At 38.5% G+C, this 72089-nt stretch overlaps 2 protein-coding genes and 1 pseudogene across 2 annotated transcripts; 1 reads left to right on the top strand and 2 right to left on the bottom strand.

The window, feature by feature from the left end:
* Positions 1 to 13197: 13197 nt before the first annotated feature.
* Positions 13198 to 13932, bottom strand: LOC140831408 (uncharacterized). The gene has a single exon (XM_073195162.1). It carries the CDS (start codon positions 13930 to 13932, stop codon positions 13198 to 13200), a length of 735 nt encoding a protein of 244 aa, XP_073051263.1.
* A 4450-nt stretch (positions 13933 to 18382) lies between these two features.
* On the top strand, positions 18383 to 19000 carry LOC140831409 (uncharacterized). The gene is made up of 2 exons (XM_073195164.1): positions 18383 to 18414; positions 18571 to 19000. The coding sequence occupies exons 1-2, from the start codon at positions 18383 to 18385 to the stop codon at positions 18998 to 19000; spliced, it is 462 nt and encodes a 153-aa protein (XP_073051265.1).
* A 2773-nt stretch (positions 19001 to 21773) lies between these two features.
* On the bottom strand, positions 21774 to 52183 carry LOC140833072 (ras-related protein RABA5e-like; annotated as a pseudogene).
* Positions 52184 to 72089: the final 19906 nt, after the last annotated feature.

Here is a 72089-nt window from a genome sequence, read left to right on the forward strand (position 1 = left end):
GCTTATTGTGTCACTGTTTTTATTTGCATGTGTTCGAATCATGAATGCCGCATTGCTTCGCGAGGTTGCGAAAAAGAAGGCTGGGAGTTCATCATCTGCACCCCAGAAGTCAGTCGTTCCAGCAGTCACGACGGGCACAAAGGGAGACTGTCATGCTGCTGAAAAGAAGAAAACGGGTTCTTGCTCTGCTACTGCGAAGATATCTGCTAGCTCCCCTACTGCTGTGAAGAAGAAGGCATGCTCATCCTCCTCCGCCCCAAAGCGAGCCTCTTCTCCACCTCCTCGAGCCCAGCCTCCTCCTTTGTCTGATAAGAAGAAGGTGTCCACTGATCCTAGCCCGTCAGTCCCACAGCATGGTAAGCGCAAGATTTCTGAGATCTCAGTCATATCGGTCTCTTCTCCAAAAGGGTCCGGGTCAGATGAGGGTCCTCCCTTGAATCGGGGGTACATCCTCTATATACCCCGGATTCGCCATCGTGGGGCGGGGTCCTACTCATCTAGCTCAAAAGATAATGTATCAGCTTCCTTTCGACGCACATACAGCGTTCATGAGTTCACTGGGGTGGTTTGAACTCGCTCGCCGGACATGCAGTAGTATCACCGAGGTATATTTCTCCCTCCGGTTTCTAGATTAATGTCCAATATATGTATGATTTTCTTGTCGCCTTTTCACTCGTGTTGTAACATCTACTGTTTCAAAAGTAATATTTTTTTTAAAGCTCGAATTTTCGAAATAACGTTTAAAATAATTGTAATTATCTTACCGTAAAAATAGTGCAGTTTAAATTAACCAAACTCATCTAAAATCATACGTAAACATAAACGAATAAAATTCTTAAATTCATCAACGTATGAAAATATTCATCTCCTCTAAATCTCATAAATCGTAATGCGGAAAACATGTGGTCCTCGGGCCATGTAACCCCACCAAATCTGCCTACTCAGAGTTCGGCATTTCCAGTCTCCTCGGCATTTAGCTCACCTGCATCACACACGCCTAGTGAGTCTAAAGACTCAACACACCTGTACCAGGAATAACAAGTACATATACATAGCACACAACAGTGAAAAATATCATACTCAACATATCTTTCATGAACTTAAACGCATAACTTAAACGTGTTGTGTAAAATCATATCGTATTAAAGGATGCCATCTCATGCCATCATATACGTAAACGCGTCTTGTAAAATCATACCGTATTAAAGCATGTCATCTCATGTCATCATATATGTAAACGTGTCATGTAAAATCATATCGTATTAAAGCATGTCATATCATGTCATCATATACGTAAACGTGTCATGTAAAATCATATTGTATTAAAGCATGCCATCTCATATCTCGTGTCATCATATACGTAAACGTGTCGTGCATGTCATCATATATGTAAACATGTCGTGTAAAATCATATCGTATTAAAGCATATCATCTCATGTCATCATATACGTATACATTTTCTTTTTAATTGAATTCAGTTCATTAGTTGTGACTTTCGTATCAGCTCTATCGATGGATCCATCTACGTATAACCACGGTATCAGGTGGCGGGGAAATTAGTGACACTCTCACCCGTCAACTGAGCCTTCGCCTATCATATCATCATATCATGCCAATGGAAATACGATCGTCGGGCTCCCTCTAGGGCCTTCTCCCGTAAATGGTCTCCTTCTGGGGCCTTTTCTCTCACGATATCTCCAATCATATCATCGTATACATATACATCGTCAATCACAACTAACTCTTATCCTTCAAAAACATCATCATATTCACCACTTAATAAAAACATGTATATACGTAATTTTTTCTTTAAACCAAGCATGCAACGTATATTTTCATAAAATCTTAAAAATCGTGATCATGATGCATAAACCTTTAAAATATAGTAAATGTGTGCTCAGGGCGCTGTCTTGACCAAAATCTCACCCCGGATGCAAAATGACCATTTTTCCCCTGAAAATCCAAAAATTACCATTTTTCCCTTAGACGTAAAATTCCATGTTTTTGACATTTTCTTAATTCCATTGACACTAACATGTCCCAAATAATTATTTAAGCCTACTTGAATTTTCCCATATTTTTATTTGGCTTAAATCGATGACTTTTAAATTAATCTTTAGATATAACACATTAATACGTTTTAATCACGAAGTAAACTAAAAATTAGCATAAAATTTCCAAATTAAAAACTTAGACTTATAATAATTATTTGAGCTTAAATATAATTTCCCATAATTTTATTGAGCTTAAATCTAGACGTTTCCATTAATCCTTTAATTAACGTTTCGTGCGACGATTAAATCCCGGATAAATCCAAAATTCATTATTTTGATCCAAAGCTTACTAAACTCCTAAAAATGTCCCAAAACATATTTAAAAGCATCTCTAGATTTAAACTCGAGCTCATTTCATAACTTAACTGAATTGTTTTAAAACTTGGACCAGAGTCCCGGTTTTAACCCAAATCGACCCGAAACTCAACCAAACTTCTCCCAACTTAATCCATGCCTAAAACACATCCTATCATCTCTTAAATCACCTTTTCCAGCCCACTAAGACACATGAAAACGAGACCACCATCAGCTGATATTTTCAGCACAAGCCAAGTTCGAATCCTAATGCGACTAAGCTTCACTATTTTGCATCCTAGCTCACCCCCGAGCGAACCAGCCCCTAACCAACCTCACTTAGACCACTATAGGTCCCTACTGGACCAAAAAAACCCAAGGACTCAGCCCCATGCATGCTGGAAATCGCATCTTCTCACTAGACATCCAAAACGCTCAAACCCGACAAGCTTAGAAGTTGACCCATTAATTCCAAACACACTCCCGAAAAATATTTCGTGTTGAATTTTTTTTTAAAATATTAGTCGAACCCTCAAAAAGTCCCCCAATTTGATAAATTTTGTGTACCGTTAAAAATTAAAATCATGCGGGTAAAAATACCCAATAAATATCAATTTTTGAAAAATACCTTTAAAACATCTTATATTAATTAATAAAAATTAATCATGTAATTAAAATAATTTTCTTGAAAATTACCCGGTCTCCGCTCCTCGTTCGTACGCGAAATGAAACTTAAAAATCATAGTGCATGAACTTTTAAAATTTCATGAATTAAATACTATCATGCAATAACAATGCATAAAATGCATTAAAATAATTAAACACAATTTAATAAAATAAACATACATTTTATGCTATAAAAGAATTTAATAAAATACCCAATAAATTTAATAATTTGCATGCATGTTGTTCATGCGGACTTTCTGATTTTCGGGACGTTACAATCTCTCCCCTTTAAATTGAATTTCGTCCCTGAAATTCGCTTATTCTTGATAATCACAAAATTTAGACTTAGTTCTAATATCTCAATGGTCCACGCTTCCACGGCGCTACTCAGATAAAATAATAAATATTAAGATGTCATTATGTCTCCTCGATCCTAATTATTTTGACTGTCAAAATACTCGTTTGTGAATCACAACTTAAGACGATTTATAGTGACTTAGTTTTATTCTAATATGTCCTCGAATTTTGACCTTTTTTTCGCAATTCCCAATATTAGAAATGGCAGTCCAACTTATCGCATCTTACTTTCCTTATAATATACTCAAGATGTTCATTGACCTATTATATTCCAATATTGAAATCTTAACATCATCCTTTCTTAAATTTATTGAATTCAAGATATGTTAAAGCTTCAAATCCAAGTATTGGCATTCATGCAGTTCGACTTAGGAGATCTTAGCACCAAAATTTTCTAATCGACTTCTATCCTGGGTAAAACACTTAAAAGTTAAACTTTATCTCAACCCCATAATAATATTAGACTAAGATCCTTGAATCGAATCTTTATCTTACTGAACCAAACTTACATAACCTAACTATTTAGAAGTACATCCCAATATAACGTTGTTGCAAATCTTAAGTTCGAGTAGTGTTAATCCATAAAACCGTATACCGATCTTCTACATAAATAATAAAATCATTCTAGCATCAATTACATGCTTAAACTATTTTCTTTCCAATTACAATAAAGTTGAGACCTAAGACCCTTAGACTTTCCTCATTTAAGCGGATGTCTCATACTTACGTATCCTCAATACTTAATTACTTCTAGCATATAAAACTTACTAAGTTATCCCATGTTAATGTTGGACTAACTCTAATTAGTCAACTTTACTTATAACCCATAGAGTTCTATAATTTTCATATCAAGGTTTTAGATTTCTTACTCGGTAAAAATCTTAATATTCGTTCATTGGCAACCTATGTTGTACACATCTAATTCCCTTTTGTTTTTATTTCACTCAAAAATTTTGTATAAACACTTATCTCATAAACTTGAAATTCAAGCTTACTCAACCCAAACAGTTCTGGATAACATAATTCCAACACACATATTCACTTATTCTCAAGTTTCTTAATGGTTTGCAAAAAAATTCCTCAAAACAAGGTGTCTACCTTAATTCTTATATGCGTATAACAAGTACCCTAGCTATCAGTTATACCCAACTTTTCAAAAATAAATTCCAACAAATGTATAGTCCTAACTATTAAGATCATGACTAAAACTTATGAAACATCAGACTTAAAATCCCAAAATTCGCTAACTCAATGTCTACTCTTATAACTTAGTTAATCGATCAACTTTACCTTAAATTTTCATCATTCCGGATTCTTAATTTGCCACATCACACAAGCGCTTAAATTTTCAAGTCCAATGTTGATTTATCCTACAATGCCCCTGATTATCATTCCTTATAACCTCATAGCCCAATTGTTTCAAAGTTATAAATATTTCTCAAGCCTAAATCATCGAAAATCCCTATCATTTAAACCATTCGATTCTCACTTACTTCTGAACTAGTTCCCCAAAATTTCTTAAAAATTGTAAACTTAATTTTTTTTACTTTCCTCAAATATTATCCCATCTGTCCTAAATTTCGAAAATTCCAAAATCACCCATAAGTTCTTGTTGTTCCTAATACCATGTTATAGGTTTCTTGTAACATAAAGTTCAATAATCTTAAGATTATTAGACCCAAGATCAATTCTCATAAACTCAAAAATTACTGATTTTACCCAGGTGTTCCTCAAAAGTTCGAATTTTATCCTCAAAATTTCAAATTTTGCAATTTGGACCTTAAAATTCTCGAAAATTACATTTTTTGCCTTATAACTCCTCCAATTTTGCATTTTTTCTCATAAAATTTTCGACTTGGCCTCGTTAAACCTGAAAATTCTCAAAACTAAAAATTTAATTCCAAAGTTTGGTAAATTCTAAATAGTCCCTTAGAATTTATTGTTGCACTTAGGTCCTCAAATTATTGGTTAGTATAGTTAGGTCATTAAAATTCTCAATCCATGCAATTCAATCCTTTGGTCCCACTAGGTAGAGCATGCATCCTAAATAAATTCTACGTTTTTATACTTCCAAATATCGTCGTAGTTTTCAAATCATTAATCCTTACATGGAATCCTCAAAAAATAATTCAACTAGCAACCACGAACCATCGGTAATTTCTTTTCTCCTCCACTCTGCTCCTCTACTAGGTGATGCCTTAGTAGGAAAATTTAATTTTTCTCCTGCACTCTGCTCCTCTATTAGGCGATGCCTTAGTAGGAAATTTAACTTTTCTCCCGCACTCTGCTTCTCTACTAGGCGATGCCTTAGTAGGAAAATTTTAATTTTTCTCCTGCACGCTACTCCTCTACTAGGCAATGCCTTAGTAGTAAATTTAACTTTTCTCCCGCACTCTGCTCCACTACTAGGCGAAGCCTTAGTAGGAAAATTTTAATTTTTTTGTGCACGCTACTCATATACTAGGCGATGCCTTAGAAGGAAATTTAACTTTTCTCCCGCACTCTGCTCCTTTACTAGGAGATGCCTTAGTAGAAAATTTAATTTTTATCACCCTCACAATACAACAACATTCATGAACTGAAAAGAATAACTTGATTTTATTGAATTCCAACGGATTACATAAGAAAATTCAGAAAATAAAATACATCAACGATAGAATCAAGAATAACATTTCCTAAGGTGGTAAGCGTTCCAAGGCCTCTTCAAAGCTTTGCCTTGCACATTCTCCAAGTAATAGGCTCTAGAGCTCAGCCTCTCGATCACTTTGAAGGGACCCTCCACTTTCGGTACAACATTCCTCTCTGCTCTTCTTGCACCTTCCTCAAGACCAAGTCACCTACCTAGAAGTTTCTCTAAATGACCCTTCGATTATAAGACTGTGCAATGCGCTTCTTATAAGCTTCCATATGAATGCTGGTAGCCTCTCTCTTTTCTTCCAGAAGATCAAGGTCAGTGGCGCGTCTCGAACCATTGTCCTCGTCATAAAACATTACTCTTGCTGATTCCAACCCAATCTCAGCTGGGAGCACTGTCTCATTGCAATAGACCAAACTGAAAGGAGTTTCTTTGGTTCCTTCTCTTGGAGTGGTTCGGTATGCCCATAAGACACTTGTTAGCTCATCCACCCAATTTCTCTTAGCATCACCTAGTCGAACTTTCAGACCTTGTACCAGCGTCCGATTAGTCACCTCCACCTGCCCATTACTCTGCGGGTAAGCTACAAATATAAGGACTTGTTGGATCTTCATCTCTTTACACCAAGTTTGGATCTTAGCCCCTTGGAATTGTCTCCCATCATCAGATATCAGCCTTCTTGGTACCCCATATCTGCACACTATATTTTTCCACAGGAATTTCAAGACGTCATTCTCAGTGATTCTGGCCAGCGGCTCTGCTTCCACCCATTTCGAAAAGTAATCAACTGCTACCAATAGGAACTTCTTCTGAGCAAGAGCTATAGAAAAAAGCCCCACTGTAACGCCCCAGATTCGACGACTGTCCTCACTGTATCAAGACGAGTCTTTCCAGCGTGGTTATGTCCTCACTCACACGCACCCTGGGAAACTTCCCAGGAGGTCACCCATTCCAAAATTGCCCCAAGTCAAGCACGCTTAACTTTAGAGTTCTTATGTGATGAGCTACCGAAAAGAAGATGTACCTTCGTGATATGAGTAGTACCAATCAAATCTTTTAAGCCCTCTTCAACTGTACAGTCCATTACATTGAACAGTCTCGGAATCCCTCTCCTTCCGGTGTAAGAATGGTTCATTCATGTTCTCTCCACCTAGAAGCATGCAGGAGCCGCTCATTGTCCGTGCCACTTCATGGCACCGGCGATCACCCCCGCCCTCTTCGGCCCCGGGCCTCACACCCATAATATCCATTCCCCACTGATCAAAAGGACAGGCGGCCGTGATGGTCTTCATCATTGTGGTCGGCTAGTGATGCAACCGGGCATGACGTTGACAACTATCACAAGACATCACTAACTCGTGAGCATCATGCAGCACTGAGGGCCAACAATAACCGGCTAGCAGCATCTTCCTTGCCAACGCATAAGCCGCCAAGTGATTTCCACACCACCCCTCATGAACTTCTCGGAGTACATAATCAGCCTCTTGATAACTCAAGCATCGAAGAAGCGACCCTGCAAAAGATGTTCTATACAACACTTCTCCGACCATCACATAACGCGAACACTTTGTCTTCAACTTATGAGCTTCGCGAGGGTTATCAGGAAGCTTTCCCTCTTTCAGATAGTTAATTATGCCAATCCTCCAATCCTCCTCCTCCTGCTCAACTGTGGGTGAACTCGTGTGAGTTCAATTTGAAATACAACATCTCTATTCTTCCAACTTCCCACTGTTCCAGCCATTTTTGCTAGAGTGTTCGCCTTTTCATTTTCTTTCACGGGAATCTATTCAAATGTAATCTCTGTGAATTTCTCTCTGACTCTATCCACTTCTTGAGCATATTCAATAAGTTTTTCATCTTTCACATCATACATTCCCTTCATCTGTTGTGCTACCAGTTGTAAATCAGAAAAAATAAGCACCCGGGTAGCTCCCACGTTCCTGGCTACTTGAAGTCCTGCCAACACAGCCTCGTATTCTGCCTCATTATTGGATGCTCGAAAGTCCAACCTCACCGCTAACTTCACCTCCTTCCCAGCTGGTGAAATCAGTACACTCCCACCCCAATTTCCTCCTTCGAAGTGGAACCATCCACATATACTTTCCAAGGGTCCTCATTTTCTTGATGCACAGTCTCAGCCAGAAAATCGGCTAAGGCTTGTGCTTTAATAGCAGTTCTTGGCTCATGCTGGATGTCATACTCTCCCAGCTCAGTAGTCCACTTAACCAAACGGCCAAACATATCCGCATGAGTGAGGATTCGGCCCAATGGACTGTTGGTGAGTACCACAATTGCATGAGATAGGAAGTAGGGCCTCAAGCGCCTCGCTGTCATCATCAAAGCCAAAGCCAATTTTTCCAACACTAAGTATCTGATCTCTGCCCCTTTGAGTGCATGCGAAACATAGTAAACCGGCTGCTGAACTAAACCTTCCAACTTGACAAGGACCGAACTCATAGCCCCTTCAGTGACAGATAAATATACCCACAAAGGCTCACCTGCTGCCGGTTTGGCCAGGACATGAAGCTCAGCAAGGTACTCCTTCAACTCTGTGAAAGCCTTCTTGCAATCTGGACCCCACTCAAATTTTTTCGCCTTACGCAAGGTCCGAAAGAATGGTAAGCTTCTGTGAGCGGACCTCGAGATAAAACGTGCCAGAGCAGCAATCCTCCCTGTCAACTGTTGAGCATCTTTGGGTTCCCGGGGAGAGATCATATCTTGGATAGCTTGAACTTTCTCGGGGTTGGTCTCAATCCCCCTCTCTGTCAACATATAACCCAAAAACTTTCCACTCCTAACCCGAAGATACACTTCTGAGGATTCAACTTCAGCCCGTAGGATCTGAGGGTCGCAAAGTTTTCCACCAAATCAGGTATGAGCTGGGCCGAGTCTTTTGATTTTACCATGATGTCGTCCACATAAACTTCGACATTTCTTCCCATCTGCTTAGAAAATACCCTATCCATCAGTCTCTAATACGTGGCTCCGGCATTTTTGAGTCCGAAGGGCATGACCAAGTAGCAGAAAGTTCCTTCAGAGGTAATGAAACTCACTTTATTTTGGTCTTCCATAGCCAAGGGGATTTGGTGGTACCCTTGATAAGTGTCCAGCATGCACAAATATTGATGTCCAGCTGTGGAGTCCACCAATTGATCTATTCGGGGCAAATGATAACAATCTTTAGGACATGCATTGTTGAGATCTTTGAAGTCCACACACATCCTCCACTTCCCTGAACTCTTCGGAACAAGGACGATATTCGAGAGCCAAGTAGGAAATTGTACCTCTCGAATGTGCCCAGCATTGAGCATGAAACGTATACTCATTTTACAAGTGCAGAAATATATATATATTTTTAAAAGCTCGTAGTTTTGAAGTAACATTTAAAAATGATCTCAAGTATTTGAGAATAAAGATAATGTAGTTTAAAGTAACCAAACTCATCCATAATCATATGAAAACATAAACTAATAAAAATTTTAAAATCATCAACGCATGAAAATATTCATCTCCTCTCAATCTCATAAATCGTAATGCGGAAAACATGTGGTCCTCTGATCGTGTCACCGCACCAGGTCTGCCTGCTCAGAATTCAGTACCTCCATTCTCCTCATCATGAAGCTCACCTGTATCACACACGCCTAATGAGTCTAAAGACTCAACACGTCTGTACCAGGAATAACGAGTACATATACAGGCACACAGCAGTGAAAAATATCATATTCAACATAACTTTCATGAACTTAAAAACATGAACATAACGTGTCATATAAAATCGTGTCGTGTAAAATCATGTCATCTCATATCATCATATACGTGTCAAAACAGCTCATCTGTCATCAAAAACTTAAACATTTTCTTTTAATTGAATTCAGTTCATTAGTTGTGATCTTCGTATCAACTCTATCGTATCAGCTCTATTCGATGGATCCAACTATAAAACCGTGGTACCCGGTGGCGGAGGACATCAGCGATAGCATTACCCGCCCACTGAGCTGGGGCCTCAGCTCATCATATCTCATGTCATCGTATAAATATACATCGTCAGTCACAACCAATTCTCGTCCTTCAAAAATATCATCATTTTCATCACTTAATAAAAACATGCATATGCGTAACTTTTCCTTTAAACCAAGCATGCACCGTATTTATCATAATTGCGTAAAAATCGTAAACGTGATGCATAACATTTAAAATATCATAAATTTGTGCTCAGGGCGCTGCCAGGACCAAAATCTCACCCCAGGTGCAACTGTAACCCAAAAATTATCGTTTCATCCATGGACCTCTAAAATTGACCCGAAGCTTACAAAACTCCTTAAAAATATCCCAAAACCTTTTTGAAAAGCATTCCAAATATAAACTCGAGCCCAAGTTCATAACTTAACCGATTCGTTTTAAAATTTAGACCGGGGTCCCGGTTTTAACCCGATTCGATTCAACATTTATCCAAATCTTCCCCAACTTTTACCATATCTTAAAAACACTTAATAGGCCCTAAACTACTGTCATTAAGCTGCTAACCCACGGCTGCAATTTCCAGAACCTGAAATCAACTCTAAGTCCTGTCCCATTACACCACCTCATGTGCACATATCTCTCAAAATCTCACGCCTCTAGCTACCCCGTCGTTCCAGCCATAAACCCGCCTACTAAGGACCTAGACCAAACTCTAAGGAACCTCTTAGAACCGAGCCACCAGCCCCATGCAATCTACATCACAGCTAGGAACCGAGAATCACCCACAAGCCTACTACCGAGACCAACTCGACCTTACATGGCCCGATCGTTTGTCCCTTCACACCAGCTTGGTTTGAGCCGTTACAGACCTCAACACAGACCCATCAGGGTCTGGTCTAGGGATGGAGAAGGCCCTTGCACAGCTGATGTAGCAAGACACTAGGATCGAACCCTCACACACCTCACAGCACCCGATCGGCTCTCACCCTTTTGCATCAAAACCCGACCGCGATACACCCATCTGTACCTAACCTCAATGATTCACGATCTGTACAATCCATCATCATCCTAATACAGCAGCCCCTTGCACCAAAACCAGGAAATATGAGAGTTGGCCAAGGAAACACCATAATCACATGGAAACCGAGAGAATTTTATTGTACAAAGCTAGATCGTGTTTGTCATACACGGATATGATCACCAACATAATAAATGTGTATGATGCAGAAAGAACAAGTACAAAGCATGCCTGGATGGTTTGAAAAACAAGGAGAAGAAGGCTTACTTTGTAAGAACAAGAGACCACCGAACTTTTCAGATACTGTACTCTGAAACCGAGAGTGTGCTGAAATAAAAAGGATGAATATCGGCTGTGGGGGGTTACGGGAGATTAAGGGTTGAATAGGTTTAATTATTTTACTAATTAAAAAGATTAATGGGCTCTAACCTTGTTAATTAAAGGTTTAAAAGAATATTTAAGCCAAATGAGTTTAAATGTAGGCCCATTAAGTCCAAACGCACTCCCGAAAGATATTTCGTGTTGGAAAGTTTTTTAAAATATTAGCCGAACCCTTAAAAAGTCTCCTGATTTGATAAAATTAGCGTACCGTTAAAAATAAAATCTTGCGGGTTAAAATGCCCAATAAAATCTCTTTTTTGAAAAATATCCTTAAAAACACCTTCAATTAATTAATAAAAATTATTAATGTAATAAAATAAATTTTAGTGAAAATTCTTCGGTCTCCGTTCCTCGATCGAGCGCGAAATGCATCTAGAAACCCTAATGCGTGAACTTTTAAAATTTCATGAATTAAATCCTATCATGCAATAATAATGCATAAAATGCATAAAAATAATTAAACACAATTTAATAAAATAAACATATATTTTATGCTTTAAAAGAATTTAATAAAATACCAAAGGAATTTGATAATTTGCATGCATGTGGTTCATATGAACTTTTCGATTTTTGGGATGTTACAAAGCAACTCTCCCACCTCCTTCTTTATAATTCTATCCTTCTCGGGCCCGAAATGTCTCTTTTTCTGCTTTACAGGGCGAGCATTCGGCAAGATGTTCAACCAATGCTCCGTCACACCCGGGATCGTCCCGGTGAGCTCTTGAGCTGACCAAGCGAACACGCTGAGATTGGTCTGTAAGCAGGTAATGAGTTCCTCCCTAACCCTTGGGTCAAGGTCAGGGGCTATTCTGAGCATCTTCTTCTCGGGTCCCGTGCTATGACCTCCGGTTCTTCATCCGTCACTTCTTGAACCTCCTTCCTTACCACGAGCAACCCTCTTCGCCCCTTTCTAATCATATTGACCTCCACACACGCCCTCTTCCCCTCTTCTTTCATTATTCCTTCATAACATCGCCGCGCAACTTTCTGGTCTCCACACAAGACTCACACCTCCTTCCCCACAGGAAACTTCAACTTCTGATGATACGTGGAAGCTACAGCTCTGAAATCCTTTAAGGCTGGCCATCCCAGGATTCCATTATATGATGAGGGGGTATCCACCACGGTAAATGTTATCATCTTTGTTACCCGCCTAGAGTCACGTCCCAAAGATAGGGGAAAAGTAATCTGACCCAGTGGCGGAATGGCATGTCCCGCGAACCCATTTAGAGGAGTGGAGACTGGATCAAACTCGAATCTTTCCACTTTCATCTGATCCAATGTGTTCTTAAACAATATATTTACAGAGCTCCTATTATCAATGAAGATCCTTGCTACATCGTAGTTGGCTATGGTGGTCGTCACCACCAAGGCATCATTATGAGGAGCCACGATACCTCGAAGGTCTTCCGGCCCGAAGCTGATGACAGGATCTTGGGGTAAGTCCGCACCCCTGGGTATCTCAAAATTCTCCAACCTCCTCCCGTGCGCTTTCCGGGCTCGCCCAGAGTCTCCATCAGTAGCACCCCCCAAGATCATGTGAATCATTCCTCTCGTGGGATCGTTATCTTCATCTGTTCTCCTCCTCGGCTCGACAGGTTCCCGAGGAACATCCTGACCCCACCTGTCTCTTATCGGCTCTCCGACTCTCTGGTTTATCCAAGGAGGACCTCGACCTCTCCTAGGAGACGGGCGAGATTTCGGTCGGTCCCCAGATGAGGATCCCTCTCGTCTGCCCCGCGACAGAGGCCGAGTACTGCTCTCAACCCTCTGCGACTTCTCCCCCCTCTCCACTGACTCCCTCACCTTCATCACTTTATCCCAATTCCTATTCAGAGGAACATGTGATGAGAATTGCCTCTACTTCTAATTCTGTCCTCCTCTCTTTCCCCCGTACCCCTCTTCCTTCCTTCTTTCTTCGCTCCCTCAACTCTACTTCCTCCGGGACAGTTCTTCATCCTTCTGTACCGTTGGACATCTTCCAAGTTTACATACTTCTCAGCTCGAGCCAACAAGTCATCATAGCTCGACGAAGGTTTCTTGACCAGTGATTTAAAAATCTCCCCTCCTCTCAGGCCTTGGGTGAAGGAACTTATCATGATGTCCGTGGTAGCGGCTGGTATCTCCAGCGCTGCATTGTTAAAACGCTGGACAAATTCTCGTAAAGTCTCGGACTCCTGTTGTTTCATCATGAATAGGCTCAAATAATTTTTCTGGTGCCTCTTGCTGCTAGCGAATCGGTGCAAGAAGGCAGCTGAGAAGTTCTCAAAAGAACGAATGGAGTTGGGCTGCAAGGTGTTAAACCACTGCTGTGCTGACCTCGCCAACGTGCCCAGAAACACCATGCACCTGACTCCATCTGAATATTGGTGCAACAGAGCCGCATTCTCAAATCTCCCCAAGTGTTCTTCGGGGTCCGTATGTCCGTCATATTCTCCTAGATTTGACTGTCGGAAATTCGGAGGAATTCCTTCTTCCAAGATGACCAATGAAAAAGGACTTCCTCTCTTGGGTACCGGCGCTCGGCTTCCTACCTGCTGCCTCAACATCCGTATCTCCTTCCACATCTCCCCTATCTCACTAACTTCCCCACTTCGAAGGGTCCGCATTTCTTCAACCCGGCTCTGGTGCCCTCCACATTCTCCTCTCGCTCCTGGTGAGCGGCCTGCTCTTCTGCAAACATAGACTCTTGATTCCTCTTCATGGCCTCATCCACTGTTTGGGTGATAAATTGACCCAACTGTTCTAGGGTCAAGTTCCCCACATTCTCATTGGGACGGGTTTTCTCGACCCTTGTCTCGTGAAGGGGCTGCTCTGCTCTTGTTTCTTGACGAGGTTGTTCCTGTCTCGTCTCAAGATGCAGTTGTTCCTGTCTTGTCTCAACATGAAATTGCTCGGGTCCCCTCTGAGTACGTGATGATGCTGAGATAGCTCTTCTACTCCCTTTCTTTCCTACCATATCTACGTCTGAACTCAAATTTTCCTACAGACAACGCCAAGTGATACTCACGAAATATTTAGGGTCTGCTTCCAATAAGTGTCACTAATCCAAACGCAGGTTTTGAAATTACCCTGAGCCTGAAATCACAAATAAGATCGTTAGAAGGGGTCCAAGAGGGTCTTCTGGCGTAGCCCTTCCGATGCTCAAGTCAAAGACTGAGGATATATGGGGGGAGCAGCTAAGTGTGCTGCTGAAAACAATATAGTGAATGAATCAACTAAACACTCAAACCTGGTATTTATAGGATAATACATGGGCCTGTCTTCTATTTGGGCTTGGGATGGGCCAGGAGTAGTGGGACCATCCATGGGGTATCATATCCCATAGTGTATTCTTTTCCTTCAACGACATAGTTAGCGGTGAGAGCTACCCCATTGGCCAAACTAAAAAAGAGATGAGATTTTGACAACACGTTAATGTCATTCTTTGAACCTGACAAACCAAAGTATGCACGCCATATCCACAACTCGTAATCTGCTACGACCTCCAAAATGATCGTTGGTTTTCCGCTAAAACCAGCATATTGTCCAGCCCAACCTGTTGGACATTTTTTCCACTTCCAATGCATACAATCTAAGCTTCCCAGCATCCCTGGGAATCCACGTTGTTTTCTAATAAGGAGAATCCTTTCAATGTCATCAGCATTGGGAGACCGAAGATACTTGTCACCAAACACCTCCACTACAGCCCGACAAAATCTTTTTAAACTTTCAATCGCATTAGACTCCTCGATTTTAATATACTCATCCGTTGAATCTGCCGCCACACCGTATGCTAAGATACGCATTGCGGCTGTTATCTTCTGGTATGGGGACAACCCGGGCATCCCCAACATATCTACTTTCTATACGAATTAATTATCATGTCGTTGAATGGATTTCATAATTCGTGAGAATAGCTGACGAGACATTCGAAAACGTCGCTTGAACATTGATTCATTGTACATTGGAGACGCAGAAAAAAAAAGTCATTGTACAAGCGTTGTTCAGCGGCTAATCTATCTTGATTAATCACAACATGGCTAGGGATCGAGTCTCGATGATGCAATTGGAAGTAATTGGAGACAACGGTAGCACTGTTTATGAGTTGGCTTAAAACCGTTTGTTGTTCATCAATGCAATTTAACTCATTCCTTATGTTGGCACTAGGTCGATCTTCGCCGTCAGATGACGACGAAGACGCGTAGAATGAAAAACTTGAAGGACCTCCCTCATGAAAATTCATTTTTGAGCAAGATGAGTAAACTATGAAGAAGCCATTGGTCTTTAAATAAGTGATGACATTTTTTATTTTAGTTATTTTAGATATTTTAATTTCTTTTAAATATTATATGGAATAAAAGCCAACTCAATTTTTTTTGTAACAGGTTGTGCATTTCAATAAAGCCACGGGCTATGCATTTCCAATAAAAGCATTTCAATAAAAGAATTTCAATAAAGCCACGTGCTATGAATTTCCACTAAAAGCATTTCAATAAAGCCACGGGCTATGCATTTCCACATTTTTTGTCACGGGCTATGCATTTCCCCTAAAAGCCAACTAAGGGTTGTCTAGTTACAGTCAGCTATCACGTGTATTCTAGTCGCAATCAGAGACAACTCATCTGTCAGCTCTTTTCTATACACCAGATGTCACGGGCTATGCATTTCCATAAAAGCCAACTGAAGGATTGTCACGTTGCAGTCAGCTGGCACGGGTGTCTAGTCGTAATCAGAGACGACTCATCTATCAACTTTTGTCTATATACCAGCTGTCACGGGCTATGTATTTCCAATAAAAGCCAACTGAAGGGTGGTTTGTCACGTTGCAATCAAATTTCATATCCCAAAACAAATCAATCTAATTATTTTAAATTTCTACCGTCAGATCAAATATCATTTAATTTAGACCGTTGATCCAGATTTCTTATCCAAAATGTTTTGGCTATAAATTGAAGTATCATTCAAAGCAATGACACCACTCCTACAAATTGAATAATTATTTACGATCAAATGACTTCATCTAAACGTGGTGTTGCATTCTCAATTGAGGAGGACAAACTACTCGTGATGGCTTATCTTGATGTCTCCCAAAATCCAATAATTGGTATAAAACAATCACGCGATAGGTTATGGTCACGAGTGGCAGTTACATACAACAAACAACTAACCGGTAAATCAACAAAGCCTCGAACTATTAAGGCCCTCCAATGTCGCTGGTTCAACATAAACAAAATTGTCCGATACTTTAGTTCATGTGTTAGCCATGTGGAATTAGCCATCCAAGTAGTGCTTCTGAGAAAGACATTGTGAGTAATTAATTTTCTTTATCATATTTCTGTGAAATTATATTTTTTACATTATGTAACTAAGATACAATTCATACCTTGTTATAGTTGGATCAAGCAAAAGCTTTATTTAAGTAATCAGCTGAGTCGACTTGGCGATTGGATCATGTATGGTCTTTACTTAATGACCAAGAGAAGTTTAGGTCATCAAACGCTATTTGTCAGGGCCCGTGCACTAATTAATATTTAATTACCAAACAACAATGATTAAATGGTGTAAACAGCGAAAACGAGTTTAAAACGTTCATTAGGGCCTACAGAAATTTCGGCATGACCTCCCCGTAAGTAGGACATCCCAAAAATTTCTCAACACAACAACAACAATATACGCTCGAAAATAACGTCAAGTTCACAACCAACCAAACAAATATCCTACAGCCACACTGGCCAGGACTAGACACAACAAACCACATAAAGACATCACCATATAGCTACACAGGGCATCTCCCTGGCAAATGTATCAAACCAGTATAATATATAAATATCTGGGAACTCTGACACAAACCGACTGACTACTGGGTTCCACTCGCTGACGCTCCACCAGACGCGTCAAAACCCCTGGAGTGACCTGCTATGGCATCAAAAACAACCACGACATCAACAGAAAACAGGGGTCGGACCCCAGTACGACAAACCAGTAAAATCATGACGTAAATAAAAGACATGTAATAATATCAAGTAAATGCAATGATATGCGATGCATGAATGGTAACAACGGAATAATGGATACCAAATGGAGTCCAAACGAATAGCATCATCAACAGTAACAGTGGCCACCCGTGCCAGGAATGCAGCATCAATCGCCGCTCGTCCATGCACGTAGCATCGGGAATGCGAGTAGCTAAGTCGCTCGTCCCTAGCTGTCATCTGGGAATGTGGCTAATCCTAATCCACTCGTCCCTCTGATGACTCAATATATCTCAACAGAATCAACATAAATAGCCGTCAAAGGAGTCAAGGCTCAATATGTAATGCCAATACAATTTATGCATGAATGCAACAATATAAACATTCAATGCACATCATAGCAAACAACATTCACCGAATATTCGTACACGCCAATATAACCGTCATAATGATATAGGTTTGAGCGTACCTCAATTACAACTTACAATACCCCGGTAAATCTTAAAGGCTATCGAATGAAACTCGTCCAACGATAAAACCTACAATATAAATTCGCTATCTATATTAATATAATGCATTCTAACCGACTAAATCAAATTAAATCGGCTTGGTTAAAAATCGAAACCCGGGCAGCCTATATAACCCATACAAATTCTGAAATTCCAAGTTTAATACCTCAAGAAACGAAGCTTAAACACACAATGGTGAACTCGCGAAGATGGCTCGCCGGAAAAGTCGCCGGAGTTACTGTTCACGCCGGAAACCTAGCTGGAAATTAGGGGAAAAGCTTAATACTACACTTTTACCAACTAACACACCAAGAACAACCAAGAATCGAAGCCAAAAGCTTACCCAAAACCAAATCGAAACTCACGCACCTAGCTGCTGGAAATCATGTCAAATGAGCTCAATACCTTCCAATCTTTAGCAAGAAAGAAGCTAATATAATGGAGGAAGAAAGTTTGCTAAGCTGCTGCGCTAAATTTCTGGCCGCTGGAATGATTCACGCTTGCTGCAGAAACAGTAGAGAGACGACGAGCAAGGCTGGAGAAGAGTTTCTGGAATGAGCGATCTCATTAACTCAAATGGGTTGGGGTTTAAATAAATAAAATAGGAAATGGGCTGGGCTTACTTATTTAGATATTGGGCCTCACACTATTTTACCTAATTTCATACGAAACCACGGGAGTATCGACTCATCCCAGTCTGACTATTCTCCCAACACTGAATCACCGACACCCGATTCTCCAGGGCATCTGGGTTTGCTATCAACTTGGATGAAGATAATCTGTCAGGAGGAAGTTCTCAACGTCCAAATGGCATAAAAAAGGCCAAAGCCAAAAGAAAAGCTACTGAAGAACAATTGAAGGACATCTTCACCATGGCCAAATGTATTGAGAAAATAGTGGCTGTGATGGAGAATGCTGAGGTACATCGACAACAACTCGTTGATATTGAGAAACAAAGGAATGCGATAATGGCTTTTAAGGAAGAAAATAAAATACTAAGGATGAACCCTATGTGCGTTGATGAATCAGTCTGTGCATACTTGATAAAAGAACAAAAAAAAATTTGGCAGAAAAGAATGGAGACAGGGGATTGCTCTGACCGGACTTCTACACCGTTTTTGGAGTTCCTCGGAGGAACTTCACCATCCGAGTCCGACCTTCCACCATACTAATTTACTCTCATGATTGCAATGACTAAAAGTATGTTTCTTTATTGTTGTGTGTGTGTGTGTCTTTTTTTTATCGTTGGTGATATGTCACTTTTAGTATTGTCTACGTTTTTATGTCTAAAAATATCACATGTTTATCAATTTAAATTAAGTCGATAATAAGTGTTTGTAATAAATTGTGTTATGTATTTCTTTGTCATTAAATTATTCATTAGTTCCATTTGGTAACTATTATAAATAGTAAATTATAATTAATTCATTAAAAAAGTAAAACAACGTTTGATCAACAAGGTCGACCCAAAAGCAAAAAATGTCGATCCTTTCTTCTTCAAGCCACCAGTCGATCGATGAACAATGATACTTTCCTAAAAAAATCAAAAGGACTATATTGCAATTTTTAAAATATCTATTTTGTAATTATTTCCCACTCATTTTCAATCCTCTATATGAACAGTGATACTCAATAAATAGAGGATCAATGTTGCATACTCTAAAATGGAGGAAACAAATAGAGCACGGTTGGAGAAGATTTCATCCTCCATAATGGAGGAATTTGAACCTATTTTCCTAGATTACATGTTTCTCTTGCCAATTTGTTACAACACAAATATGATAAATGTTTTTTTCTCCCAGATCTAGTTGCACCCTAAACCCATCGAATTATTTCGAAGGTGTGGTTTTGGATTAGGCAAAAACTCGTGTGAGATGGTCTCACGGGTCGTATTTTGTGAGACAGGTCTCTTAGTTGGGTCATCCATGAAATATATTACTTTTTGTGCTAAGAGTATTACTTTTTATTGTGAATATCTGTAGGATTGACCAGTCTCACAGATAAAGATTCGTGAGATCGTGTCACAAGAGACCCACTCTTCGAAGAATTGACAATGCTTTGAATTTTGTGTGTGATGTTGATGTGTATAATTTTAATTTTTATGTTATTTTCCAGATTGTAGTTCAATATTTACGTTTGTAGAAGGGTTGGTTTATCTGTTTGCATTCGTTCATTTTGCCGGTTCTTTAATGAATGCGAATGGCATGTGTTTGAGAAGAGCATATGTGATAGCCACGTGACCACGTGAATTCTAAAATCCTGACTTACCTAGGAACACTTTTCCGCGCAAACGTTGAATTTCACTTCAATTTCATGAAGAAAGAAGTATTGTAGGAAGATTTTTGGAAGAATTGGAGGAAGAGGCGGAAACTCGTCTTTTGCTGTCAAATCTCGTGTTTGGTGGAGACAAAAATGAAGAATAAAAGCCAAAAACCCGATTAAAGACCGTTAAAACATGTTTTCCAAATTGAGGGGCGCTGGGACGGTCGTTCCCATCTATTTCGAATCTTACTGTCTCAAATGTGGCGAACAATGTTCCATGCCCAAAAACATATTTTCTTTACCCAATTTGCAAAAACGGTCACATAAAAGTTGTAGATTTATCATTTATGTCTTGTCTTTTAATTTGCAATTGCACTTACTCATTTTGAAGATCTTACCAAAAAGTTGTGCTCATTTTACTAATATGTCTCGGTGCAGTAACAACGATACACATAACACACTTCACGGCGGTTTTGGCCCTTCTTCTGATTAGATTTGGATTTCTAAATAAATTGAACTCATATCATTTGGACTAATATTCAGATTTTTTATGCTAAACAAATTAACCAGTGACATACTTTTTATATCATTTTTTGCACTTCAATCACTCTCACGCTCTACATTCTATTCCTCAATTTCATTTTCATATCCATAATCAATCTCTAAACATCACAATTAATTCATCCTTCATTCTTTGCATGTTATTTTTCAATTAACGTAATCATATTCCAATTTACACATATCATATACATGAAAACATGGCGTATTCTTAGTTCCTCGTATCACATATCAAAGTAATCAATATGCACTGTTCAAAAAAAAAAGTAATCACTATGCATACGAGACTAATGTACGTTATATCGATGCAATACTTCAAAACATTAATAAATAAGATAATACGAGTTAATAATTTGTAGAGAAAACCGAACATTACATGACTAATAGTCAAGAGATCGATTTTCCTTACCAACATTTTCTCGGAAAAACTGTCATATAAGACTTGCATGATACAGTTTACCTGACTAACATGGCTTGCAAGCTATTGCCGTTAGCTCGTGATTTCACCCAGTACGCACAAAAAAATAACGGTTACGAGTTCACATGTCATAAAAAACTAGATCGAAATTGATCGGATAAATACAATCCGATTTCGATCTAAAACACAGTGCAAACCATTATTTTTCTATTTCTTTAATGTGAGATTTACCTTATTAAGTAGTTAATTTGGTTTAAGATTGCTTTATTTTTTAACACAATAAACATTAAGAGAGTATAAATAAGGTAAAAAATATCAATTACAAAGCATATAAATAGTCATATTTTATCTTCTGCTATTAAAAGGTCTAATCAAATATAGTATGCCTAAATAAAATTCATATTTACATGCGCGAGAAGGGATAACAAAATAAGTTCACCTGGAAGGTTTCTGTTTCGATTTCGGTTTTGGTATTGGTTGCAAAGGCGAATCAGCACACACCCACCCCTAACATCTAAGATGAAAACTTATGCTTATTTTAAAATAAGCATTAATGAGAAAAAGAAAATCAAATAAACGACTCAATAGTCACCAAAATTCAATAAACAAAGAGTGTCATCTGTGATTTACATTTCCGGAACATGAAATATAATTCAAAAAAAAAAAAGGGTGGGGTCCCCACACAGAGCCGCCTCAAGCCCCGACGTGAATGGAGAGGTAAATCAGTGTTATGCACTGACAGCAGGTACCCAGAGGAGAGGTTGGCTGGAGCAATTCACCATAAAAGGAGAGCTGACACTCGAACCCTTGCCAATATGGATTAACAGTCCTTCACTCCAGGCCCTTACCACACGGCCTATGCCCCTAGGGGCTAACATGAAATATAATTCAAGTCTTTACCTATAATGGCAGCAAATTTTCCCAGTTCATAAAAGTGAAAAATTGCTCTCAATATATATTTCAAGTTTGTAGAATCTTAATGTAAATAATACATAAAACAACAAACTCATGAACTGAATAAAATAAAGAAACCCACCTTAAGAATGCCAATGGCTTGTACAAATTTGAGAATTAAACAAATATTCATTCACGGTGAACAGCAATAGGATCCTCCGGTTTGCTTTGATCCATCATTGCCATTATCGACCAAGGAAACCCTGTTAATGGATAACTCTGCTTTGTAAGAGTCGGAATTCAAGACTTTCCTGCTGACATTATTATAAATCTTGCGAATAACAGTCTCAAAAGCCTTGCTGTCATTTGTTGAGTCCAATGCTGATGTTTCCATGAAGAACAATCCTTCTGATTCTGCAAAACTTTTGCCTTCCTCTACACACTGATATCTCTGATATTCTCTAAATCACATTTGTTACCCACGAGCATCTTCGCGACTGTTGTATCTGAATGAGCTGCGTGAAGAGGATTGCTGAGATTCAGCTGTCGTAGCAATTTGAAATGCACATAAAAATGAAGTTGTAAACGAAGCATATGAAACAAGGAAAACTAAGTGCAGAATATATAACATCAAGATTAGTGAAAGCTATTGACAGAGAAAGTTCGAACGTATGACTTAAATCTTAATCACAAGATCTTCTTTGGTGGAAGTTCAGCACAAGTTTTTCCAGAAGCATGATTGAACCTATAAACTTCAAATAAAGCTATGGTGGATCGATGAACATATACAAACACAAATCACAATACTTAACTCCACAGATCAGATAAACAGAGACACCTTCTGTCCTAATATTTACCCGTTTAGGAAATCCCCATTAATCTGTCATGTTCTCAAATGGAAAATCTCTTCAGACAGCTATCCTCTTATGTAAAACAACAGCATAATACCACTAACCCACAACCACTACTTTATGGAAAATATTTGAACAGACCAAAATTCTTTTCTACCTAAAACTTCGCCAACTCAAAATGGCACATCAACAAACGGATGGCGGATTATGAACCATATCCTTCCCTCTTTAAGTAGAACGAGTGACGGGCAGTTCTTACATTCCCTCTTTATATCCGAAGCTCAAGACTTGTTGCTTAATGCCTAAAAACTCAATCTGGAATGAGACCCAAATGTTAGGTTAAACTTGTAATTATGATGACAGAGTGATTAGATTATACCAATATGCCAATTTATCTACTCGGTATCCCTGTCTTGATCATTTTAGGGTAAATTGAAATTCAGTATATGTTAAGAAAGGATTTTGGTTTTGATACCTGGAGATAGAATATTTCTTTAAAAATGCTAAAAATACCCGTATTCCCTATTTGATTTTAGTTGATCCCCGCGCGTACGAAAATGATATCAGAGCCTTAGATTGATTTATTTCAAACACGTGATTTATTATTATAGAGAAACGAAATGTTTGAGGAGGAGAATTTCGAAAAAATTATGAATGCGAACTTAAATTCGAGAAAAATAATTTACAAGGATTATTCCAATATTTTGTAATATAAACAAGAGCATCTAATTATTGTTAGATATCAGAAGCAGAAAGGGACGTTACAGAACCCTCAGGTAAACTTATGATTCAAACAAATAAGTTTCTGGAGATAGTACCAGATTCCTCCAAGCTCTCCTCAGATCTTAGGAAAATCCAGAAAACAGTACAAAATTATGGCAATATGCTATAATTTGTACCTCAACGAGTTGAAAAGATCCTTGAAAACAAAGAAGAAATTCTTTGGATATTAAAAGATATTCAAACGAGAATTCAAAAACTAGAACAACAACCAAGTTTTAGTAAAAGAACTTCAGGAGGATGGTTACCACCAGCGGGAACAAGGACAAGGAGAAGTCAAATTCCCTTGCACCAAACACCCTATGAGAAAACTGTTTGAGATCCTATACATCCTTATAGGATTATGCTTAACCTTGATGTATTAGACTTCAAAAACAGAGAAGATCTCATAGATGACTGGACATCTGCTATGACAATCGCAGCAGGAACACTTGATCTCAACAGAGAAGGATTCATTAAACTTTTAGAAATGAGTCTTGTGGGATCAGTCAAGAATCAAGATTGCTTGGGACATGACTTCATTAGAAACTAAAGAGTCTGGTGAATCTCTCAGTGAGATCGCTGGGAAAATGGCTACAATATTTAAAGCACAATTTATAGGGGTAGACTATTTTAACAGTCAAGATACAGAGAAGAGGAAGAAATATACTCAAACTCCATATAGTCTTGAATTACATGACATATGTTTGGTGGATGAATACATTATTTTATTCACTAAATATAGATGGAATTCAGGAGTCGAAGAAGATATAGCTATGCAGCTTTTCTTCGCAAAAATGCCAAGTCCCTAGAGAGAAATGCTCATAAGGGAATACGTACCTGGAAATCCAGATACGTTGGCACGAAGAGCCTCTTTTCTCAAAGGAAAATTGGCAGAATGGTGCCATATGGAAGCATTACAAATTAAGGGGTATCAACAAATGAACTCCTTTGTGTTGTAAGGAAAATGATCTTCCAACAATTATTGGAAGTAAACCACAGAAATATGAGAAGAAAAGTTTCAGGACTCATCCTTATACTCGAAGTGGAAGAAGAACAGTATGTTATAGACAGAAGGCCAGATCTTACAAATATGGACAAAGAAGTTGTAGTGGCCTAGAAATCCTTCCTTGGAAATTTGCGGAAAATTTAAAATTATCTTTTTAAATAGTTAAAATTGCCTCATTCATAACTGAACTGATAAAGTTTGATGTTCAAAGTGGCAGCGGAAGAAATTAACATTTTTGAAATAACAGTAAAAGTTTATCCAACGATAATTAAAATGTTTGAACAATCAAATAATAATAAATGCTGAACTGAGGTCCTCGGTCCTACTACTGCCGACTCGAGCTGGCTCGCTGGTCCTCGCCCTCGGTCTCGACATCATCAGTACCTACAACAATCAAATCTAGTGAGTCTAAAGACTCAACATGCATATATTGTAAATAACAAGTAAATAATTAGTAAACTTTCATGCATGTGAAAATATCTGTGTCACGAGGCATATCGTAAAAATGTCGTGTCATGATTAATTATAATACGTGCATAACTGAACTGAAAATCATAGTGAAAATGTTTGCTCGTTGGAGCCCTGTACTGAAATAGCATGTAATGATTTTTCTGGTGAGATTATGGTCTACGCATGTGGTCCCTGCACTGTACTGAACTGACCGGTAACTGGCAACCGGACCGGTAACTGACGACCGGATTTAATAATGTACGTCTGATCAGACTACTGCCACAGTATACTGGGTGAAACAACTGAACTGACCGGTAACTGGCGACCGGACCGGTAACTGGCGACCGGATTTAGTAATGCTCTCATAACCGGTAACTGATGACCGGACCGGTAACTGGCGACTGGATTTAATCATGATAGTAAAGTGACCACAAGCAATATCGCATAAATCCCAAAATGAATATTTTTGCACGTAATATAATTAATTCACACAATTAAATATCCTGTAATAATTTTACTGATTGGATTGGATCGCTCCCAGGCTCGCTGCAACCTAAATATGCCATGAAAAAGATGCAATAACTTTTACTTGACCAAACTATGCAATTAAATCCAAAAACTGAGACAAGTGTGCCTAATGACTTCGTATTTAATCATGACTTCGAACCAACCCGAACCAACACCGAAACATCATATAGTCATGATTAAAATACGCTTAAAATGATAAAGTAATACCCCTAAAATGGTAAGGGTCGAAATCTAGGTGAATGGAGGCCAATACATGAAACGCTCTTTCGAGAGTCAATTTGGCACATCGCACCGTAAATTCTCGTACGACCTCAAGAATGATCAGAATCACGAACGGCCAAAAACATGACCTTCCTAACTCGATGAGGCACTGTCCAGTCCAAGGCCATGGGCTAAAAGCCAACCAAGAACTCAAACGAGCCACTGAACCGTCACCGCAAGTTGCTGTCCAGAAATACAGCAGCTGTACATGTGCTTTTCTTGTGTCGTTTTCGAGACTACCGGCCATTGGGGCTTGAACCACCGACCAGATACTCTTACCAACATCCCAAAGAATGATTTAAACCATGGCTAAGGGCCCTAGGCCAACCACAATTCGCAACATTCCAGCAAACATCAGAAAAGTTCACCCGAGAACACCTTGCATGCGTTTGTGGTGTTGTGCTTCGTTTGCTGTCTCGTGTCGTTCCAGTGGCCATTTGATTGACCATGGCACGATCTAGACATCTAGGGGTATGGTATGAACCGTGGCTAAGGGCCATAGGCCAACCAAGATCCACACCATTCCACCAAATTCGAAATACACATGCTGTCAAAAATGAGGGGCCGAAGGGGGTGCTGGGGCTGTTCTTGCGTTTTTTGTAAAGACCGATTCACCATGGACCAAGCCACCAAAAGGGCGACTTATTCACGTCTTAGACATGCTAGGGAAGTGATCTAACCATGGCTATAGGCCCCTAGGGCAGCCATGATCAGATCCATTCCCTTTGACATCACAACAGCATTTTTCGAAACTCAAATGGCCAAGATTGAAGATTTGCTGTCAAGTTCGAATTTTATCATGCATGGGGCTTGTTTGAATGGACCAACATGGTCTTAATGCAATCTAGTACATGTCTAGATGTAGCCTAGTGAGCCTGGAGTCGAACCATCCACCTGAAACAACAAAACAAGAGAACCCGTGAAACTGCATCATGAAGTCCGAAATCTGTAGGTTTTGTTTTCTGAAAATTCTTGGTAGATTTCGGTTTTTGCCATAGAAACGATGATCATGTAATGAAAATAAATGATAATAGGACTTGATTGAAGAGTCAATGTAATGCCCGAGAATTTGATCGTAATCATAGTTGTCAAAGGCGAGCGCCTCTCGCCTTGAGGCGAGAGGCGCCACCAGGCGTGGGTGTTGCGCCTGGGGCCATCCCAGGCGCAACGATTCACAAAGGCTCGCCCAGGCGCGCGCCTGGGCTCGCCTTGGAAAGGCTTTTTTTAAAAAACAAATTCAGTAACAGAGAAGTTGCATTTTGAAAATGCAACTTCTCTGTTTTTTTAAATAGTAACTTAAAATGTAAAAGCCCAAACGTAACTTCTCAGGATGATTGAAGAATTTTAATTGTGTTGCTTATTGTTATGAACTTATTAATTATTTTGTTGTTTTGTGTGACATTGTGACTTAATTATTTCATATTTTAATATATTATTCTAAGATAAATATATTTAAAAAAAAATTAAAAATGCGCGCCTTGCTTCGGTAAGGCGCGCGCCTCGCCTTGCGCCTCAGGCTCCAGAGCCCTTGTGCGCCTCGGTGCGCCTTGCGCCCTTGACAACTATGATCGTAATAATCTGTAATTATTGATTTATAATTTGACATGATTATAAGAGGATTAATCGAGACACGATTTGAGATAACGTGTAAAAAAGATGTATGTGCGAGGAGGAGCTCTCGCGCATATGCGCGACCAGCCGGGCGCATATGCGCGAAATGTCCAGAGAGCCTCGCGCATATGCGCGACATGTACCCGAGCATATGCGCGAGACAACCCGAGAGTTGGCAATTTTGAGCATTGGTCTTGCGCATATGCGCCGGGTATGGGCGCGCATATGCGCGAGATGCCGTGAAGACACGCGCTGGGGTTTATCGCCTCGCGCATATGCGCGGAGGAGGGTCGCGCATATGCGCGAGACGTGTTGCATGTAGGATCGGCCATTTGCTTTACATGCGTTCATGCAATATATATATATGTAACAAAGCTTCGTTCCTCCTTCATTATTTCCGAGAAAAGAGTTGAGAAAAGTCTCTGTGAAGTTATAGAAAATCCTTACGCCTTTTGTGCAAAATGCGTCCGTCCGATTTTGAATCCGACTTCAGTACTGTAATCCTATCGACGTAGGCTACAACTGGACGTAAGTTTTACTACATTTTGACATGTTTTGAAATTATGATGTTGTTGGAATTGAATACACGTCATATATGTTGTTCTTGACATGTTAGACAGCGTAGAATCGAAGTCAGATTAAGAAACGGACTGATTATGAAATTGTTAGGATTTTCTGAAATTAATTGACTGAGATATGATACCAGATTTTATCAGTATTGAATCTGAGTGAGGAAATTATTATCTGGTGATGTTATATTGACCGAGATATCAGGATTGTGCGGCTGTACCGTCGACTTTGAATTGTTAATCAGATTGGAATTAGTTTGAGCGGTATATTAATATGATATTATTGATATTGCCATTGCCAGTTTGAGGGATTGACAGAATTGGGATTCCAGACCGAAACTGCAAACGAAAGGTATAAGTCAATGTGGTATTGGGAGATCGACTTGAGTCAGTTTGGACTTGAGTTTCCCTAAATCACATACCTTATTTTATTGCATTGATATTTGCATGTATTTGATCGATATACTTGTTCTCTTGATATATAGATAGCAGGTATCAGATTACTTGTTCTCTTGATATATAGACAGCAGGTATTAGTCGAGTAATCTTGTAACAGAAGTGCCTGATAGTGGCGGGATCGCCACGGGCACATTGCACGATGTTACAAGATAGTCTATTGGCGATAGAGCCAAAGTCAGTCACCGGAGGATTGGCTATCGATGTGGATAGAATTTGGGTTTCTTCTATTACTGTTGATCGATATCGTATCGGTGTGGATAGAATTGAAACTTCTTCTATTATTGGTGATCGATATTATATCGGTGTGGATAGAAGTAGAGTTCCTTCTATTACTGGTGATCGATACCATATCGGTGTGGATGAAATCAGACCTTTTTCTATTTCTGGTGATCTATACCCTATCGATGTGGATAGAATCGGTATTTCTTCTATTACTGTTGATCGATATGGAATGCCAACTTCTGGAAACCGGGATCCCTAGACTAGGATTGAGTCTAGTCTAAATTGTGTAGTTACGAGTATTGTCGACAGTTTGTTATTAGTTATGTTTCAGATTTTGATACATATTGCTGTTACCTATTACATGCTTTATATTTGTTTATATGATTACATGTTTCGTAGATTTATACTGGGATTTATTCTCACCGGAGTTATCCGGCTGTTGTTTTGTCTGTATGTATACATGACAACAGGTGGAGCAGGTTCAGGGTTGAAGAGATGAAGAGAGATCGTGATTAGAGTGGAGATTCCGGATTTGGATTAGAAATAGGGTTGGACACTTGATATTAGCTGTTAAACCTTAGCTGAATAAATGTATGTGATACAGGATTTGTACTTTTATACACTGAGATGTATATATGTTTTTATGTCACTACGTTCCGCATTATTTTAAAAAAAAAAAATTTAGACCCTGTTTATTATAATTGGTTAATTAGTCCCAATGATGATTAAGAACATGATTAGCGTCCGGGTCCCCACAACAGGTGGTATCAGAGCGATAGATCCTTGAGACTGAGATAGGAGCTAGTGAGCGGGGTAGATTGAGGTTTTCTTTCCTGCTTTTGATTGCTAGCATGAATTCCTGTTTTAATACATGTTTGCCTGAATATCTGATTTTGATATGGTATTGTGTATTAATTGGAATGGATCAGCTGTAAGATGATCCGAGGAAGATTGAAACTGATATGTGGTAGTTGGAATTACTAACCTCTTCGATTATCAGATATGCCTCCGAGAAGAGTACCTGAACAGGGTAGTACTTCAAATCCTCCCATGGATGTGACAGCTACTCCCATGGAGAAATTGTTGAAAAGGTTCCAGTCTTTCCATCCACCGACCTTGAAGGGTACGGAGAATTCCGTGGAATGTGAGAGTTGGATGGACGATATTGAAATGATGTTCGAATCTTTGGAATACACTGATGAGAAGAGGGTGAAACTGATCGGACATCAGTTGCATGACGTTGCCAAAAACTGGTGGATAACGACGAAACGGGCATTGGAACAACGAGGTACGGCCATTACCTGGAATGTGTTTAAGGCTGAATTTTATCAAAGGTTCTTTCCAGTATCGTATAGGAAGGACAAGGGAGCCGAGTTTGCAAACTTGAGACAGGGCCAGTTAAACATTGAGGAATATGTGGCAAAGTTCTCTACACTGCTTCGATTTGCTCCCCACGTAGCTGAACATGATGAGGTCGTTGCGTACCAGTTTATAAATGGCCTAAATCCTGAAATCTTTACCTTGGTGAATACCGGGAGGCCAAACAACATTACTGATGCCTTGAACCGAGCCAAGGGAGCTGAAGCCGGTCTGATGAGACAGAAAGAGGCTTCGTTTGTACCTTCAGCACCGAGATCACAGATGCCTCCACCAGCTCCTCGATTTGAGAGCGGCAGTGGTAGTGGGAAGAAAGACTTCCTAAAAGCTAAGCGGAAGAAATTCAAGAAAGCCGGAAGTAGCTCATCCAGTTCGAGTGGCTGTAGACAGACTGATCAGGCCAGAGTTATACAGGACCATACTGTAGTACTTGTGGAGGGAAGCATTCCACTGAGCAGTGCCGAGGAGTGTTCGGCAACTGCAGCATTTGTAAACAGCATGGACACTTTGCCCAAGTGTGTCCACAGCGAGGTGCCCAGGGATCCCAGGCCGCTGAGTCATCTGGATCAGTGGCTCAGATAGGAAGACGATCTTCTGCCGTTCATTCCTTTCAGCCATCACCGTCTACTCAGTCACAGCAGAGGCCAGGAGGGAGCCAGACAGCGAGCCAGCCTCCTAGACAGCATGCCCGACTGCTCGCTTTGACCGAGGAGCAGGCACAGGATGCACCTGATGATGTCGTGGCAGGTAACTGTTTTATTTCTGGTTATCCTGCATATGTATTGATTGATACTGGTGCATCCCATACATTTATATCTGAGCGATTTGCCTTGATGTATTCTTTGCCTGTTGAGTCATTGTCTGCTGTAGTGTCTGTCTCTTCTCCGTTAGGGACAGGTTTGATGTGAGTAAAATCTGTTAAATCTAGTATACTGCAGTATGATGGGCATGAGATTGAGTTGGACTGTATTGTGCTTGGGATATCTGATTTTGATTGTATTATCGGTATCGATACGTTGACCAAGTACAGGGCTACAGTCGATTGTTTCCACAAGATTGTTCGATTCAGTCCTGAGATGGCTGAGGAGTGGAAATTTTATAGTAAGGGTTCTCGTGCCAGAATTCCTTGGATATCTGCTATGAATATAACTCGATTGTTGCAGGATGGATTTCTGGTTTATTCAGTTGATTTACTGAAATCGAGTCCATCATTGGCGGATTTGCCAGTGGTGTGTGAATTTGCTGATGTCTTTCCAGATGAGATTCCTGGATTGCCTCCGATACGAGAGATCGATTTCAGTATTGAATTGATGCCAGATACAGTTCCGATTTCGAGGGCTCCATATCGAATGGCACCAATCGAGTTAAAAGAGTTGAAAGAACAGTTGGAGGATTTACTGGCCAAGGGGTATATCAGACCGAGTGTATCTCTTTGGGGTGCCCCAGTACTGTTCGTGAGGAAGAAAGACGGGTCGATGAGACTTTGTATCGACTACCGGCAACTGAACAAGGCAACGGTAAAGAATAAATATCCATTGCCTCGTATCGATGATTTGTTTGATTAGTTGCAAAGTTCCTCTGTATATTCCAAGATCGATCTGAGATCTGGATAACATCAATTGAGAGTCAGGGAATCTGATATCTCGAAACTGCATTTAGAACCAGGTATGGACACTATGAATTTATTGTCATGCCATTTGGTTTGACGAATGCACCAGCGGTATTTATGGGATTGATGAATCGAGTCTTTCAGAAATATCTCGATAATTTCGTGATTATCTTCATCGATGATATTTTGATTTATTCAAAGAATGTGATGGAGCATGCTGAACATTTAAGAACTGTGTTGCGAATTTTGAGGGCGGAGAAACTGTATGCTAAACTGTCGAAATGCGAGTTCTGGTTGAAACAGGTAGTATTTCTCGGTCATATTATATCCGGAGACGGGATATCAGTTGATCCCAGTAAGGTTGAGGCAGTGATTTCGTGGCCGAGACCGACATCTGTACTAGAGATACGCAGTTTTATGGGTTTGGCAGGATATTATAGCCGATTCATTAAAGATTTCTCGAGTATTGCCAAACCAATTATACAATTGACTCAGAAAAATGCTCCGTTTGTTTGGTCTGAAGAATGTGAGACCAGTTTCCTCGAATTGAAAAAGAGATTGACCAGTGCGCCTGTGTTGACGATTCCTTCAGGTACTGGTGACTTTGTGGTTTACTCTGATGCATCTCACCGAGGGTTGGGGTGTATACTGATGCAGCGAGGGCATGTTATTGCATATGCCTCGAGACAGCTGAAACTACATGAATCTCGTTACCCAATTCATGATCTTGAATTGGCAGCCATTGTCTTTGCTTTAAAGATATGGCGACATCTCTACGGTGAAAAATTTGAGATATATTCTGATCATAAGAGCTTGAAGTATTTGTTTTCACAATCCGAGTTGAATATGAGACAGAGGAGATGGCTTGATTTGCTAAAGGATTTCGATTGTGAAATCAAATACTACCCAGGAAAGTCCAATGCAGCAGCCGATGCACTGAGTCGAAAGGTATGTTCTTTATCCTTATCGACGATAGGTGTCTCGAATTTGATAGAAGACTGTTGTTTGTCTGGATTAGCTTTTGAGACAGATTGTCAGCCTCTGAGATTATATGCAATTCGAGCTGAACCAGAATTGATATTTTTTTTTTTTTGATAAGAAACTAATATATATTGATAAAATTTAGTTAAATATTACAACATTAAGTGGACAAGCCATCCACAAATCGTGGTAAATGAAAAAGATTACAGCCTCAACTTTCAAGAATCAACAGAGGATAAAACACCAATCCCTAACAAGATCTGATAACATTAAATGGCTAAAAGCCGGAAACGCAACTGTCCATCTTGCCACTCTGATCTTAATTGTTTCCCACAGATTATCTGAAGTCTCTTCTATGTCGCTGAATATCCTGTTGTTTCGTTCGAGCCATATCGACCAGAATAAGCAATGAATTATGATCAGCCAGAACTGGTTTAGGCTTTTCCCTTTGAGATAGCAATGATCCATAAGGTACATATCGCCTGATTTGAAGGGAACGGTCCATTGAATTCCCAAGTGTTGCATGACTTTGTTCCAAATACTTGTCGTGTAAGAGCAATGAACCAAAATGTGATCCTGTTCTTCGATATCTTGTTTACACAATACACACCACTGAGGACATAATTCATGATGAGGATTCCTAATCTGCAGCTTGTCGTTCGTCTGCAATTTCCCCAACGCGACTATCCACGAGAATACTTTCACCTTATGAGGGATTGGCACTTTCCAGATTTTATCGATGAAAGGAAAAGATGAGGTAGAACTACTGTTGAAAAAAGAAGAGTAAAAAGAATTAACTGAGAAAAGACCCGAAGCATCTCCCAACCAAACCCTGAAGTCCCTAACCCCGACACTCACAGTAACCGAATGCAACACTCCAGATAAATTTGTGAACTCTTCTAATTCTGCATCGTGCAACCCTCTTCTAAAGCTCACCTCCCACTGAACTGGAGATAGACCTAAACTGTCTGGGACGGAGTAAAAATGATTTACTGTTTTGTTCTTAGACTCTGAAAGAAGATAAAGAAGAGGAAAACACTCTCTCAAAGGAGACAAACCCACCCACCTATCCTCCCAAAACCTCAATAAATTTCCACCCTTAATAACCGAGCCAATCAAATTCCAGCAAAGTGAATGAGTCCGAGAGATATACTTCCATGGGCTTCTAAACGTCAAATTCCTTGCCTCGCACAAATCCCATCCGTTACTCTGTACTCCATAAATACTGCCAACAACTTGTTTCCACAACGGGCTTTCCTCAATTGCACCTCTCCACCACCATTTTCCGAGTAGTGCTTTGTTCCTTAGAAGTAAATTACCTAGTCCTAGCCCACCTTGTTCTTTCGGTTTGCTAACTTGATTCCAATTAATGACATGGCAGTGCGAATCTCCATCATTTCCGTCCCATAAGAAGTTCCTCATTAGTCTTTCCATAATCTTTGCCACACTGTTGGGGACCCTGAACAAAGACATAAAATAAGTGGGCAAAGCACTTAAAACCGATTGAATCAGTGTCAGACGACCACCTCTTGAAAGGAAACCCCTCTTCCATCCAGCCAACTTATTGGACATCTTGGAAATGACCGGCATCCAAAATTCCAATTTGGTTGGGTTACCTCCTAACGGTACCCCAAGGTATCTGATGGGCCAACTTTCCATCTTGCATCCAATTGTTCTTGCCATGTTCTGTACTGTGACATCCGATTGGTTCAATCCAAGCAATGAGCTCTTCTCAAAATTAATATTCAACCCTGATCTTGTGCAAAAAAGCTTTAAGATTTCGACTACTGCCATCAAATGTTGATCTGTTTGAACGAGGAATAAAGTGTCGTCCGCAAACTGAATATGTGACACTTGTACTTTGTTTCTTCCCACCTCGAGGCCTCTAACAGTGTTGCTGGATTTTGCTCGATCGACCAAACCCCCTAAACTGTCGATCACCAAATTAAATAGGAATGGTGATAGCGGATCTCCTTGTCTGAGTCCTCGCTCTCCTTTGAACTTACCTCTCGGTCGCCCGTTAATGAAAATCGAATATGATACATTGGACACGCAACCCTTAATCCACTTCCTCCACTTAGTTCCGAAACCTTTCTTATCCAATACGAAATCTAGGAAACTCCAATCTACATTGTCGTATGCTTTTTCGAAGTCAACTTTCAAGATCCAACCTAGTTTCCTCTTCCTTCTATATTCCTCAACCACCTCATTTGCGATAAGGCAACAATCTGTTATATGTCTGCCCCGGATGAAAGCACACTGGTTCTCCGCCACTGTTTTGCTCATCACCTCTTTCAGTCTGTTTGCTAGGACTTTGGATAAAATTTTGTACAAGCTGGTTACTAAACTGATCGGTCGAAAGTCTTTGATTTTCATGGCCTCTTGTTTTTTTGGAATGAGACACAGGTATGTCTCATTTGTTACCCCATTTACGATTCCATCCGTGAAAAATTCCTCGAAAACTTGCAACAGATCATTCTTAACCGTGGCCCAACATTTTTGAAAGAAAGCTAGACTGAAACCATCTGGTCCCGGTGCCTTATTTCCGTCACAATGAAACACCGCACGTTTAATCTCTTCCTCAGAAAAAAGCACTTCCAGATTCGTTGCATCCTCTGGACTTAAGGATCTCCAATCCAATCCCTCTAAGCCCAATTCAACTTGCTCTGATTTCCTGAACAGTTTTTTGTAGTATTCTATAATGGCTTCCTCTATCTCCGCTTCGTCTGTAAGCAACGACCCGTCATCCAACTCGATCTTTTCTATCAGCGCTTTATTTCTTCTGTTTTTCAGCAAGGAATGGAAGAACTTGGTATTTTGATCCCCATCAGTGAGCCATTTGACATTAGATTTTTGACTTTCCATTTGCATTTTTCGTATAGTTAGTAATTCCAGCTCACTTCGCACATCCCTGCGTTTTTGTTTTAGTTGGGTTGACCAAACACCTGTTGACTCCTGCTCATCTAGTTGTGAAACCACGAATTGCAGCTCTTTAAACCTGATGTTAACGTCACCGAAGAATTCCTTATTCCATACTGAGACCCTTTTTTTTGTTTCTCTAAGCTTCCTCATAAATCTGTACCCTGCCCATCCTTGAAAATCCTCGGCGTTCCACCATGATGCTAGTGACTGCTGAAAAGCTTTATGAGTTAACCATACATTCTTAAATCGAAACGGTGAAGGTCCCCATTTGAGTCTCTTTGTGTCCAAAACTATCGGGTGATGGTCAGAAGTAATTCTTGGAAGCACCAACTGTCGGTGTGTTTGGAAAATAGCTAACCATCCCTCAGATAACAGAAACCTGTCTAATCTGCTACAAATTGGATTGACTCTGAAGTTGGACCAAGTGTATTTAGCATTCAACAAAGGCGGATCGTAAAGGCACATCTCCTCAATGAGAGCATCGAAACATTGCATACTTGTGGTGAGCGAGTTGCTATTAATCTTTTCATTCAAATTGCGAACCACGTTGAAATCGCCTCCTACACACCATCTGACTCCGCAGATTGAATTCAAACCTGCCAATTCCTCCCAAAACACTTCTCGATGCCTTGGATTACACGGCCCATAAACAGCGGAGAACCACCACAAAATATCATCCCTGCGCTTGATTTGAATTGATACCGAGTAATTCCCGATCAAATTGTCACAAACCTCAATCACTCTAGGATCCCACAAAACTATGATTCCACCAGCTCTTCCATCAGCTGGTAAACACACACAATCTACAAATCTAGACTTCCAGAGACTGGAAACAAACTGCCTGTCAACTGTATTGCTCTTGGTTTCTAAGAAGACTGCAATGTCTGGGTTTTCCTTGCGCATTAATGTTCTTACTATGGCCCTTCTGCGAGATGATCCTCCCCCTCTAATGTTCCATGAGCAAATCTTCATAACAGACGAGTGGGACCCTTCGAAGCCGATCCTTTCTCATAGTTAACCCCGCTGTGCAATCTAACAAGTTCTCTGCTAAGCTTACCCATGGATTTGATCGCAACCCTTTCACTTGTGAGAGAAGTACAATCTTTCTGAGGTGTTACTTGTGCCATGATACCTTCTGCTTCAAGCAAACTTTGCTTATGTACTCTCTCGGACCCCAACTTATCAGGAATACATGATTGGCCCCCACCTAAAAACCCACTAGACTGACCCAGAACCATAAAAGAAGCGGGAAAGAAAGAATGAAGGAAAAAATGAAGCTTAGAATTGGAATACGGAAAACAAGAAAGTGCCTTACCCCCATTTGGATCAATGTTACCTTGAGTCGACGATTGGTTGTCTATCTGCTTCTCCTCTTCTAATTGAAACAGCTTCTGTAGTTCCATATCTACAGATTCGTGGTTAATCTGCATCTCTGCTTGAGAGTTGAAGATACTATCGGATTCCGAACATTCCGAAGATACAAATCCCTCATCCCATTGGTCATCCTTAGGTGGCTCTTGATCGAAGTCGTCTGAATCATCAACCTCGCACTCTCTTTTCTTGGTCAAGTCCTCCATTGCTTTAACACCGACTGTCTCCTCTACCCAAAATTCCTCCGCAGTCTTTGAGCTTGAGTGGTTGTAGTTGGAAGCGTCAATCTGCCGTACTGAAATATTAGGTGAAAGATGTTCTTCAACTCACTTGTTAAGATCATTATCCTCCCCGATTCCATTGGACAAAGAATGAATAGGAGAGGTAGTAAAATCCTCTGGTTTTTTTGGTGAGATCCGCTGCAGAATTTTCTCCACCTTTCTATCTTTAGGATTGGCTGTCTTCATTGAAGATCCATTAGGCTTGTCCGCTGCTTAGCTTGTACACCCTAATACCTCCACCTCTGGTTCTCGATTCAAGTTGGTTATAGTTTGTTTTCCAGCTTCCGACCATTTTCTGCTAATGTTAATTTTCTCCCCACTACCCAAAATCCTTTTCCCATTCATCAGAGCTTGAGCGTAAGTCTGTTTATCGTATAGGTCGTAAGCGTTGCGATCGAAATTGACAACGGTAATATTGAAATCCTTAGGAACCCCGTTGATATTCAGAATGATACGGTTTGTAATAAATCCATCTCTTTTTCCTTTGACCTTAATCTTCGCAGCAGTAAGATCACGAAGGAGACTAGTATCTTTACTGATCTCCAAAAGGCCCCCGCATTGCTCTCCTATTTCTTTGAAAACGTCGTAAGTCCATAAGTACCAAGGTAACCCTGCAATCTTGATCCAACTATTACAGCAGCATAGAACCGAAGAATTTCCAACGATTTCAGAACTCCACCTCTCGAAATCCAAAGCCACCCCTCCATCGAAGAAACCTCTTTTTAAATCGGTAAAATGTTCCCATTCTTGTCGATGAGAAGGCCACCAAACCGCTTTGTTTGCTTGGAAAGGATGAATTTCGATTCTCCTCTTAACATCATTACCTATAACCTTCGCGACCTGCTCCCAAGACACGTTCACCCTTCCTCTAGTGATTATAATGGCGTCATCCCAGTTTGTTTCCGAAGCTTTGCAATATGTGGCCACCGTATCCGCAGACTGATCTTGAAGAGTTGCCCGATCTCCTGTCTTAGCTTTCTTCATGTTCCTTAATAAAGTATTAGGGACGTGGCTGTGCTCGACCTGCTTATGACCCAAAGTCGATTGACTCCCTGACAATAATTTAATAAGGATATCTGAAATCCTGCTCCATCCTTGGAACTTAAAACCACTGGGTATTATAATGGTTTGTTTCCTCCCGTGATTGCTAAGTCTAGAAATTTCCAGGAACAATCCTCTTTTGTTGACAAATCTGTGTACTACGATCGTTGCATTGCATCCCCTGAAGCGGTAGAAGTCCGTGCATGAATGAGGAAGAGTAATGAAATTTCTAATTTTAAAACTGAACCACCGAGCCTCGCTTCGATCCAAGTCTAGGTAATAAGTCGCATTCCTAGTTCTTTCAGTCCAACGAACCGAGCCTCCTCTGTTTGCCCACTTGGCCGAGAACCATTTGAACTCGATCTTAACCTCTTCTTCTGTACTGTTATTCCGAAGCACTGAAGACGTAAGCCCACTGGCCCTAGCTGGCATTGCGATATTACCGTAGTGTAGCCGGTTGTTTTAAAAAAAAAAAAAAAAAATTTTAATCGAAGAACGCCGACTGCCGGACGCCGTCGCCGTTGAACAGAGAACGAACGACCGACAAATTTAGTTGAGATCGGCGGACGAACGATGAAGAAGTACGATTGAAAAAAGTTTGGAGGAGGGAGAGAGCATTTTCAAAAAATTCTCTCACTAGAACCTTAAATTTTGTTTCTCTTCAACCAGAATTGATATTGAGAATCAAAGAGGCACAAAAATTTGATCAGAACGTACAGAATTCGATTGCAATGGTCAGAGCTGGTCATCAATCGGAATATCAGGTTCGGGATAGTGTTTTGTATGTGAATAATCGTATTGTTGTGCCAAATGTTTCAGAATTGAGACAACGAATACTGGCAGAAGCGCACAACAGTCGTTTTAGCATTCATCCTGGTGGCAGGAAAATGTAAAATGATTTAAAGACACAGTATTGGTGGAAGCAAATGAAATCTGATGTTACTGAATTTGTAGCCAAGTGTCTGAATTGCCAACAGGTGAAAGCTGAGAGGAAGAAACCAGGGGGATTGTTACAGAGTTTGTCCATTCCTGAATGGAAATGGGATCACATTTCTATGGATTTTGTGACGCAGTTACCGAGATCCTCCAAAGGTTGTGATGCGATTTGGGTCGTGATTGATCCATACAAATGACCTACAGATATGACCAGATGGCCGATATTTATGTCCGAGAAGTGGTTAGATTGCACGGAGTGCCGAAGTCGATTGTTTCAGATCGTGATCCTCGATTCACTTCGCACTTCTGGCAGAGTTTACAGCAAACTCTAGGTACGAAGTTACATCTGAGTACCGCATATCATCCACAGATTGACGGATAGTCAGAACGGACGATTCAGACATTGGAAGATATGCTGAGAGCTGTAGTGCTTGATTTTAGCACTAATTGGCAAGATGCATTGCCTCTTTGCGAGTTTTCGTACAACAATAGCTATCAGACGAGTATTGAGATGGCTCCATTCGAGGCGTTGTACGGAAAGAAGTGTCGATCCCATTATATTGGGATGATATCTCTGAAGTTCCTGAGACTGGACCTGACATGATCAGAGATATGACCAATAAAGTTAAGTTGATTCAGAAGAAAATGAAGGCAGCCCAGGACAGACAAGCCAAATATGCCAACCTTCGACGAGGACCGTTGGTATTTGAGACAGGAGACCGAGTGTTCCTGAAAATTTCTCCTTTCAGGGGTGTTGTCCGATTTGGGAAGAAAGAGAAATTGTCTCCACGATACGTCGATCCTTATGAAATTCTCGAGAAGATAGGAGATCGTGCCTATCGACTCGCTTTGCCGCCTTCATTATCTGGAATGCATGATGTCTTTCATGTATCGATGCTGCGGAAGTATCTCCCTGATGATTCACATGTTGTTCAACCAGACGAGGCCGAACTTGATGAATCTCTGAGTTATGTCGAAAAACCGATCCGGATTATTGATCGTAAGGAAAAACAACTCAGAACGAAGATGATTCTGTTGGTGAAAGTACAATGGACTCGTCATGGCGTTGAAGAAGCTACTTGGGAGACTGAATCAGATATGAGACAAGAATTCCCAGCATTATTTCACTGATGTAAAATTTTGTTCAGTGTTATTACATACCTTCTTATTGATATGATGGATTACCTGTGATTTCGGGGACGAAATCGTAGGGGGGGAGAAATATAATGCCCGAGAATTTGATCCTAATAATCTGTAATTATTGATTTATAATTTGACATGATTATAAGAGGATTAATCGGGACACGATTTGAGATAACGTGTAAAAAAGATGTATGTGCGAGGAGGAGCTCTCGCGCATATGCACGACCAGCCGGGCGCATATGCGCGAAATGTCCAGAGAGCCTCGCGCATATGCGTGACGTGTACCCGCGCATATGCGCGAGACAACCTGAGTGTTGGCAATTTTGAGCATTGGTCTCGCACATATACGCCGGGTATGGGCGCGCATATGCGCGAGATGCCGTGAAGACACGCGCTGGGGTTTATCGCCTCGCGCATATGCGCGAGACGTGTTGCATGTAGGATCGGCCATTTGCTTTACATGCGTTCATGCAATATATATATATATGTAACAAAGCTTCGTTCCTCCTTCATTATTTCCGAGAAAAGAGTGGAGAAAAGTCTCTGTGAAGTTATAGAAAATCCTTATGCCTTTTGTGCAAAATGCGTCCGTCCGATTTTGAATCCGACTTCAGTACTGTAATCCTATCGACGTAGGCTACAACTGGACGTAAGTTTTACTACGTTTTGACATGTTTTGAAATTATGATGTTGTTGGAATTGAATACACGTCATATATGTTGTTCTTGACATGTTAGACAGCGTAGAATCGAAGTCAGATTAAGAAACGGACTGATTATGAAATTGTTAGGATTTTTTGAAATTAATTGACTGAGATATGATACCAGATTTTATCGGTATTGAATCTGAGTGAGGAAATTATTATCTGGTGATGTTATATTGACCGAGATATCAGGATTGTGCGGTTGTACCGTCGACTTTGAATTGTTAATCAGATTGGAATTAATTTGAGCGGTATATTAATATGATATTATTTATATTGCCATTGCCAGATTGAGGGATTGACAGAATTGGGATTCCAGACCGAAACTGCAAACGAAAGGTATAAGTTAATGTGGTATTGGGAGATCGACTTGAGTCAGTTTGGACTTGAGTTTCCCTAAATCACATACCTTATTTTATTGCATTGATATTTGCATGTATTTGATTGATATACTTGTTCTCTTGATATATAGATAGCAGGTATGTGATTTAGTCCCAATGATGATTAAAAACATGATTAGTTAGTCCCAATGACTAGTTAAATGAATATGTCGTGGCATGCATATGTTCTCCCTTAATTATTGGAACTTAAATGAACTTATTTCCTACTCACCTCAAGTAGTTAAAATAAATCCTCAAACCTCCTTTTTTAACTTAAAGTAACTTACTTGCTAACTGCTATAAATTCTGGAAATGTTTTCTGAATCTTAAATTTCATCTCAAAACTCCAACTCCAGTCCGGCCTCACTGAATTAACTGAAACGATAAAAATCAAAATACTGCATAAAATAATTAACTTAAGGAAAAGCATTTAAATACTCATGCAATAAAATCATTTTTTTAAAATTTAAATACTAGAATTATGCATGGCTTATACGTAGTCTAAGTCACGGGTTCTACAGAAGTGGACCATCAAGGAGTAGGATATCATCCCAAGCATCTCGAGTACATCTCGAAGCTCAGGAAGAACACCAACCAAAAAAACTTTCAGAAGAGCTCATACTCGAGCCAATGAAAGTTTTAAAGATTGTAATTACTGGACAGGTGGAGCAAGAGGTCACATATCGACAAACTGTCCGGAAAATGAAAAAAGAGGTATTAAACGCTTCGATCCTACCCCCGATATTGAAGAAACAGTTTATTACCAAGATCTTATTCAAGTATACCAATTTGAGGACATTGCCTGAGATGAGAATATATATGAAGAAGAAAAGTTCTGAGTCAAGGAGAATCAGATGAAACTGAATCGGAATCTGACTGAGAACGAAGTGTTTCGACAAGAAACACATGAAGATTTGTCTGGGTTTTTATCCAGACAACAATATCTCATGATATGGTCCAAATGATCATGAAAGAAAATCTTAGTCTACAGAGATATCAAGGATTCTCTGCATGACCGGTAGAAAAGTTCTTAGGAAGTCTTGGCCTAAAAAACAGAAAGCATCATCTAATCAATAAAGTTTCTAGAAGGGAAATGGCAATCCCGATGGAACTTAAAGGAAATAGAATGGAGATGCAGTTAATTCTTTCCGAAGAAATTAAAAAGGAATTACAAAAGCTCAATATAAAAGTAGCACGAACTATGTCATGGATTCATATCGGAGCAATCCAGATTATGATAAAGGCTACTTTCAAAGAAGGGATAGATTCACCTATTGATATTGCTATATGCGATAAAAGAATATGGAATCTACAAGACTCAGTACTGGGAACAATCTCAGGAAATCTCTGTGCAGGAAAGATTGTAGGGGTAATCTATCCAAGGATAGCCTACAACCTGACAGATCGAGATTTCAGCCGAGCCTTGACATTACATCAAAATTTCAAGGAAAAAAGGCTGATTAAAGAAGGTAATAAGCCATATTCTATTACCTATCAGATTTCATACGCTCTATCTAATACACATCATTCAGAATTGTTTATTAAAAACGAGTTTATTGAAATCCATGAGATATTCGGAAAAGTTGTCCAGGCAATTTATCCAAAAAGAGTTGAGTTTTCTTTAATACAGGAAACAGATATCCAAATACAAGACAAACCGATTCTACAAAGGAATCAAAGTCTTAGATTGGAATCAAGAAGACTATCTTTTCAAGGAGATAGAATTACTAGTCACAGGTGGGGAAAAACGTCTGTCCAAGAAACCCAACATGAGCTAAAAAGTTTTTCTACAATAGGAAAGCTTAGATGCCCAGAAGGGTGGAAGGAAATAGAAATAGTATTTGATATTACTAAAAAAATGAATCAATTTCTTTGTAATACAATATACTATTTGGAACAACCAATGATAGGAACTTACCAAGGAATGGATCAAATCGGAGAATTGGAAGTTCATATTCAAGGAATTCCAGTAATGATTCTTACGGTTTGGAGAAACAATGCTCCAGTTAAGAGCAGATAAAGAACTCCAACCAGAAGATATAGAATGCCTTAAGATAACTCTACATAAAAATGAAGTAGAGTTTGAATCTAAGGTATCATTGGAAGATGTCAAGAAAAGGTTCAAAGAAAACTAAAATAAAGATCCTTTGGCATGGTGGGACAGAAATCAACTCAAAGCTTGCCTTAAAATTAAGGAAGGCAAAGAGTATGAATTTGTCCGTTGTAAACCTATCCCAATGAATATCATTGATCAAAGGGAGATGCAGATAATAATCAAGGAACATTTGGACATTGGTTTAATCAAAGCAGGAATGTGACCATATAGTATTCTAGGATTTCTGGTAAGAAATCATGGTGAAATAAAATGAGGAAAACCCAGATTGGTTATTAATTATCAAGAAATTAATAAAATTCTGGAGTTTTATGGGTATTTTATACCTAGTAGAAAACACTTGATTAGTTGCATTCGCAATGCCAATATATTCTCTAAGTTTGACTGTATCGAAGAAAGCAATAATTTCACAGCTTTCTCCACACCTCAAGGACATTATATTTGGGAGGTATTACCCATGTGATTGGCTAATTCACCTCAGATATTTCAAAGAAAAATGGATAATCTTTTTAAAGATTATTTTAAATTTATGTTTGTCTATATCGATGATGTTTTAATAGCATCTAAAAATATGGAAGAACATGTCAAACATTTAGAAATTTTCTCTAATGTTTGCAAAAAAAGACTGGTTTTATCTGAAAAGAAAGCAGTCATTGCTACAACAAAGATCGAATTTCTATGAATAGAAATCGATGAGTCTGGAATAATTTTGCAAGACCATATTGTAGAAAAAGTGCAAAATTTTCCAAACGAGTTAAAAGAAAAGAAACAAATTCAAAGTTTTTTAGAAGTTGTTAATTTTACTGGGATGTTTATTAAAAACCTAGCAAAACACAGGAAAGTGATTAGTCCATTATTGAAAAAAGATGCAAGATTTATATGGACAAAAGAACACACAGAAAGACTTGTCTATTTAAAGGAGATTTGTAAAAATCTTCCTAAAATGGCTATTCCTCAAGATGAAGATGATACGGTATTATATACCAATGCCAGTGATCATTGGTGGACTGCAGTTTTAACAAAGCTCTCACCAGATGGAGAACAACCATGCAGGTATTGTAGTGGTTTATTCTCAGATGCAGAAGCCATAAGATGGCATATCAACGAAAAAGAATTTTATGCAGTAAAGAGAGTTGTTGAAAAATGGCCATTATTCTTACTTGCAAAGAAATTTACTTTGAAAGTTGATAACACATAGGTGAAAGCTTTCTTAAGGAATAGAATGAATCTAAACCTGAGAAAGCCAGATTATTAAGATGACAAGCTCTATGTCAGAATTATATTTTTGATATTGTGCGGTGTTCTAAATGGCGGTCGAGGCGGCCGCCTTGACGGTAGGCGGCCCTCGACCGCACCGCCTATGCATGAGGCGGCTGTCGAGGCGGGTCGAGGGGTGTCGAGGCGGCGAGCAGGCGGCCGAGGCGGCGAGCATACGGGCAAGACAGTAGTCAACAATTTTAAAAACCTAGTCAACAATTTTTAAAACTTAGTCAACAATTTTAAAAACCAAGTCAAAGTCAACTAATTTTAAATATTAAAACCCTAACACACCTTTTTCTTTATTTTATTTAATGTTTTCACTACAACTCTCAACTCTCAACCACCACAGTCCACACACAATCTGCCACTGCCCGCCGCCGCCCGCCAGCCGCCGCCGCCAGAAGTCAGAATATTTATATTTTAGGTTAGGCATTGCATATTTATTATTTATCATACTTTTTTATAAGATTTCAGATTTTGTTATTTCAAAAATCAATTTTTTTACTATTATTAATTTATTATTTTATTATTGATTTATTGTTGAAGATTAATGGTGTAAAAAGTTAAACAACCGGAGTTGGAATTTAAGCCAAAGTCTAATGATATTGCTTGGGAATATGGGGTGTTGTATAATAAAGAGAAAAGGGATTGGATCACATGCAAGTTGTGTAAAAGACTTATTAAAGGAGGAGTTTATAGGATGAAGCATCATATTGCGGGTATTGTAGGACAAGTTGAAGCATGTCCTAAAGCATTCGATGAGGACAAAAAAAGAGTGAGAGACTATCTTGAGGGTGGAAGAATTAAAAGAAGAAAGGGCGGAGATAAACATATGTGTTGATGAAGAGGATGGTGAATGTCAAGTGATGGGAGATAATTCAAAAAAAAAGCCAAAGAATCTCGGTCTTATTGATAAGTGGACATCCGCAATCGATTGAACAAAGGCAAGACAACAAAACATAAATGATGCCTTGAAGTTAAAGTTTACAAATGATGTGCATGAGTATGTTGACGGGGATTCCTTTTCATTCAATTGACAATCAAAGTTTTAGACAACTTGTAGAGGCGATTGGCCAATTCGGTCCGGGCTACAAACCTCCAAGTCAATATCTTTTAAGAGAGCCATTTTTGAAACAAGAAGTGGAGAGGACCAAATTTTCTCTAAAAAAACATGAAGAAGAGTAGATGAAAAATGGATGTTCCATAATGACCGACGCACGGACCGATCGCAAGAGGAGAAGCATTATGAATATATGTGTTAATTGCAACTAGGCACTTCATTCCTGGGTTCTATCGAAGAATCCATGGAGGCACACACCGGGGTTTATATATTTGAGTTTGTTGAAAAATATATCATTGAGATTGGCCCGCAACATGTTGTTCAAGTAGTGACGGACAACGCCACAAACAATATGGCGGCGGCGGATTTATTGAAGGTTACACAACCTCAAATTTTTTGGAACTCTTGTGCGACTCATACAATCAACCTCATGCTTGAAGCAATTGGAAAACTTCTCAAGTTTAGTGGAATACTTGAGAAAGCAAAGGCCTTGACTATATTCATCTATGCACATCATAGAACTTTGGCTTTTATGAGTAAATATACCAAGAAGAGTGATATTGTGAGGCCCGAGGTGACTAGATTTGCTACTTCATTTTTGACTTTGGAAAGTCTCAAAGACAAGAAAGATCAATTGAGACTCATGTTTACATCCGATGAATGGAGCAAAACAAAGTTAAGGACTAGTGTGAAGGGGAAAGCGGCGAAAGCCATGGTAATAAGTATATCTTTTTGGAATGGTGTTTCTTTAACTTTGAATGTTTTCACCCCTTTAGTGAAAGTTTTACGTCTTGTTGACGGTGATAAGAAGCCTTCCATGGCATTCTTATTGGGAGCTCTTAAACAAGCCAAAGAAGACATTGACGGTGATAAGAAGCCTTCCATGGCATTCTTATTGGGAGCTCTTAAACAAGCCAAAGAAGACATTAAAAAGCCTTTCAAAAAAGAGGAAAATGTCATTCCTATTTTGAAGATTATTGATGAGAAGTCTAAGGGTAGACTTGATAGTCCCTTGCATTATGCCGCTTATTTATTGAATCCGTTTTTTTACTTCAAAGATTCAAGCATATCAAATGACACCAATGTCATGAATGAGTTTTTGAATTGTGTTGATATAATTTTTGCCACTGCAATCTACCATTGCTAATGATGAATTGCTGAAATATAAGAGTAAATCTTGAAACTTTGGAAGAAAAATGGCGGTCGCGGCATATGAGAAGGTGGATGTGTACGATGACTTTGACCCGAGTAATCTTTTTTCCTTTATTTTTATTCAAGTCAGTACATGTATTTTTTTTACCCATCATTGGTTTAATTATTTTTTTCCTCTTTGCTTTTTTAAGTTGGATGGTGGTCCCCAATTACGGTGGTGACACTCCAAACTTACAAAAAATGGCAATGAGATTTCTCTCTTTGACAAGTAGTTCATCGGGGTGTGAAAAGAAATTGGAGTCAATTTGAAGGGGTAAACATTGAGAACTAATTCATAAATTATGTTATCTATCATTTTTTTTTAACAATGGTTTTAAATTTTTAGATACATACTAAGAAGAGGAATAGGCTTGAGACATCAAGATTGAATGATCTTGTATATGTCAAACTCAATGCTAATCTTTTGAAGAAGAAGAGTAATAGAGAAATGGGTGGAGATTTGCTTCTATCCTCTCAAGCTAGTGAAGCTCAAGGTTGGCTTGTCGATGATGGTGATGAAGATGAGGTCGAGCCGGGTTCAAGACTTACTTGGAGAATGGTAGCGGAGGCCTCGGGAGCGGATGAAGTGCTACATCCAAGGAGGAGTGCAAGGAACATCCCCATTAGAGAACTTAATGAAGATTTAGAAACATTGGAGGAGGAGAATGAAGAAAATGTTGATTTTGAGTCCGATGATGAGAGGATCATGGATGTAGTAGATGGTGCATATGTGGATGATTTGGAAGATTAGTTATGTTTAGTCTACTGCTTGTTCTAATGATGGATAATTGATTGAAACTTTGAAAATTTGAACTTAGTTTTTTGGTAAAAAAAATTATATTACTTCGTTAGCATAATAACGTTCATATGATGATGAATCTTTATTAATTGCACATTATCTAGATGATATTATATTTTGTGCTTAAACATTATTTAATTGTACATTTTACATAAAAATGATTATATTGCATGATTATCTATAAAAAAATATTTAAAAAAATTCAACCGCCTAGGCACCGTCTAGGCGGTAGGCGGTCAGCGACCGCCCCGCCACCGCCTCCCGCCATTTACAACCTTGATATTGTGATAATAAAATCTCATGAAAATATTCTTGCAGTTTCTCCATTTCAGGTTTACCAACAGAACTGGGAGAAATTAAAAACAAGAGTTGGCATTAACTCAGGTACCAATAGGGTTGATGTTTCAGGAAAATATCCTAGGGTATGGATGAAACCTAATTCATATCTCAAGGAGGTCAAAGCCTGGTATGAATTCGGGGCTCTTGCCTCAGTTTATACCACATCACCCAGCTTTCCGGAAATTTCAGGACTACCTAAATGGATTCAGGAAGTTGTTCATGAAGCTTGGGCGAACAACGATTATTTGTCCAGAGGAGATGTTTTGGAGCTATACTTTTTCAGTGCAGTACCAGAACCAGCAGGGAAAGGCTCATCAAGTTAAGGAGGCCAGATACAAATATTCAGAAATTTATCAAAGACCCTCCGACAGAAGAAACACCCCTGTAGTTTCAATAACTGAAGACGATATTTCAACCAGGAGCATGGGGTTTATGGGTTTGTCTTACTGAGATGGATAAAGTCAAGTTTCCATTTAAGTTTTATCAAAAAAAATTTAAATGGATCGTTCCTATTAAATACAATGACAGGAAAAACCACCAGTTTTGCAGAAGAAATATTTGAAAAGAAAAGAAATCTTCTGTGGAACAGCAAGATACCGGCAAGTAAAAAAACTCGCCGAAAATTCTGCAATATGGCACATGTAGGAAGATGGTCAGAAAACATCTGCCCTGAATGCCAGAATCAGAAAGAACCGGAGTTTGGTAAAGGTTTCGAACCGAGATCTGATTGGAAACATTTACCGAAACAAGGACAAGTGGGGAAGGACCACAATCACATTTTCCTAGAGGATACAAAAAGCCAAAGATTACTCGACAAAGCTAAAGTAGACATGTGACCAAATCCACTAAAGAAAACAGGACCACCAATAATAGATGGAAAATGACAAAGAACATTGGATTCCTTATCTTTAAAGATAAAGGCAATCTGATAAACGGACAAGAAAACTGGACCCAGAATTCATACTATAAATAAGGGTAAAGGAGAACCAGTAAACCACACCAGAAAGAAACCTAAAAAAATGTATTTAACATATCTAAAGGTTTTAAAGAGAAGAATCAAGTATAAGAGAGATCAGGTGGAAGCTCTTAGATGGCTAATCCAACATTTCCAAAAAAAAAGAAATGAGATTACAGCATATCTCTTACAAACTCATCTCTACTGGTATTGCGGAGAGATAAAAGAATATTAGAAGTTGATTTCTAGATCGACACTCTAGAAAAAGACATTTCAAGAAAGTGGAGGGACAATCTTAAAGGACCACTCAACCACTACAAGGTCCCAAGGCAAACTGTAAAGGCTTATTAAAATTTGGAATCCCAAGTTTCAAATCCGAAGGAGCCTTCTATAAATAAAGAAGCACAAGGAAGATGAAGACATTACTCAACCTCTTCATTTTTCTTCAAAATAAGTTGTAATATTTTTCAAAGTTTATATGTGTTGTGAGTTCGGCTACTATAAGTAGCTAAACAAGTTTCTCCTCTTCTACAGGAGGTTTCAATGTAATAATAAATGTTTGTGTTTGAATAAAGAGATCTTTGCTCTTAGCCCCTCTCATGTATTATTTTCAAAATTTTATCTTTTATTGTACACTCTAAGGTAAAAAACGAATTAGGTTGTGCCAAGTGCCGCTGAAGGAATCTGCGTCGGTAACCATCGGTTGCGATCGCGTGGTTGGGCTGTGAGGAGCAGTCTGTAAAATACGGTGGATATAACCCGGTGGTAGTCCGGTCAAAGAGGTAAAAGATTTAATTTTATTTTACGGAAGCATGATGGGCCATTATTTAAAAAGAAAAATCAATTATTTAAAATTGAGGATGAGGGGTATTTTGGGGAATTAGGTAGTAAAACCAAATTTAATAAAAAAGGGGTACTGAAACCTAAGTTGCCCATCATTTTATCTGTAGGCCAGTATTAGGCCTCTTTCAAAATATAAACAGTGCTCATGAGACATTCATTAAAAAATGAGGCTGACCTCACAACAATCGAAGAAGCTAGATTAGAAATCAGAGGAGGCGAGTTCATTGAATTTGGGATAAGATTAATTAGAAATCTCTCCCTTTTAGTCAACTTGACACGAATGTTGATTTCAACAATAGAAACATTTTTTACATTTACGTTAAATTTTTCCCTTAATCTTGCGCAATAAAATGCGGAAGGCAAACAAGAAAAGGATATTTCATTGAATGGTATAGGAACACTGTGCTGTGATAACTGATAACTAGTATTTGCACAACAAAAGACATGCCACACATTGTATAGAGACACTGTTGTGATAACTGGTAAGCGGGCACACGTGACACATCACATATATAACATAAATAAAATATATTTTATGCTTTATCCGTCTTTAACCCATCATGTCATATTCTTCTACTATTGTAATAGAAAATGGAAACTGTAAAGTATCAAATAATCAAAAAATCGTAACGCAGCAGAATCCAATCAATAAATTCATTTGACCTAAAAATCACTCATGCCACATGCAAATAAAAATCAATCCACATCACACATTTAGAAATAACGACAGAAATGTAATCACATGAGAGATATGGTTGCCAACTCTGTTACCATTACAATCTCACACATTTATATTATGCCATTTAAAATCTTGGAGATCAACAAGATACAGGAGATTACATAAATATCACACAAACTATATATGTCCACCTGTAAAATGTATAATAATCACCAACAAATCCATAGAATGTATGCCAAGGTTGTGCTTAAAAGTAGTTTCATTCAAATTGGAACAAACAGAGAGTGAACATATAAAATATTATGCCAATTAGTAAATTATTATTCAGATCCAAACATAATTACACCTCTCTTTTTTGATTTCAATAACATAGAAATGACCCATTTAGTAAAAGGCAAATCTTTTGATTCCCGGTCCACCACGATCATGCTACAAAATTATATTTTGATCATTTTAACCTAAATAAACCCATCAAGACACAACTAGCAAAGCACAAGGTACAGAAAATCGATAACATCTGTACCTCATATCATCCCGTGGACAATGTTTAATCAATCTGAACGATGATTGGATTTGGATCTTGGTGCCAGTGACAAAGGGAAATGATATTGAATTTCAGGTTTCCAGTAAAGTTCCTCAAATCCTACATTTATGAGAGTTTTAGTAAATAAAACCTTTTTACTCTTAACAAATCGAATCGAAACTCATCATCAATCATCCTAAGGATATAAAATCAAGTGAAATTTAATTTTAATATCAAACGCTGTAAATATATCCCCTTATTTTAGAAACCAGATTTCACAAAAATCCACCCATTTAGTAAATCGATAAGGGGTAACAGTAATTGTTCTTTTTAAAAAATATATATATATTATTATTTATCATATCTAGGCCTCATTCGGGATTTAGCTCTAAATTCACCGAGTTTACTCGAATTTTGTCGGAACCAAAACTTCTTCCTAGTCCAAAACTAGTCAAATTCCGAATGCCATTTTCAATTCCTACAACTTCAAAACCTAAAATTTCGGTGAAATTTTCCCTTTAGATGTCAAATTCACCACGAACTTAATCAATCAAAATTGCCTAAAACAATTAAAAAGAAAAGGCGAAGAGAAACATACTCTTGAGCTCATCCAGCCACCTAGTGATACTATCAAAAGTCGTCCTCCTGCTGATATCATACACCACAAGCGTCCCAAACGCTCCGCCGTAGTAGGCCGAAGTGACGGCCCGGAACCTCTCCTCACCGGCGGTGTCCCAAATCTGAGCCTTCAATTCCAAGCCATCGATCTCAAGCGTCTGGGTTTGAAACTCGACACCGATCGTAGCTTTAGAATGCATGTTGAACTCATTCCTGGCGTACCGCGACAGTAAATTCGATTTCCCGACTGCCGACTCCCCGAATATCACGATCTTGAACAAATACTCCTCCCCCTCGTCATCTGAAGAAGAACCCATTTCAAATTTATTCGAATTAAAAAAAATTTATGACAGTTTAAATTATAATTGAGATTGAAATGACGAGAATCAATTAATCAAACTTAATTTTATCTCATTTATTTATTATTTTATTTATTTATTAATTTGAGATAATTACATTATACTATAAAGATAAAAAACATTTTTCACACTTAAACTCGTGCTAATTTTTTTTAAGTTTGAAAAACTTGGAGCTCGACATTCACGCTTCGGGACGCTTCACGCTTTTTAGAACCTTGTTTATAACCGTCTTTTCATATATTTTATTTCGCATTACAATAATATAATAATATTGAAAAACTATTTTTCCTTCTATGTATATACATATATTAATTAGTCAACGCTTTCGGATATGTGCATAGCACAGCGTCACTAGTGCGAGTCGAGTCCATATGCAACGGTCTAGTAAAGAGAGTACTTCCTTCGTTCCTAACTCTAGTTCAGCTATTCGATCAAATGCCTCAAAGGGCTGCTACACCTCTCGATTTGTCAGGTATACTACGAAGAATGGGGATGGGATTCATTCACTTGCATTCTTGCTAGCACTACAAAAAGCTACCTCTTTTGTGGTTTTTTATGCGTATCCAAATCCATGCAACTCAATTCAAACAAGTAACAAATTGAACTACTAGATTCGGGATGTAAGAGACAGTAGCTCACAGAGCTCATTATCTCTATCCCACTTCGAAGACGATGTGTCTTCTTTCTTTTGACAATATTTTATTTTGATGTTTGAGATCGCCTCCGTGTGGTTCATCCTTATTTTAGAGATGAGATTAGAGAATGACACATAAACGATACATATATAAAATAATTATTATTATGTATTTAGATTGTAATTATTAATAAATCGAATTGATTCATAAAATTTTATTGTAAGTATTAAATTTCTTTTGAATAAAGGTAAGATGAAAATATCATGTTACATGTGAATGATGGGCAATTGTAATCCATTAGCATGATATAAAAATTTTCATCCCGAATTTTCGGTATACCGAGATTATCATATCGAAAATACCGACTTTATCCAAATTTTTGATATACCGAAATTTTCGGTACGGTATGAAACCGATATCGGAATTTTCGGTATGATAACGGTATGGAATTTGAAATTTTTGGTATATACCGAATATAGAAATACAGAAATAATATATACAAATTTAAAAATATAAGTTAAAAAATACATATTTTTGGTGTAAAATGATATATATCGATACCATACTAAAATAAAAAAAATTTAACTTCTGTCTAAACTCATCATATTGAAATAGTCCAAATCAAAGTTTAGTGAAGCAACTCGACTTATATTTGAGAATTTAAACTGTTGAGAAATCTTATATCTGTAGCCTAACCTTACAGCTAGCTAGATGAATGGATGCTGAGCCTCGACTTGTTGAAAAGCTGATAGGCCCAGAAATCACAGGACCTCAGACATTGTTGCATATATAGCGGAGAAGAAGTCGCACATATTGCTCACTACAAGAAAAATGATTTTCCACAGCACGTCATCAACAGCGTGCATTAAAAGCATGTGGCGAATACTACTTTTCACGGCGTGCACCCACATGTGCGCTGTTAATAGTGTTGCACTTGATACTATTAACGGCGTTTATTCAAGCACGCTGCGGATAGTAATATCCGCAGCATGTATTTATGTGTGCTGTTAATAAATTATATAAACGATAGCGTGCAGTTATATATGGGTTGTTAATAACCTACGCAATTTTCGCAGGGCACAATAAAGGCACGCCGTTAATAGTATTATTAACAACGTGCATGTTTATCTCCGCTATTAAAAATAAATCGTTTTTTTAAAAAAATCGTGTTTAAACATTAACGGCATACATTAATTGCACGCCGTCAATAGTCTTATTCACGGCATGCAAATCATTAGCACGCCGAGGAAAATGGGTTCGAGTTTTTAAATTAGCAACGGTTTTGGTGAAACCGTCGCTAATTTAAAGGTTGCGACGGTTTAGACAACCGTCGCTATAATTAGCGACGGTTTAATAAACACACCTCGCTTTTAGTGACGGTTCTCTTAAACCGTCGCTAATAGCCATAAATCAGTGACAATTTTATAAAAATCGTCGCTATGTGCGACGGTTCAATTTTAACCGTCGCCAATAGCGACGGTTTAATTGACAACCGTCGCTAATAGTCACAAATTATCTATAAATATCCGATTTCCATTCCATTTTCCTCCACACCACTTTACAACACTTGCAATTTTTCTCTCTTATACGATTTTAGTTTCGATTTAAGTACGTTTTTTCTTTCAATTTTTAGTTAATTTTTTAAGTGTTAGTTATCATAGTTGTATTATAGTTTTTTTTAAAAAAAAAAATTATTAAGTTATATAGTTTTTTTTTAATTTATTAAATTATAAAAATAATTTTTTTTTATTTTTACTTAAAATAAAGCGACGGTTTTTGAACCGTCGCGAAATAAAGCGACGATTTTATAACCTTTGCTAAATTTACAGACTATCGCTAAATTAGCGACGGATTATACACCGTCGCTAAATTAACGACGGCGTCTTCGGTTATAAATCGTCGCCGATGACAAAACCGTTGCTAATTTTTTGATGTTCTATGAATATTAACGGCGTGCATTGCACGCTGCGGATAGTTATATTAACGACATATATATGCACACCATGAATAATAGTATTAACAGCGTGCAAATGTACGCTGCAGATAATCTTGAACTTTCAACAGCTTGCAACTGTGCAGCGTGCAATGCGCGCTGCGGAAAGCCCATATGCACGCGGTGGAAAGCCATTTTTGTTGTAGTGGCTGTTGAAGTTTATTGGTGTTAATTGATGTCTTGGATCTCCAGACACATTTTGCGGTTGGTATTTATTGTCTTTATGGATTTGTTTTGTATATCTTTCTTGGTCTCTTTGACTGTCTTGAGGGATTTGTTTAGTATTGGTAATCCTTGGCTTTGATATTACAAGAGAATGAATTTTTTTTTTTATATTTTCGGTATAACGGTATTTTATCGATACCATACCGAAAAGTCGGTAAAGTAACGTTATCATTTTTCTCATAACAATATTTTTTGTATGGTATACGGTATCCAAAATGTTAATACGGTATACCGTACCGACCACCTCTAGTTTTAATCAATACCTATTATCTCATAATGTTTCCTATATGATTACAATTGCGGAATTTATGTATTTTCAAAATAGAATAAAAAACAAATATAATGGTGTGTGCTCTTACTAGCAGAAAAAAAAAATTCTTGTTAAACGATCTCAGAGTCAATTTTATGAGATATATATTCTATTTGAGCTACATATGAAAAAAATATTACTTTTATGTCAAAAATATTGATTTTTATTGTAAATATGAGTAGAGTTGATTTGTATCATGAATAAGGATCTGTAAAATCATCTCACAAGAAACTTATCGACTTATCAAACAAATTAAACATTAATAATGTCCACAAAAATTTTTTATTACCAAAAATTGGCTTTTAATTTTTATTTATATGTACTATCTATATTATTATTTATATAAGAAAGTATCAACCTTTTAGAATTATTATCTTGATAATTTAATAGAGACAAAAATGTTTATTCTTTCATATTTTAATAAATTTATCATTTATCACCTATAACAATCATTTTTCATATTTATTTTTCAATTTAAAATAAATTAAGACATTAATTTATCTTTGATATAACTAAATTAGTAAAAACAATTCATGTACGTGGATTACTACTAAAAAATCATACAAGGTGAAGTCTAAAAATTTTGACTCTAATTCTTGAGCGTTTTAATTTCCTGCCATATATATATATTAACAAGTGTCGAAAATAAGAAATTGTGTGTTGAAAATAGGAGTTGTAAATATTGAAAATTAGTGTATAATGATGTATGTAATTATGTTGTAGAGCCCAAAATCAGTACACGTAAAACTCATGCATTTATTTATTTGTTAAATTATTTATTTAAAATTTAAAATGATTTTTAGCGGTACATGATTTATAAATTTGTATTAATTTAAATTATTAATGTTTATGTGAGGAGCGTTAAAATGATTTCTTGAGTTTTATGTTTCAGGCGATTATTTGATGCGGGATCGAGAAAAAAGAGACTGCGACGATTTTGACAATTTTAAAATGTGGTATTTTATTTTAAGTTAAGAAAATGACATTTTAAATGATTTATTTAGTTTTTAACATTTTAAAAGCCTAATTTAATTATTAGGTGATTTTATGATTTTTAAACTTTTAACGATTTATCACTTGTACATTTTATTTCAAATTAAGAGATTTTATTATAGTTAGAGGAGGGTTAGTATTTAAATTAGTTGTTAATCATTAATTAAGCAAAACTTTATCCCCTAATTACCTAAAACACATGCACACACGTTATCACACTCACACACATTCATGGTTAACATACACACACACACATTTCATTGCTTCCATTTCATTTTTTCAAAAGAAAAGTAGGGTTCCTAGAACTTGCAGCAGCCACCCCTTGCACTTCAAATTTTTTCAGCAATTCACGATTTTGTTGCAAGAAATCAAGCCACAAATCGTTTTGGATCAAACCTCGCACCTTCCCCGCTTCGGTATCGTCGTTTCAGAATTTTTAAAGATAAAAAGCATGTATATTCTATTGTTTCTGCATCGATCTCGTTATATTATGTGTTGTGATGTTTATTATGCGTGAAAATCCATGTATGTTGTGACAAAGTTTGAGCAAAAACATTTGAAATGATTTTTGGATCAAAATTTTTAGATCTAAAAATTTGTCTGCTGTCATTTCGATTACTGTGAGAATTCGGTCGATGTTCTGGAAAAACTTTCTACATATAAAACATAATACTTTTTGATACCTTCGATTTGACAGTAAATTCATAATTTTTGAACTTGAAACGAATGATTAATGATCGTTTCGTGGGATTGCTCAAACTGCGATTTTAAGAAAATTCTTTCTTGATATGTTCTTGAATTTAATTGTTGCAGGCTTTGTTGAGGACCGTCGGATGATCGCTGTTGTGTTTAGGTATATTGAGTATGAGGTTGATATGATTTTTTTGTGCTATGTTTCGTGTTGATAGGCACTTGGTTGCATTAGAAATCGTAGGAATCGTGTTTGTGTCAAAATGTCGTATTCATGAGTTGTGTTGCATTGCATTTCGTGCTTCATTGTTTCGGGGCATTGGTGTGAGTTGAATCATTGCCATATAGTCCTGGAATGAGTCTTGAGGTGTCGGTTCGAGTCGATAGGGCATGGCTTAGAGTTTGCATCAAATTTGAGCTTTAGGGTCAAATAGACGCAGAACTAGAGCCGCAACGCTCTTGTGGAGCGCTGCATCGCCCGACATTTGCATGTCGGAGCGCTGCAGCACTGCCTGGAGATGCCGCAGTGCTAGGGCTACGGCTACGGCCCTAGAGCCTAGCACCTAGGCGCTAGGCAGCGCTAGGCAGTGCAGCAAGGCCCAGCGCCTAGGCGCTTGAACATGTTTTTTTTTTAAAACCACTATTTAGGCTCATGTCTTCTATGTTTTGGGAAATTTTCACACATCACTTTAGGATTTATTTCAGGGGTTGATGTCATGTTTAGTACGATAATTAAACGATGTCAAGTTCCATGTGATTTTGAATGTCATAAGAAATTTGTCATTTCATGTGGTGAGCACGACTATTACGTCTAAGCTATGGAAAAATTAAATGCATGTAAACATGTTAGTATGTGCAGCAATGACCCCAAACGAGATCCAACGAATCTCTCAACACCATGTACGTATGTTCGACGTGCAAAAGGAAAAATATTTTATGATTTTGAGGTATGCTAAATATCTTATGACCAATTATAAACATGTTTGGAAGTCGGTGAACGTGTTTTAGTCCTATAAGGCGCATTTATGTATGGGTCACTTGCTTTGAAACATATCTCTACGCAAAATGATGAAATTTATTTATGTTCAAGTATGTATGATGCAAGTATGTTTATGAAAATTTTTATGACGATGTCATGTCTATGTTTACGTTAACATGTTCAAGTTTCAGTATGTATGCTTTACTTTAAAATGCATGTGGTTTTATTACGTATTACTTGGTATTCTCATTTTATACGTTTTGAGTCTTTAGACTCACTAGACTTGATCGATGCAGGTGAGGACGAGAAGCTTAGGATGGGGAGAGGGCCACTCCTCCTCGTCCACCCTCAGATATGCAGGCTCAGATGCTTGGAGGGATGACTCATTTCTTCGCACAGTTTTCGGGGAACCAGACTGCAGTAGACATAGGGGCGAGGCACAGACTAGAGGCAGCCTAAGAGATGTTTAGGTGGATGGATCCGAAGGAGTTCTCGGGGACTACTGACCCGATGATAGATGAAGGATGGATTAAGTCCATCGATATAATTTTTACATTCATGGAGCTGCAGGATGCGGACAGGGTGAGATGTGCCACATTCCTTTTGACATGAGACGCCAGACTGTGGTAGGAAAGTGCATCTGTGTCAATGAACCTGCAAACACTGACTTGGGATGGCTTTAAGGAGGTCTTCTACTCCAAGTACTTCACCGAGGAAGTACGATCCAGACTTACCAGCGAGTTCATGAGCTGCGACAGGGAGACAGTAGCGTTGCAGAGACTGCGCGAGAGTCATGGTACTGTGTTTTTATGACACTGAAGGTTGATGGGTGTCTTTATAACCGTCTTTTCGTATATTTTATTTCCCATTACAATAATATAATAATATTGAAAAACTATTTTTCCTTCTATGTATATACATATATTAATTAGTCAACGACACACAAACGATACATATATAAAATAATAATTATTATGTATTTAGATTGTAATTATTAATAAATCGAATTGATTCATAAAATTTTATTGTAGGTATTAAATTTCTTTTGAATAAAACTAAGATGAAAATATCATGTTACATGTGAATGAGGGGCAATTGTAATCCATTAGCATGATATAAAAATTTTCATCCCGAATTTTCGGTATACCGAGATTATCATATGGAAAATACCGAATTTATCCAAATTTTTGATATACCGAAATTTTCGGTACGGTATGAAACCGATATCGGAATTTTCGGTATGATAACGGTATGAAATTTGAAATTTTTGGTATATACCGAATAAAGAAATACAGAAATAATATATACAAATTAAAAAATACATATTTTTGGTATAAAATGATATATATCGATACCATACATATTTTTACGAAGAGTGTTAGAAATGAATGAACTATCTTATAAGAACTATCAATTCTTAAGTTAATCAATGCAAAGAATATAATCTCTATGTATCATTGTATTATGATTCTTCATGGATGATATTAATGATCATTCGACATTTATGAAATGAGATGGATAATGTTTTCAACAAAATGAAATTGAGGCTATCCATTTTATGTTTTACAATAAAATGATATATATGTATATTGTTAGTATTGATTCCATTTGCTGAGTTTTATACTCATTCCAGTTATGTTCATGTGATGCAGACACAGGTAAGAAAGACTAATCATCCCTGAGTTGTCGAAGCGAGAGAGAGGCATATGCCAAAATTTGGAGATTTTAATTGGATGCTATTTTTGTTATGTTATGGTTTTGGTTATTTTGGGATATATTGTAAATCTTGTTTTGGTATTTGAAATTAGAAATATGTGTAGATACTATATTAAATGGTATATGATGTATATGAAATCTTTTGTATGTGTTTTATGTGTTGCTTGTGGCAGGTGGCATGTCCTATTTGCGGCCCAATTTTTTTTAAAATTACACCTTTTCTCCAAATTATATTTCAAAGCTTCCGCACTGATTTTGCAATTTATTCACGAGTGTTACATTTAGTGAGGCCCGAGGCCAAAGAGGGCGGGGTGTGATCACCGGTGCCACAAGGTTGCACGGACAATGAGCGGCTCCTAGCAGGCTTCTAGGCGGAAGGAACCTGAATGAACCGATCTTACACCGGAAGGAGAGGGATTCCGAAACTGTTCAGGTATGAGACTGTGCAGTTGAAGAGGGTTTAAAAAAGATTTGATTGGTACTACTCATATCAAGAATGTGCATCTTCTTTTCGGTAGCTCATCACATAAGAACTCCAAAGTTAAGTGTGCTTGACATGGGGCAATTTTGGGATGGGTGACCCCTGAGAAGTTTCCTTGGGTGCATGCGAGTGAGGACTTAAGCACGCTGGAAAGACTCGTCTTGGTACAGTACGCTGGAAAGACTCGTCTTGGTACAGTAATGACAGTCATCGAATCTGGGGCGTTACATCAGAGGTTTGGTTTAGACGTATATCATAAGGGCAGGGCTCCTAAGCTGTCTAATCTAACAGTCCAGTCTTCTTTGCTAGACCAAATTCGTAGAGGTCAGCCTTCGGATGAGCAGTTACAGAAATGGAGACTGAAGGATGAAGCCAAGGGCAGTGTACTCTACACAGTGTCCGATGGTATTGTGAAGTACAGAAGAAGGATGTGGGTGCCTAGTGTTGATTCGATCAGAGAAGATACTTTGACAGAGGCAGATACATATCTGTATTCTATCCATCCAAGAGTTACCAAGATGTACAAGGATTTGCAGATTCTTTATTGGTGGCCAGGCATGAAGCCTGACATCCGTCGATTTGTGTTTGAGTTCCTCACTTGTCACCAAATGAAATAAGAGCATCAGAGGCCCGCAGGAATGCTTAAGCCGCTCCCTATTCCATAGTGGAAATGAGAGATATCACCATTGATTTCGTTGTTGGGTTACCGAGGTCAGTCAGAGGATCCAATGCCATTTGGGTTATAATGGATCGACTTACTAAGTCAGCACATTTCTTACCGGTGAAGAGGACTTTCTCCATGATTCAGTATGCAGAGCTCTATATCATGGAGGTAGTCTGTTTGCATGGGATCCCAGTTTCTGTTGTGTCTGACAGGGACCCGATATTCACATCGTCCTTCTGGAAGAGTTTACATGCAGCCATGGGGACGAAGTTGCTATTCAATATATCATTTCACCCTCAGACAGATGGCCAGTCTGAGCGAGTGATTCAAATTTTTGAGGATTTGTTGAGAGCTTGCGTGATCGGTTTCCATTGAAATTGAGAATCAAAGCTACCTCTAGTGGAGTTTACCTACAACAACAGTTTCCAATCATCTATAGGTATGGCTCCCTACGAGACACTGTATGGAAGGAAGTGTGGATCACCGATTCATTGGGATGAAGTCGGTGAGAGATCATAACTAGGTCCAGAGATTGTTCAGCAGACCGCAGATGTGGTGGTGAAGATCCGAGACAGGATAAAGACCGCTCAGAGTCACCAAAAGAGTTATGCTGACAAATGGAGGAGAGATCTTGTGTTTGCTGTAGGTGATCACGTTTTTGTGAAGATAGCACCTATGAAGGGTGCTATTGAAAGGGGATCGGTTACGGTGACCGGAAACGCAACGAAAGTTTAAAAAATCAAATTTTTCATCAAGAAATTTCGGCCACCATGATATGTGTGTAGCAAATACAATAAAACACATAATGTCATACATAGGCAGGGCCGTACCTACTGTGAGGCGAGAGAGGCCATCGCCTCAGGCCCAGCCCTCACAGGGCCCAAAACAAAATCATTGGTCTCATGTTGTTGAGGCATGCACCCAAATAATATGTACATTGGACATTTAAAAAAAATTAGACATTGACCTATTGAAAATATGATTAAATATGATGATTGTGTTCATTAGGACTTAATCAAATTATGTAGAGCCGAAACAATAACGCTACACGGCACATTAATTAATTTTTAAAAAATTTTGTATGCATAAAATAGTAATGTTTGTCCAATATATTTATTATTTTATCTTGTGTCAATTCATGTGTTAAATTTTTATACTTACTTGTCGATTATTTGGTTTCTTTTCTTGAATTTATGTATTTAAGCCCATTACAAAAAATAAAACAAAAAATTTGTGATAGTTACCTATTTTACATATTTTTATTTTCTATTTTCTTGAATAAAATATTATATTTATTATTTAAAAAAAACATATATTTTAACAATATTGATTCATTTATATTTATCATTTTGTTATTTTGATAGTTTATGTTAATAAATTTCAATTTTAGCAACATATCTTACAATTTTTGTCAATTTCAATCTTTTTCCAATATAATTGTTCATATTACATTGCATTACGTTAGAGCCATGTTGATGTTGTGGCGCACGAAGAAAAAAATCGTAAAGAGATAAGTATATAAGTCGTAAATTATATTTTCCTTATATATTTTGTTTGGTTATTTTTAATTTACAAATTGAGCTTTACGGTTATTTATCACAACAAGATTTTTTTTTACATATCGTCTCAGGCCCTGTGAATCACAGGTACGGCTCTGTACATAGGGTGTTTTAGAATTTACCTATCAATCTCAAGAGATTGATGAATGGCACCAACCAAGTTGTAAACAACTTGGCTCTTCAAGGATGACAAGATCTACAAGCTTCCCTTCCTTCAAAAATTAGGCCCACCACTTGCTTGGTCAATCTCCTCTTAATTTGCACTAGAAAATTAAAAGGATTTTTCAAGGAGAAGAATATTTCTTCCTCAACACTTGAAGAAGAAAAGAGAGAAAAACTTGAGAGAAAATTTGATGGGAAATTTCGGCCAAGGTTATTTTGGAATGGGGGAAGGGAGACTTGTCTTGGACTTGCAAAAAGCTAAAAGCAAAAACACCATTTTGCATGCCATGCCTTGATAACCCAAAAAGTAGTCTCCAACCCTTCACCTCCCATGCATGCATATATTATATGATTTTTAACAAATTAAAAACCCATGGACTTAATTTAATTATCTCAAACATTTTTGAGATTAATTAAACATTACTTGAATTTACTCAAGTCCACTAGTTAAATAATTTTTTTAAATTGAGCTCTACAAGACTCAATATGATTTAATTAATTCAACACTTGAATTAATTTAATTATTTGGACTCTACTAAGTCCACTAGTGTTTAATTAATTCAACACTTGAATTAATTTAATTTAGTCCATAATAATGTTTATGAAAATCACAATTTTCAAATACATTATTCACTTGGCCAACTTTTAATTTAGGAACACTTCCATAAATTAAAATTTACATTTCTCTCATAGAAGTCATACTTCTATTTTTTTTTACGCTTAAAAACTCATTTATAAGCCGTTCAACACATTGAACTATTTTACTTCTCAACGGGATCTAGAAAGCTAGTACTTGTGTGGCCCTCAATGGTTCACTGATACAACTAGCCGTGAGTTCACATCTCCATGTGATTCGGACTAAACATGTCCTTATATGAGCATACCACAATTGCTCCATTCTTATTTATCAACTCCTTGATAATAAGAACGTCAGAACTCAAGTCTGATAGTACCCAACCAATCATGTTAAACGCCTAGCAGCATCGCTTACATGATCTCCTAGGTATCAAATGATAGTGCCTGCAAGAACCATTCAATTATGGTTAGCGTACAGTACGGTCCCTTCAACTCATATATCCCGACCGATTCGACAACCATTGGTATATCGAGAGTTGTCAATGAATCGATACTATGTGTCATGTCGTAGTTGCATCGATGGTGTAACCTATGAAACCCCTTTAATAATTACCACCATACTGTGATCAGAGATTTCAAACTACATATACATGAAAAAACATAGGATATCCATACCCGTAGGTAAGCGGTGAATCCCCGACTACAATGCATCGACTCCTATATGTTTCGACATAACACCCAACCTTGCCACCTGATGACCCCATGAGAGTCGGTAAACAAGTCAAAGTGAAACGCTAGCACATAGAGTCTCAATGTTGTCTCGGGTCATAAGGACTAATGGTGTACAACCATAAACTAGGACGTTTCCACTCGATAAGTGAGAACCACTTGGAAAGTACTTTATAGAGGGTTGTTCAGAGCACTCTACGAGGAGCACCTATCTGCATGCTCGGACATCACAATGTCCCCTACCAATGAAACATGGTTCTTACATTGTAGATACTAGTCTCGAGCTCTAGCGGCCTATATCCTTCTTAGTGGCGGCTGAATCGACTAGGAACCGTTTAGAATATACAGTATTACAAATATGAGTTTCATGATACTCATCATATGAGCATCTCATATTCTTTCTACTATTTGTATCAGTGTTTTTATAACCGGACCGTTAATCGAACCGGTCAAGCCTTAAAAAATGGTTCAACCGGTTCCACCGAACGGTCGAACCGGATCAATAAAATTAATATTTTATTTATTTTATATAATAAATAAAATAGTAAAATATTGATTATTTATGTTTTTATAGTTTTTACTTAATTTTTAAGATGAAAATTACAACAAATATCCAAACAAACACCACTTTTTCGGTTTTTCCGGGTTTTAACCGGTTTCCGGTTTCCGGTTTAACCGGATTTTAACCGGTTTTTTTCGGTTAAACCGGTTTTCCGGTTTTTTCCTTATCTCCGGACCGGTCTGGAGGCCGGTTCGCGGTTGAACCGGTTCGACCGGCCGGTCCGGTCCGGTTTTAAAAACAGTGATTTGTATATTCAAGGGCTTTATCTATGCAACTAGCATGGGTATACAGATAAATAAGTGCCAAAACAATAAATTCAAATATTATTAAAATAAAGATCGTTTATACATAGAGTTTCATTGTAAACACTCGGCCAACACTTGGCTCGACGTGCACCTACTCTAACAATCTTCCACTTGCACTAGAGCCAACTACCCATATGCTTTAAACCCATCGATTCGCGATGCTTCTCGAATAATGGTCCAGGTAAAGGCTTAGTTAGCGGATCAGCAACATTATCTGCGGAGCCGACTTTGTCAATCGTGATATCTCCTCTTTCCACGATCTCTCGGAGGATGTGGTACTTTCTCAGTATATGTTTGGACTTCTGATGAGACCTTGGCTCCTTCGCCTGAGCTATGGCTCCCGTGTTGTCACACATCACCGGGATAGGAGCAACTCCATTAGGAATGACGCCCAACTCTTGCACGAAATTCCTAATCCAAACAGCCTCCTTTGCTGCAGCCGATGCAGCAATGTATTCGGCCTCAGTGGTGGAATCCGCAGTGCTGTCTTGATTGGAACTCTTCCAAGAGACAGCACCACCATTGAGCATTAATACGAATCCAGAGGTTGACTTCGATTCATCGATATCGCTTTGGAAGCTAGAGTCAGTATAGCCTTCCAATTTCAGTTCTCCACCCCCATAGACCAAGAACAACTTATTGATCCTTCTCAAATACTTGAGGATGTCTTGCACAACTTTCCAGTGTGGAAGACTAGGGTTAGATTGATATCTACTCACTACACTTAGTGCAAAAGCCACGTCAGGACGTGTAGATATCATCCCATACATGATGCTACAAATCGCAGATGCATAAGGAATGCTTGTCATCGCCGCTATCTCTGCATCAGTCTTGGGAGACATAGACTTGGATAAGGACACGCCATGACACATTGGTAGATGTCCTCTCTTGGACTCATCCATCGAGAACCGCTTCACGATGGTATCAATGTATGTGGACTATGTGAGACCAAGCAATCTTTTTGATCTATCTCTATAGATCTGTATTCCCAATACAAAAGATGCTTCACCCAAGTCCTGCATCGAGAACTTACTTGCTAACCATATCTTAGTTGATTGCAACATCCCTACATCATTCCCAATGAGTAGAATGTCATCAACATAAAGCACCAGGAATGTCACAGCACTCCCACTGACCTTCTTATACACACAGGGTTCCTCAGGATTCTTAGTAAAACCAAACTCTTTGATTGTACTATCGAATCTGAGGTTCCAACTTCTGGATGCCTGCTTTAGACCATAAATAGATCTCTGAAGTTTGCATACCATATGCTCACTTCCGACAGATGTGAACCCCTCAGGTTGAGACATGTAAATCTCTTCCTTAATATCCCATTAAGAAAGACTGTCTTAACATTCATCTGCCATATCTCATAGTCATACCATGCAGCTATGGCTAGCAAAATCCTTATGGACTTGAACATTGCGACTGGGGAAAAGGTTTCCTCAAAGTCAACTCCTTGTCTTTGAGTATATCCTTTTGCTACCAATCACGCCTTGAAGGTCAATACCTTCCCATCCGCCCCAATTTTCCTCTTGTAAATACATTTACACCCTATGGGAACAATTCCCTCAGGTGGATCCACGAGATTCCACACTTGATTCGAATGCATGGAATTCATCTCAGATTCCATCGCTTCAAGCCACTTGGATGAATCGGCATCAGATAACGCTTCCTTGAAGGTCCTTGGATCACATCCATGGTTAGGCTCATCATGACCCTCTTCAAGAAGCAGACCATACCTCATAGGTGGTCTCGAGACTCTTTCGGATCTTCTGGGAGCTTGTATCTCCTCTCTTGGCTCTTCGGGTGTGGGTTCTATAATTGTGGGCGTCTCTCGAACCTCTTCGAGTTCTATCATCTTCCCTTTTCTATTTAATAGAAATTCCTTTTTCAAAAAGGTTGCATTCCTAAAAACAAACACCTTTGTTTCTTGGGGATGATAGAAATAGTATCCGACTGAATTCCTTGGATAACCCACAAAGTAACATAAAATGGATCGACTATCCAATTTATCTCCCACTACCTGCTTCACATAAGCAGGGCACCCTCATATTCTAAGATAAGAATATTTGGGTGGCTTACTAATCCATATCTCATATGGTGTCTTGTCAACTGCCTTTGAATGGACATTGTTCAACAACAGTGCCGTTGTCTCAAGCGCATATCCCCAAAAGGATGGCGGCAACTCCGTGAACCCCATCATAGACCGAACCATGTCCATCAAAGTCCGGTTACGATGCTCCGAAACACCATTCAACTGTGGTATAGCGGGCGGAGTCCACTGTGAGAGAATCCCATTCTCTCTAAGATACTCTTGGAACTCGGCACTCAAGTACTCACCACCTCGATCCGATCGAAGTGTCTTGATGCTTCGTCCCAATTGCTTCTCTACTTCACTTCTGAATTCTTTGAACCTTTCAAAGGCTTCAGACTTGTATTTCATCAAATACACATACCCATACCTCGAAAAGTCATCAGTAAAGGTGATGAAGTAGGCATGTCCATGCTTAGTGGTGATGCTAAGCGGACCGCACACATTGGTATGGATCAAATCCAATAACCCTTTGGCTCGCTCCACATGGCCCTTAAAGGGAATTTTGGTCATCTTTCCTTTCAGACACGATTCACAAGTCGTGAGAGCATTAATATCAGACATATCAAACATGCCAACTCCCACTAGCTTTTTCATCCTTCTTAAGGAAATATGTCCTAATCGAGCATGCCATAATTGTGCCATATTAAGAGTATCTTGTTTGCGCTTGTTTGTTGTTGTTATCGTTTGGAAATTTTTTAGTGGAATATCTTTCAATTTTAAGTTATAGAGATCGTTTTCAAGTTCTCCGGTACCAACTAAACATTCATTCTTGTAAATGTTGCAAACACCTTTGCTAAATAAACAAGAAAATCCATCTTTGTCTAACATAGAAATGGAAATAATGTTTTTCACCAAGTCTGGTACAAACAAAACATCTCTTAACAACAACTTAAAGTCATTGTTCAAAATTAAAGAAACATTTCCAACAGCTTTGGCAGCAACCCTTGCCCCATTGCCCATCCTCAAGAAGGTCTCACCTTCCCTGAGCCTCCTACTTCTTCTCATCACCTGCAAATCATTACAGAGATGTGAGCCACAGCCGGTATCCAATACCCAAGAAGTAGAGTTAATTGAAATGTTTACTTCGATATAGAACATACCGTTTCCAGAACTCTTCTGGGCAAGATATTCCCTGCAGTTACGCCTCCAATGTCCAGGCTTCTTGCAGTGATGACAGATGTCAACAGTCTTGTCAGCCTTCACTGGTGTGGCTGCCACTACGGGACCCGGAGTCTGCCTCTTCAAGGGCACGCTCTTCTTGGGACGTTGGAAAGAACTCTTCTTTCCTTTCCCAGGTAGACCGGTCTTCGTACCAGATGAAGAGCCCACAAAAAGAACCGGCTTCTCTTTCATGATGGTGGACTCAAAGGTCACAAGCATGTTCACCAACTCCTCAAGGGTCGGCTCCATCTTGTTCATATTGAAGTTCACCACAAAAGAATCAAATGAGCTAGGCAGCGATAAGAGCAACACGTCGGTGGTCAATTCCGAAGGCAAGATCAGATCCATGCCAACGAGCTTGTACACGAGCCCAATCATCTTCAAGCCATGCTCATGGACCGAGGCCCCATCTCGCATGCGCATAGTGATCAGCTCCTTGACGGTAGAATGCCTAAGAGGCCGAGTCTACTCACCAAAGAGCTCCTTGAGGTGCATATGAATGTCAACAACATTCTTTGCATCCTCAAAACGCCTCTACAGCTCATCATTCATAGAAGCCTGCATATAACACCTAGCCTTCAAGTCATGGTCACACCAATCCTTGTAGGTCTGCAATTCCTCAAGAGTGCAGCTAGTCGGAGCCTCAGCAGGGGGCGACTCAGCCAGTGTATATGCAATCTTTTCCGAGTTTAGGACGATTTTCAGATTTCTTAGCCAAGTGAGATAGTTAGGTCCGGTTAACACATGTTTTTCGAGTATAGCGGATAGCGGGTTGCGAATCGAAGACATTGTCAAAATTTTTTACTGCAAAGTAAAACAGATAAATGTTAATGACTATTTTAAAATATTTAATAAGATATAAAGTTTGGACTTTAACTTTATAAATTTTCGCTCCCACTGTTTTGACATTTTCATTACCCTCTAGTGAAAACGGGAAACTGCTTTCCTCAGTAGGTACGTAAGGTCCAATTAGCGAATTATGATCCCGAATAATATCAGCCAATCATAATTCCTAAAAAGTAGTTTCCAATTGCATCGCCATTCAACCTTCTACGTAAACTTTTGTCTCACGTTTGATTAGGACCCAATAATATGACGTCGTTCATCTTTACGTATCAAGCCTAACCCATCGATATTGAACCTTAATGGACGGTCGCCATGAGATCCCTCAATAATATGAGCCGAAATCATGGGAGTTCCACGTAGTTCACATCACCATGTCAATGGATGTCACAGCTTTCCGGCACCCAAAGCTCCCCAATAATATGAACCGAGCCCCGAGTACGGGTAGCGTTCATCATGCACCCATTGTCGATGGAAGACAAGGAAATTATAAACAAATTTATAATTCCCCTTTTTGGGCTTGATATTAATTTTGAATCTTATTCAAAATGAGGGTTTTTAATTTTTGAAAGGTCTCATAATTAATTTTATTTAAAAGATCGCCATGTTTGATCGATAATTATTACAATCATTCAACACAAAATATCCTAGCATACACCTAGCAAATTGGGCTTGGGCTTTTGATCATCCTTCATGCATAATATCACATATCATACACCATTAATTAATTATCACAATAATTAATTGATCCAATATTATATATCTTGATCCAATCACTAACCGCCACGATTATAAACTAAATTAACAAAGTATACAAACACCTTTGTCTACTTTCCAATTAATTTATTTATAACTGAATTTCTTATAAATCACAATTTACTATAAATAATTAAAGTCCAACTTCAATTATTTATTTTATGAGAAAAATTTACAACTTTTGTAATCTTAAACTTAAGGGCCCAAAAACTTATTTTTCACCAAAAACATTTTGGCCCATTTAAAATTCACAAATATGTTAGCCATCCAATGGCCCAACAACTCAATGCCCATGACACTTTGATATTCCAAAACACTTTTGGAAACCCTAGTCGTCATCGCAATCGCCGGATTCCGGCAACAATTTTTTTTATTTTCGATAGAGGGGTTCCGATAGCCTCTCGGGCTGCCCTTGCTGCCCGAAATACCCCTTTGTCATGCCTTGATTTTTGTTACAAATTTCATTCTCATGCGGTTAGAAATCAATCTCAATATAATATCTTGTAAATGCTACACAAAATCGTAACCATAGCTCAGATACCACTTGAAAGGGGATCGGTTACGGTGACCGGAAACGCAACGAAAGTTTAAAAAATAAATTTTTCATCAAGAAATTTCGGCCACCATGATATGTGTGTAGCAAATACAATAAAACACATAATGTCATGCATAGGGTGTTTTAGAATTTACCTATCAATCCCAAGAGATTGATGAATTGCACCAACCAAGTTGTAAACAATTTGGCTCTTCAAGGATGACAAGATCTACAAGCTTCCCTTCCTTCAAAAATTAGGCCCACCACTTGCTTGGTAAATTCCCTCTTAATTTGCACTATAAAATTAAAAGGAATTTTCAAGGAGAAGAATATTTCTTCCTCAACACTTGAAGAAGAAAAGAGAGAAAAACTTGAGAGAAAATTTGATGGGAAATTTCGGCCAAGGTTATTTTGGAATGGAGGAAGGGAGACTTGTCTTGGACTTGCAAAAAGCTAAAAGCAAAAACACCTTTTTGCATGCCATGCCTTGATAACCCAAAAAGTAGTCTCCAACCCTTCACCTCCCATGCATGCATATATTATATGGTTTTTAACAAATTAAAAACCCATGGACTTAATTTAATTATCTCAAACATTTTTGAGATTAATTAAACATTACTTGAATTTACTCAAGTCCACTAGTTAAATAATTTATTTAAATTGAGCTCTACAAGACTCAATATGATTTAATTAATTCAACACTTGAATTAATTTAATTATTTGGACTCTACTAAGTCCACTAGTGTTTAATTAATTCAACACTTGAATTAATTTAATTTAGTCCATAATAATGTTTATGAAAATCACAATTTTCAAATACATTATTCACTTGGCCAACTTTTAATTTAGGAACACTTCCATAAATTAAAATTTACATTTCTCTCATAGAAGTCATACTTCTATTTTTCTTTACGCTTAAAAACTCATTTATAAGCCGTTCAACACATTGAACTATTTTACTTCTCAACGGGATCTAGAAAGCTAGTACTTGTGTGGCCCTCAATGGTTCACTGATACAACTAGCCATGAGTTCACATCTCCATGTGATTCGAACTAAACATGTCCTTATATGAGCATACCCTAATTGCTCCATTCTTATTTATCAACTCCTTGATAATAAGAACGTCAGAACTCAAGTCTGATAGTACCCAACCAATCATGTTAAACGCCTAGCAGCATCGCTTACATGATCCCCTAGGTATCAAATGATAGTGCCTGCATGAACCATTCAATTATGGTTAGCGTACAGTACGGTCCCTTCAACTCATATATCCCGACCGATTCGACAACCATTGGTATATCGAGAGTTGTCAATGAATCGATACTATGTGTCATGTCGTAGTTGCATCGATGGTGTAACCTATGAAACCCCTTTAATAATTACCACCATACTGTGATCAGAGATTTCAAACTACATATACATAAAAAAACATAGGATATCCATACCCGTAGGTAAGCGGTGAATTCCCGACTACAATGCATCGACTCCTATATGTTTCGACATAACACCCAAACTTGCCACCTGATGGCCCCATGAGAGTCGGTAAACAAGTCAAAGTGAAACGCTAGTACATAGAGTCTCAATGTTGTCCCGGGTCATAAGGACTAATGGTGTACAACCATAAACTAGGACGTTTCCACTCGATAAGTGAGAACCACTTGGAAAGTCCTTTATAGAGGGTTGTTCAGTGCACTCTACCAGGAGCACCTATCTGCATGCTCGGACATCACAATGTCCCCTACCAATGAAACATGGTACTCACATCGCAGATACTAGTCTCGAGCTCTAGCGGCCTATATCCTTCATAGTGGCGGCTGAATCGACTAGGAACAGTTTAGAATATACAGTATTACAAATATGAGTTTCATGATACTCATCATATGAGCATCTCATATTCTTTCTACTATTTGTATATTCAAGGGCTTTATCTATGCAACTAGCATGAGTATACAGA

This window comes from Primulina eburnea, chromosome 5 (assembly GCF_022965805.1).
Source record: "Primulina eburnea isolate SZY01 chromosome 5, ASM2296580v1, whole genome shotgun sequence".
Taxonomy (NCBI): domain Eukaryota; kingdom Viridiplantae; phylum Streptophyta; class Magnoliopsida; order Lamiales; family Gesneriaceae; genus Primulina; species Primulina eburnea.

Coding starts and splice junctions, on each gene's coding strand:
- LOC140831408 (XM_073195162.1), bottom strand. CDS start 13,932: ATGTGGAAGGAGATACGGATGTTGAGGCAGCAGGTAGGAAGCCGAGCG.
- LOC140831409 (XM_073195164.1), top strand. CDS start 18,383: ATGAGCGATCTCATTAACTCAAATGGGTTGGG. Junction 18,415..18,570: donor ATTAACTCAAATGGGTTGGG/GTTTAAATAAAT, acceptor CCGATTCTCCAG/GGCATCTGGGTTTGCTATCA.